Source organism: Xenopus tropicalis, chromosome 1 (assembly GCF_000004195.4).
Source record: "Xenopus tropicalis strain Nigerian chromosome 1, UCB_Xtro_10.0, whole genome shotgun sequence".
Classification (NCBI taxonomy): Eukaryota; Metazoa; Chordata; class Amphibia; order Anura; family Pipidae; genus Xenopus; species Xenopus tropicalis.
The window spans coordinates 205,924,046-205,996,134 of NC_030677.2; the positions used below are offsets into that span (position 1 = coordinate 205,924,046).

General features: G+C 46.0%; 2 protein-coding genes, 5 non-coding genes and 1 pseudogene across 8 annotated transcripts; 1 reads left to right on the top strand and 7 right to left on the bottom strand.

The window, feature by feature from the left end:
- Positions 1–22,672: 22,672 nt before the first annotated feature.
- rpl17 (ribosomal protein L17) lies at positions 22,673–28,742 on the bottom strand. 2 transcript variants are annotated; one of them, NM_001005078.2, is made up of 7 exons: positions 28,723–28,742; positions 26,434–26,487; positions 26,291–26,331; positions 25,117–25,251; positions 24,711–24,809; positions 23,301–23,492; positions 22,673–22,758 (listed from the first exon to the last, which is right to left on the bottom strand). In NM_001005078.2, exons 2-7 carry the CDS (start codon positions 26,471–26,473, stop codon positions 22,711–22,713), a joined length of 555 nt encoding a protein of 184 aa, NP_001005078.1. In that variant the 5' UTR covers positions 26,474–26,487; positions 28,723–28,742; the 3' UTR covers positions 22,673–22,710. The 2 variants fall into 2 exon arrangements, with proteins under 2 accessions (NP_001005078.1, XP_012815589.1); XM_012960135.2 differs by lacking the exon at positions 28,723–28,742 and adding an exon at positions 28,408–28,713.
- On the bottom strand, positions 22,962–23,028 carry LOC116408487. The gene has a single exon (XR_004220990.1). It is a non-coding gene; the product is annotated as a small nucleolar RNA SNORD58 (small nucleolar RNA).
- On the bottom strand, positions 23,695–23,761 carry LOC116408488. The gene has a single exon (XR_004220991.1). It is a non-coding gene; the product is annotated as a small nucleolar RNA SNORD58 (small nucleolar RNA).
- LOC116408486 lies at positions 24,988–25,055 on the bottom strand. Its single transcript, XR_004220989.1, has one exon. It is a non-coding gene; the product is annotated as a small nucleolar RNA SNORD58 (small nucleolar RNA).
- Positions 26,162–26,233, bottom strand: LOC116408491. Its single transcript, XR_004220994.1, has one exon. It is a non-coding gene; the product is annotated as a small nucleolar RNA SNORD58 (small nucleolar RNA).
- LOC116408490 lies at positions 26,563–26,633 on the bottom strand. The gene has a single exon (XR_004220993.1). It is a non-coding gene; the product is annotated as a small nucleolar RNA SNORD58 (small nucleolar RNA).
- A 23,585-nt stretch (positions 28,743–52,327) lies between the features above and the next one.
- Positions 52,328–54,723, bottom strand: LOC116408375 (annotated as a pseudogene).
- Positions 54,724–54,736: 13 nt separating this feature from the next.
- LOC116408376 lies at positions 54,737–56,410 on the top strand (the record flags this gene model as incomplete). The annotated part of the gene is made up of 1 exon (XM_031895150.1): positions 54,737–56,410. A coding segment is annotated over one exon (1,674 nt), but the record flags the coding sequence as incomplete, so codon positions are not given.
- Positions 56,411–72,089: the final 15,679 nt, after the last annotated feature.

A 72,089-nucleotide genomic window follows, 5' to 3' on the forward strand; every position in this document is an offset into this window, starting at 1 on the left:
TACTACAACTCCCAGCATGCCCTGTGCCTCCATACCGTGCCCCTTGTATGTAGCTCAGCTCACAGGGCGCTTTACTGTACTACAACTCCCAGCATGCCCTGTGCCTCCATAGTGTGCCCCTTGTATGTAGCTCAGCTCACAGGGCGCTTTACTGTACTACAACTCCCAGCATGCCCTGTGCCTCCATACTGTGCCCCTTGTATGTAGCTAAGCTCATAGGGCGCTTTACTGTACTACAACTCCCAGCATGCCCTGTGCCTCCATACTGTGCCCCTTGTATGTAGCTAAGCTCATAGGGCGCTTTACTGTACTACAACTCCCAGCATGCCCTGTGCCTCCATACTGTGCCCCTTGTATGTAGCTAAGCTCATAGGGCGCTTTACTGTACTACAACTCCCAGCATGCCCTGTGCCTTCATACCGTGCCCCTTGTATGTAGCTCAGTTCACAGGGCGCTTTACTGTACTGCAACTCCCAGCATGCCCTGTGCCTCCATACTTTGCCTCTTGTATGTAGCTCGGTTCACAGGGCGCTTTACTGTACTACAACTCCCAGCATGCCCTGTGCCTCCATACTGTGCCCCTTCTATGTAGCTTAGCTCACAGGGCGCTTTACTGTACTACAACTCCCAGCATGCCCTGTGCCTCCATACCGTGCCCCTTGTATGTAGCTCAGCTCACAGGGCGCTTTACTGTACTACAACTCCCAGCATGCCCTGTGCCTCCATAGTGTGCCCCTTGTATGTAGCTCAGCTCACAGGGCGCTTTACTGTACTACAACTCCCAGCATGCCCTGTGCCTCCATACTGTGCCCCTTGTATGTAGCTAAGCTCATAGGGCGCTTTACTGTACTACAACTCCCAGCATGCCCTGTGCCTCCATACTGTGCCCCTTGTATGTAGCTAAGCTCATAGGGCGCTTTACTGTACTACAACTCCCAGCATGCCCTGTGCCTCCATACTGTGCCCCTTGTATGTAGCTAAGCTCATAGGGCGCTTTACTGTACTACAACTCCCAGCATGCCCTGTGCCTCCATAGTGTGCCCCTTGTATGTAGCTCAGCTCACAGGGCGCTTTACTATACTGCAACTCCCAGCATGCCCTGTGCCTCCATACCGTGCCCCTTGTATGTAGCTCAGCTCACAGGGCGCTTTACTGTACTACAACTCCCAGCATGCCCTGTGCCTTCATACCGTGCCCCTTGTATGTAGCTAAGCTCATAGGGCCCTTTACTGTACTACAACTCCCAGCATGCCCTGTGCCTTCATACCGTGCCCCTTGTATGTAGCTCAGTTCACAGGGCGCTTTACTGTACTGCAACTCCCAGCATGCCCTGTGCCTCCATACTGTGCCTCTTGTATGTAGCTCGGTTCACAGGGCGCTTTACTGTACTACAACTCCCAGCATGCCCTGTGCCTCCATACTGTGCCCCTTCTATGTAGCTTAGCTCACAGGGCGCTTTACTGTACTACAACTCCCAGCATGCCCTGTGCCTCCATACCGTGCCCCTTGTATGTAGCTCAGCTCACAGGGCGCTTTACTGTACTACAACTCCCAGCATGCCCTGTGCCTCCATAGTGTGCCCCTTGTATGTAGCTCAGCTCACAGGGCGCTTTACTGTACTACAACTCCCAGCATGCCCTGTGCCTCCATACTGTGCCCCTTGTATGTAGCTAAGCTCATAGGGCGCTTTACTGTACTACAACTCCCAGCATGCCCTGTGCCTCCATAGTGTGCCCCTTGTATGTAGCTCAGCTCACAGGGCGCTTTACTATACTGCAACTCCCAGCATGCCCTGTGCCTCCATACCGTGCCCCTTGTATGTAGCTCAGCTCACAGGGCGCTTTACTGTACTACAACTCCCAGCATGCCCTGTGCCTTCATACCGTGCCCCTTGTATGTAGCTAAGCTCATAGGGCCCTTTACTGTACTACAACTCCCAGCATGCCCTGTGCCTCCATACCGTGCCCCTTGTATGTAGCTCAGTTCACAGGGCGCTTTACTGTACTGCAACTCCCAGCATGCCCTGTGCCTCCATACTGTGCCTCTTGTATGTAGCTCGGTTCACAGGGCGCTTTACTGTACTACAACTCCCAGCATGCCCTGTGCCTCCATACTGTGCCCCTTCTATGTAGCTTAGCTCACAGGGCGCTTTACTGTACTACAACTCCCAGCATGCCCTGTGCCTCCATACCGTGCCCCTTGTATGTAGCTCAGCTCACAGGGCGCTTTACTGTACTACAACTCCCAGCATGCCCTGTGCCTCCATAGTGTGCCCCTTGTATGTAGCTCAGCTCACAGGGCGCTTTACTGTACTACAACTCCCAGCATGCCCTGTGCCTCCATACTGTGCCCCTTGTATGTAGCTAAGCTCATAGGGCGCTTTACTGTACTACAACTCCCAGCATGCCCTGTGCCTCCATACTGTGCCCCTTGTATGTAGCTAAGCTCATAGGGCGCTTTACTGTACTACAACTCCCAGCATGCCCTGTGCCTCCATACTGTGCCCCTTGTATGTAGCTAAGCTCATAGGGCGCTTTACTGTACTACAACTCCCAGCATGCCCTGTGCCTTCATACCGTGCCCCTTGTATGTAGCTCGGTTCACAGGGCGCTTTACTGTACTACAACTCCCAGCATGCCCTGTGCCTCCATACTGTGCCCCTTGTATGTAGCTCGGTTCACAGGGCGCTTTACTGTACTACAACTCCCAGCATGCCCTGTGCCTCCATACCGTGCCCCTTGTATGTAGCTCAGCTCACAGGGCGCTTTACTATACTGCAACTCCCAGCATACCGCTCCCATTTGACTAAATTTGGCAGGATATTTGTATGTATGTATGTATGTATGTATGTATGTATGTATGTATAACTTTATTTATAAAGCGCCACAAGAGTACGCAGTGCTGTACAATCTTACAAAATACAGAATTACACACAGGGAGGACAAGTTAACCTCCCAACTACCTCTTGCCGTTCCCACTGACTCCCAGGGATACTGTACAAAAGTGCGGGTGGGGGGGGGGTTTAACCCTAAAATGCTTAGGATGTAAAACTATCCATACAGGCACTTCTGTTAGGGGTTCTACATCCATTTGTGTTTGGGATCAGTTAGCTTAAAGGGGTAGTTCACCTTTAATTCACTATTAATATGATGTAGGCCAGGGATCCCCAACCTTTCTTACTCGTGAGCCACAGTCAGATGTAAAAAGACTTGGGGAGCAACACAAGCACCATAAAAGTTCATGGAGGAGCCAAATAAGGGCTGTGATTGGCTATTAGGGGCCTCTATGCACCCAATCAGCTTACAGGGGCTTTATTTGGTAGGAAATCTTGTTTTTATTCAACCAAAACTTGCCCCCAAGTCAGGAATTCAAAAATAACTCCCTGGTTTGGGGGCACTGAGAGCAACATCCAAGGGGTTGGGGAGCAACATGTTGCCCCTGAGCCACTGGTTGGGGATCAATGATGTAGACATTGATATTCTGAGACAATTTGCAATTGGTCTTCATTTTGTATTTTTTGCAGTGGCCCCCAGCAGCACATGTGAGTGGTACGGCTCTAGCAGCTTGTACTTTGCATGACTGGGTGAGAAGAATTGTGAAAAAGAAAGAATTTTATTGATTGGGGGATAAAAATGTGGGCACAACTCTTGTTGGTGCCATGCTGTGACTGCTATGTGAGCGGAGTGAGCACTCACCCAGCGCATGGGATGTCACTATCAGTGTCAGTGGGTGATGGATAGTGGCCATTGTGCTTGGCTGCAGCACAACAACCCCTAACATGGGGCACTGGGATTGTGTCCCATCTACCTTCAATACATTCCCCATGTGACAGCATAGCACCAACTGCCTCCCAGGCGAGTCGGCACAAACCAACTGACCAGTCCGGGGGTATTTATACCCCTGAATTGCTGACTGTTTTACCTTGTAGAGAGATTAGTATATAGTTGGCAATTTCAGTGCACAGCGTTGTGCGCGCCATCAATATTATCCCTGCGCGTTCCTCGGGTTTCTTAATCAGAGCACAAACGAGCATATTTCTCTCTCTGTAACAGAAACTGGCACCATAACTGATATGCCAATGAGCTGCCCCAACGGCTGCTGGGTATCTCCTTGCCCAATAGGAACAGCTCTACTGCTGCTGTGGGAGAGGGAACTGTTATGTAATGGGGGGGGGCATCGCTACTGGCTGCAGGTTTAACTTTAATATTGATTGTTTTACACAGGATTTAGAATCTATTGAGCGGATGAGCCCCAGTGTAGGTGCATTGCTCTATCTCTGCCCATCAGGGACTCCCCATGACACAAGCTGATTACACCTACACAACTGCAGAGGCCCTTATGCTACACGTCCCACTCATTTAGCCAATTGGCATCTTATTTATTGATGGGTTTTTAGCAAGCCTCTTTATTTCATTTTTGGCATAGAACGTCTTTGGCTTTATGGCAGCTCCTGCAATCTGTTCTTTAGCAAAAGCTACATGTCAGTGGTGTAACTATAGGGGGGCAGACCCTGGGGCGAGGGGGGGGGGCTCTGGGATATATGTTTCTTTTTCTATACTACTTTTCCCAACTACCTCTTGCCGTTCCCACTGACTCCCAGGGATACTGCGAAAAGGAATTCATTCATAGACTGGTTTAATTTTCAGGGTTGGACTGGCCCACTGGTATGCTGTAAAAAATCCCAACTAAGATATAATTACCCCTTATTGGGGGCAGAACAATTACAGAAAGATCCATTTTTCAAGCATTCTGGATAACAGGTCCCATAGCTGTACTGGGTTATAACACAGGGAATGCTGGATTACTAGATTCCTGAACCCCTATAACTCAGATATTACTTTCAAAAATTGGCTAAAAGATCCCCCCATTAATGAGTGAAACCCACCAAATCAAACCCACACACATCCCATTCAGAGACCCAATACCCCGCTCACCAGTAATGAGTCTCAGGGGCAAGAAATGGGCCAAACCTGCCCCTCAGGCAAACAACTCCCCAGTGCCCAGTACTTACAGACAAAAGCTCCCCATCAGGTAAATAATAAAAAAGAGAGACGCTGCCTGATTTAAAACTAAAAACCGCCAACACACATTTCCCCCCTTACACTGGGGATTTATCAAAGCAAATGCACTTCCATGTTGCACCTATATTTATAACCGAATGGCAATTCAAATGCACCACTAAAAAAGAAGCAAGTATCCTGTACTACTATCCTGTATTACTGTACTGCAACTCCCAGCATGCCCTGTGCCTCCATACCGTGCCCCTTGTATGTAGCTCACAGGGCGCTTTATTGTACTACAACTCCCAGCATGCCCTGTGCCTCCATACTGTGCCCCTTGTATGTAGCTCAGTTCACAGGGCGCTTTACTGTACTGCAACTCCCAGCATGCCCTGTGCCTCCATACTGTGCCCCTTCTATGTAGCTTAGCTCACAGGGCGCTTTACTGTACTACAACTCCCAGCATGCCCTGTGCCTCCATACCGTGCCCCTTGTATGTAGCTTAGCTCACAGGACGCTTTACTGTACTACAACTCCTAGCATGCCCTGTGCTTCCATACTGTGCCCCTTGTATGTAGCTCATTTCACAGGGCGCATTACTGTACTGCAACTCCCAGCATGCCCTGTGCCTCCATACCGTGCCCCTTGTATGTAGCTCATTTCACAGGGCGCATTACTGTACTGCAACTCCCAGCATGCCCTGTGCCTCCATACTGTGCCCCTTGTATGTCGCTAAGCTCATAGGGCGCTTTACTGTACTACAACTCCCAGCATGCCCTGTGCCTTCATACCGTGCCCCTTGTATGTAGCTCAGCTCACAGGGCGCTTTACTGTACTACAACTCCCAGCATGCCCTGTGCCTCCATACTGTGCCCCTTGTATGTAGCTCAGTTCACAGGGCGCTTTACTGTACTGCAACTCCCAGCATGCCCTGTGCCTCCATACTGTGCCCCTTGTATGTAGCTCGGTTCACAGGGCGCTTTACTGTACTACAACTCCCAGCATGCCCTGTGCCTCCATATTGTGCCCCTTGTATGTAGCTCAGCTCACAGGGCACTTTACTGTACTACAACTCCCAGCATGCCCTGTGCCTCCATACCGTGCCCCTTGTATGTAGCTCAGCTCACAGGGCGCTTTACTGTACTGCAACTCCCAGCATGCCCTGTGCCTCCATACTGTGCCCCTTGTATGTAGCTCGGTTCACAGGGCGCTTTACTGTACTACAACTCCCAGCATGCCCTGTGCCTCCATATTGTGCCCCTTGTATGTAGCTCAGCTCACAGGGCGCTTTACTGTACTACAACTCCCAGCATGCCCTGTGCCTCCATACCGTGCCCCTTGTATGTAGGTCAGCTCACAGGGCGCTTTACTGTACTGCAACTCCCAGCATGCCCTGTGCCTCCATACTGTGCCCCTTGTATGTAGCTCGGTTCACAGGGCGCTTTACTGTACTACAACTCCCAGCATGCCCTGTGCCTCCATATTGTGCCCCTTGTATGTAGCTCAGCTCACAGGGCGCTTTACTGTACTACAACTCCCAGCATGCCCTGTGCCTCCATACTGTGCCCCTTGTATGTAGCTCAGTTCACAGGGCGCTTTACTGTACTGCAACTCCCAGCATGCCCTGTGCCTCCATACTGTGCCCCTTGTATGTAGCTCGGTTCACAGGGCGCTTTACTGTACTACAACTCCCAGCATGCCCTGTGCCTCCATATTGTGCCCCTTGTATGTAGCTCAGCTCACAGGGCGCTTTACTGTACTACAACTCCCAGCATGCCCTGTGCCTCCATACCGTGCCCCTTGTATGTAGGTCAGCTCACAGGGCGCTTTACTGTACTGCAACTCCCAGCATGCCCTGTGCCTCCATACTGTGCCCCTTGTATGTAGCTCGGTTCACAGGGCGCTTTACTGTACTACAACTCCCAGCATGCCCTGTGCCTCCATATTGTGCCCCTTGTATGTAGCTCAGCTCACAGGGCGCTTTACTGTACTACAACTCCCAGCATGCCCTGTGCCTCCATAGTGTGCCCCTTGTATGTAGCTCAGCTCACAGGGCGCTTTACTGTACTACAACTCCCAGCATGCCCTGTGCCTCCATACTGTGCCCCTTGTATGTAGCTAAGCTTATAGGGCGCTTTACTGTACTACAACTCCCAGCATGCCCTGTGCCTCCATACCGTGCCCCTTGTATGTAGCTCAGCTCACAGGGCGCTTTACTGTACTACAACTCCCAGCATGCCCTGTGCCTCCATACTGTGCCCCTTGTATGTAGCTCAGCTCACAGGGCGCTTTACTGTACTACAACTCCCAGCATGCCCTGTGCCTCCATACTGTGCCCCTTGTATGTAGCTCAGTTCACAGGGCGCTTTACTGTACTGCAACTCCCAGCATGCCCTGTGCCTCCATACTGTGCCCCTTGTATGTAGCTCAGTTCACAGGGCGCTTTACTGTACTACAACTCCCAGCATGCCCTGTGCCTCCATATTGTGCCCCTTGTATGTAGCTCAGCTCACAGGGCGCTTTACTGTACTACAACTCCCATAATGCCCTGTGCCTCCATACCGTGCCCCTTGTATGTAGCTCAGCTCACAGGGCGCTTTACTGTACTGCAACTCCCAGCATGCCCTGTGCCTCCATACTGTGCCCCTTGTATGTAGCTCAGCTCACAGGGCGCTTTACTGTACTGCAACTCCCAGCATGCCCTGTGCCTCCATACTGTGCCCCTTGTATGTAGCTCGGTTCACAGGGCGCTTTACTGTACTACAACTCCCAGCATGCCCTGTGCCTCCATACTGTGCCCCTTGTATGTAGCTCAGCTCACAGGGCGCTTTACTGTACTACAACTCCCAGCATGCCCTGTGCCTCCATATTGTGCCCCTTGTATGTAGCTCAGCTCACAGGGCGCTTTACTGTACTACAACTCCCAGCATGCCCTGTGCCTCCATACCGTGCCCCTTGTATGTAGCTCAGCTCACAGGGCGCTTTACTGTACTACAACTCCCAGCATGCCCTGTGCCTCCATAGTGTGCCCCTTGTATGTAGCTCAGCTCACAGGGCGCTTTACTGTACTACAACTCCCAGCATGCCCTGTGCCTCCATACTGTGCCCCTTGTATGTAGCTAAGCTTATAGGGCGCTTTACTGTACTACAACTCCCAGCATGCCCTGTGCCTCCATACCTTGCCCCTTGTATGTAGCTCAGCTCACAGGGCGCTTTACTGTACTACAACTCCCAGCATGCCCTGTGCCTCCATACTGTGCCCCTTGTATGTAGCTCAGTTCACAGGGCGCTTTACTGTACTGCAACTCCCAGCATACCGCTCCCATTTGACTAAATTTGGCAGGATATTTGTATGTATGTATGTATGTATGTATGTATGTATGTATGTATGTATGTATGTATGTAGGTATAACTTTATTTATAAAGCGCCACAAGAGTACGCAGTGCTGTACAATCTTACAAAATACAGAATTACACACAGGGAGGACAAGTTAACCTCCCAACTACCTCTTGCCGTTCCCACTGACTCCCAGGGATACTGTACAAAAGTGCGGGTGGGGGGGGGTTTAACCCTAAAATGCTTAGGATGTAAAACTATCCATACAGGCACTTCTGTTAGGGGTTCTACATCCATTTGTGTTTGGGATCAGTTAGCTTAAAGGGGTAGTTCACCTTTAATTCACTATTAATATGATGTAGGCCAGGGATCCCCAACCTTTCTTACTCGTGAGCCACAGTCAGATGTAAAAAGACTTGGGGAGCAACACAAGCACCATAAAAGTTCATGGAGGAGCCAAATAAGGGCTGTGATTGGCTATTAGGGGCCTCTATGCACCCAATCAGCTTACAGGGGCTTTATTTGGTAGGAAATCTTGTTTTTATTCAACCAAAACTTGCCCCCAAGTCAGGAATTCAAAAATAACTCCCTGGTTTGGGGGCACTGAGAGCAACATCCAAGGGGTTGGGGAGCAACATGTTGCCCCTGAGCCACTGGTTGGGGTTCAATGATGTAGACATTGATATTCTGAGACAATTTGCAATTGGTCTTCATTTTGTATTTTTTGCAGTGGCCCCCAGCAGCACATGTGAGTGGTACGGCTCTAGCAGCTTGTACTTTGCATGACTGGGTGAGAAGAATTGTGAAAAAGAAAGAATTTTATTGATTGGGGGATAAAAATGTGGGCACAACTCTTGTTGGTGCCATGCTGTGACTGCTATGTGAGCGGAGTGAGCACTCACCCAGCGCATGGGATGTCACTATCAGTGTCAGTGGGTGATGGATAGTGGCCATTGTGCTTGGCTGCAGCACAACAACCCCTAACATGGGGCACTGGGATTGTGTCCCATCTACCTTCAATACATTCCCCATGTGACAGCATAGCACCAACTGCCTCCCAGGCGAGTCGGCACAAACCAACCGACCAGACCGGGGGTATTTATACCCCTGAATTGCTGACTGTTTTACCTTGTAGAGAGATTAGTATATAGTTGGCAATTTCAGTGCACAGCGTTGTGCGCGCCATCAATATTATCCCTGCGCGTTCCTCGGGTTTCTTAATCAGAGCACAAACGAGCATATTTCTCTCTCTGTAACAGAAACTGGCACCATAACTGATATGCCAATGAGCTGCCCCAACGGCTGCTGGGTATCTCCTTGCCCAATAGGAACAGCTCTACTGCTGCTGTGGGAGAGGGAACTGTTATGTAATGGGGGGGCAGCATCGCTACTGGCTGCAGGTTTAACTTTAATATTGATTGTTTTACACAGGATTTAGAATCTATTGAGCGGATGAGCCCCAGTGTAGGTGCATTGCTCTATCTCTGCCCATCAGGGACTCCCCATGACACAAGCTGATTACACCTACACAACTGCAGAGGCCCTTATGCTACACGTCCCACTCATTTAGCCAATTGGCATCTTATTTATTGATGGGTTTTTAGCAAGCCTCTTTATTTCATTTTTGGCATAGAACGTCTTTGGCTTTATGGCAGCTCCTGCAATCTGTTCTTTAGCAAAAGCTACATGTCAGTGGTGTAACTATAGGGGGGCAGACCCTGGGGGCGAGGGGGGGGGGGCTCTGGGATATATGTTTCTTTTTCTATACTACTTTTTCCCAACTACCTCTTGCCGTTCCCACTGACTCCCAGGGATACTGCGAAAAGGAATTCATTCATAGACTGGTTTAATTTTCAGGGTTGGACTGGCCCACTGGTATGCTGTAAAAAATCCCAACTAAGATATAATTACCCCTTATTGGGGGCAGAACAGCCCTATTGGGTTTATTTCATGGTTAAATGATTCCCTTTTCTCTGTAATAATAAAACAGTACCTGTACTTGATCCCAACTAAGATATAATTACCCCTTATTGGGGCAGAACAGCCCTATTAGGTTTATTTCATGGTTAAATGATTCCCTTTTCTCTGTAATAATAAAACTGTACCTGTACTTGATCCCAACTAAGATATAATTACCCCTTATTGGGGGCAGAACAATTACAGAAAGATCCATTTTTCAAGCATTCTGGATAACAGGTCCCATAGCTGTACTGGGTTATAACACAGGGAATGCTGGATTACTAGATTCCTGAACCCCTATAACTCAGATATTACTTTCAAAAATTGGCTAAAAGATCCCCCCATTAATGAGTGAAACCCACCAAATCAAACCCACACACATCCCATTCAGAGACCCAATACCCCGCTCACCAGTAATGAGTCTCAGGGGCAAGAAATGGGCCAAACCTGCCCCTCAGGCAAACAACTCCCCAGTGCCCAGTACTTACAGACAAAAGCTCCCCATCAGGTAAATAATAAAAAAGAGAGACGCTGCCTGATTTAAAACTAAAAACCGCCAACACACATTTCCCCCCTTACACTGGGGATTTATCAAAGCAAATGCACTTCCATGTTGCACCTATATTTATAACCGAATGGCAATTCAAATGCACCACTAAAAAAGAAGCAAGTATCCTGTACTACTATCCTGTATTACTGTACTGCAACTCCCAGCATGCCCTGTGCCTCCATACCGTGCCCCTTGTATGTAGCTCACAGGGCGCTTTACTGTACTGCAACTCCCAGCATGCCCTGTGCCTCCATACCGTGCCCCTTGTATGTAGCTTAGCTCACAGGGCGCTTTACTGTACTGCAACTCCCAGCATGCCCTGTGCCTCCATACTGTGCCCCTTGTATGTAGCTCACAGGGCGCTTTACTATACTGCAACTCCCAGCATGCCCTGTGCCTCCATACCGTGCCCCTTGTATGTAGCTAAGCTCACAGGGCGCTTTACTGTACTGCAACTCCCAGCATGCCCTGTGCCTCCATACTGTGCCCCTTGTATGTAGCTCACAGGGCGCTTTACTATACTGCAACTCCCAGCATGCCCTGTGCCTCCATACTGTGCCCCTTGTATGTAGCTCGGTTCACAGGGCGCTTTACTGTACTACAACTCCCAGCATGCCCTGTGCCTCCATACTGTGCCCCTTCTATGTAGCTTAGCTCACAGGGCGCTTTACTGTACTACAACTCCCAGCATGCCCTGTGCCTCCATACCGTGCCCCTTGTATGTAGCTCAGCTCACAGGGCGCTTTACTGTACTACAACTCCCAGCATGCCCTGTGCCTCCATACTGTGCCCCTTGTATGTAGCTCAGTTCACAGGGCGCTTTACTGTACTACAACTCCCAGCATGCCCTGTGCCTCCATACCGTGCCCCTTGTATGTAGCTTAGCTCACAGGACGCTTTACTGTACTGCAACTCCCAGCATGCCCTGTGCCTCCATACTGTGCCCCTTGTATGTAGCTCACAGGGCGCTTTATTGTACTACAACTCCCAGCATGCCCTGTGCCTCCATACCGTGCCCCTTGTATGTAGCTCATTTCACAGGGCGCATTACTGTACTGCAACTCCCAGCATGCCCTGTGCCTCCATACTGTGCCCCTTGTATGTAGCTCAGTTCACAGGGTGCTTTACTGTACTGCAACTCCCAGCATGCCCTGTGCCTCCATACTGTGCCCCTTGTATGTAGCTCAGTTCACAGGGCGCTTTACTGTACTGCAACTCCCAGCATGCCCTGTGCCTCCATACTGTGCCCCTTGTATGTAGCTCACAGGGCGCTTTATTGTACTACAACTCCCAGCATGCCCCGTGCCTCCATACTGTGCCCCTTGTATGTAGCTTAGCTCACAGGGCGCTTTACTGTACTACAACTCCCAGCATGCCCTGTGCCTCCATACCGTGCCCCTTGTATGTAGCTCAGTTCACAGGGCGCTTTACTGTACTACAACTCCCAGCATGCCCTGTGCCTCCATACCGTGCCCCTTGTATGTAGCTCAGCTCACAGGGCGCTTTACTGTACTGCAACTCCCAGCATGCCCTGTGCCTCCATACTGTGCCCCTTGTATGTAGCTCACAGGGCGCTTTATTGTACTACAACTCCCAGCATGCCCCGTGCCTCCATACTGTGCCCCTTTTATGTAGCTTAGCTCACAGGGCGCTTTACTGTACTACAACTCCCAGCATGCCCTGTGCCTCCATACCGTGCCCCTTGTATGTAGCTCAGCTCACAGGGCGCTTTACTGTACTACAACTCCCAGCATGCCCTGTGCCTTCATACAGCTCCTGTTGCAAATAGAAAAGGCTGCTAGTTTGGGGCAAGTGATAATAATGGGGGATTTTAATTACCCTGATATTGACTGGGGCAATAGTACTGCCAGGACAGTAAATGGGAACAAGTTTATAAACTTGCTGCATGACAACTTTATGTCACAGGTTGTTGAGGAGCCAACCAGGAACCATGCTATACTAGATCTAGTGATCTCTAATGACCCAGAACGTATAGCAAATGTGCAAGTGGTTGAACCCCTGGGTAATAGTGACCATAATGTTATTTCATTTAATGTTTGGTGCAGGAAACAAATTTACACGGGGGCAACAAAGACACTGAATTTTAGGAAGGCAAATTTTAGCTCCTTAAGGGCAGCGCTTCAGGGCATAGATTGGGGCATTATGTTTTCTGATAAAAACACAGAGCAGAAATGGTTGTCATTTAAAATGATATTAAATCATTACTGTTCTCAATTCATTCCATTAATAAGAAAAAGTAGAAGTGTTAAGAATCACCCTATGTGGCTTAACTCTGAGGTAAAGAAGTTAATAGGGAGAAAAAGGAAAGCTTTTAAGAAATATAAGTCAGAGGGGACAGTAGCTGCGTTTAATGAATATAAACACTATAACAAGTGTTGTAAAACAGCAATCCGGAAGGCAAAGATAGAAAATGAGGAGCGCATCACGGCCGAGGCCAAGACTAACCCCAAAAAGTTTTTTAAGTATATTAATAGTAAAAAGATGCAGGTTGAGGGTGTGGCCCCATTGAGTTATAATAACAATATGGTTACAGCGGATACAGAAAAGGCAGATGTGCTTAACCAGTTCTTTTCTTCTGTGTATACAGTAGGGGGAGCCAGTGGGCCAAGTCCCACCCAATAGCTGCACTGTTGCCTCAGCTCCAACTACACAGTGGTTGGCACAGGATATGGTGCTTAAAGGGTTACACACGATAAATGTAAACAAGGCACCTGGGCCAGATGGAATACACCCTCGGGTACTGAGAGAGCTAGGGGCAGAATTGCAGTGGCCCTTGTTTCTGATATTCTCAGACTCTCTTTCATCAGGTATGGTACCTAGGGATTGGAAGAAGGCGAATGTCACTCCCATATTTATACAGGGAGTAAGATCTCAGCCTGGCAATTATAGGCCTGTAAGTTTGACATCCGTGGTGGGCAAGTTATTTGAAGGCTTGTTAAGGGATCACATTCAAAATTATGTAGTGGAGAATGGTATTATGGGTAGTAATCAGCATGGCTTTATGAAGGACAGGTCATGTCAGACCAATTTAATTGCTTTTTATGATGAGGTAAGTAAGAAGCTGGACAGTGGGGGGCAGTAGATATCATCTATTTGGATTTTGCCAAAGCATTTGATACCGTTCCCCACAAACGACTGCTTTCTAAGCTAAGGTCTATTGGTCTTAGTGAAGTCGTTTGCACATGGATAGAAAACTGGCTACAGGATCGGGTACAGAGGGGGGTTGTTAATGGTACATTCTCTACTTGGAGTAAGGTTCTCAGTGGGGTCCCTCAGGGTTCTGTACTGGGTCCACTTTTGTTTAATTTGCTCATAAATGACTTAGGGGAGGGTATTATGAGTAATGTATCAGTGTTTGCAGATGACACAAAACTCTGCAGCCCAGTCAATTCTATCCAGGATGTGACATCCCTGCAGCAGGATCTTGTCCAACTGGCAATCTGGGCAGCTAAGTGGCAGATGAGATTTAATGTGGATAAATGTAAGGTCATGCACCTGGGATGTAAAAATATGCCCCCACTTATACCCTTAATGGGACTGCACTAGGCAAATCCATAATGGAGAAGGACCTTGGAGTCCTTGTAGATAATAAACTTGGCTGTAGCAAGCAATGCCAGGCAGCAGCTGCAAGGGCAAACAGGGTTTTGAGCTGTATTAAAAGGGGTATAGATTCACGGGAGGAGGGGGTTATTCTTCCCCTTTACAGAGCGCTGGTAAGGCCCCATCTAGAATATGCTGTTCAGTTCTGGTCTCCAGTGCTCAAACGGGACATTATTGAGTTAGAGAGGGTCCAGAGAAGGGCAACTAAGCTGGTAAAGGGTATGGAAAGTCTCAGTTATGGGGAAAGACTGGCCCAGTTGGGTTTGTTTACACTGGAGAAGAGGCGCTTAAGAGGTGACATGATAACTATGTATAAATATATAAAGGGATCATATAATAACCTTTCTAATGTTTTATTTACCAGTAGGTCCTTCCAACCGACACGAGGGCACCCACTCCGTTTAGAAGAAGGGAGGTTCCATTTAAACATTCGGAAAGGATTTTTTACAGTGAGAGCTGTGAGGTTGTGGGATTCCCTCCCCGAATCAGTCGTGCTGGCTGATACATTATATAACTTTAAGAAGGGGCTGGATGGATTCTTAGCAAGTGAGGGAATACAGGGTTATGGGAGATAGCTCTCAGTACTAGTTGATACAGGGACTGGTCCGATTGCCATCTTGGAGTCAGGAAGGAATTTTTTCCCCTCTGTGGCAAATTAGAGAGGCTTCAGATGGGGTTTTTTTGCCTTCCTCTGGATCAACTTGTAGTTAGGCAGGTTATATATAGGCATTATGGTTGAACTTGATGGACGTATGTCTTTTTTCAACCCAACTTACTATGTTACTATGTTACTGTGCCCCTTGTATGTAGCTCGGTTCACAGGGCGCTTTACTGTACTGCAACTCCCAGCATGCCCTGTGCCTCCATACTGTGCCCCTTGTATGTAGCTCAGCTCACAGGGCGCTTTACTGTACTACAACTCCCAGCATGCCCTGTGCCTCCATACCGTGCCCCTTCTATGTAGCTTAGCTCACAGGGCGCTTTACTGTACTACAACTCCCAGCATGCCCTGTGCCTCCATACCGTGCCCCTTGTATGTAGCTCAGCTCACAGGGCGCTTTACTGTACTACAACTCCCAGCATGCCCTGTGCCTCCATACCGTGCCCCTTGTATGTAGCTCAGCTCACAGGGCGCTTTACTGTACTACAACTCCCAGCATGCCCTGTGCCTCCATACTGTGCCCCTTGTATGTAGCTAAGCTCATTGGGCGCTTTACTGTACTACAACTCCCAGCATGCCCTGTGCCTTCATACCGTGCCCCTTGTATGTAGCTCAGCTCACAGGGCGCTTTACTGTACTGTAACTCCCAGCATGCCCTGTGCCTCCATACCGTGCCCCTTGTATGTAGCTCAGCTCACAGGGCGCTTTACTGTACTACAACTCCCAGCATGCCCTGTGCCTCCATACTGTGCCCCTTGTATGTAGCTCAGCTCACAGGGCGCTTTACTATACTGCAACTCCCAGCATACCGCTCCCATTTGACTAAATTTGGCAGGATATTTGTATGTATGTATGTATATATGTATGTATGTATGTATGTATGTATGTAGGTATAACTTTATTTATAAAGCGCCACAAGAGTACGCAGTGCTGTACAATCTTACAAAATACAGAATTACACACAGGGAGGACAAGTTAACCTCCCAACTACCTCTTGCCGTTCCCACTGACTCCCAGGGATACTGTACAAAAGTGCGGGTGGGGGGGGGGTTTAACCCTAAAATGCTTAGGATGTAAAACTATCCATACAGGCACTTCTGTTAGGGGTTCTACATCCATTTGTGTTTGGGATCAGTTAGCTTAAAGGGGTAGTTCACCTTTAATTCACTATTAATATGATGTAGGCCAGGGATCCCCAACCTTTCTTACTCGTGAGCCACAGTCACATGTAAAGAGACTTGGGGAGCAACACAAGCACCATAAAAGTTCATGGAGGAGCCAAATAAGGGCTGTGATTGGCTATTAGGGGCCTCTATGCACCCAATCAGCTTACAGGGGCTTTATTTGGTAGGAAATCTTGTTTTTATTCAACCAAAACTTGCCCCCAAGTCAGGAATTCAAAAATAACTCCCTGGTTTGGGGGCACTGAGAGCAACATCCAAGGGGTTGGGGAGCAACATGTTGCCCCTGAGCCACTGGTTGGGGATCAATGATGTAGACATTGATATTCTGAGACAATTTGCAATTGGTCTTCATTTTGTATTTTTTGCAGTGGCCCCCAGCAGCACATGTGAGTGGTACGGCTCTAGCAGCTTGTACTTTGCATGACTGGGTGAGAAGAATTGTGAAAAAGAAAGAATTTTATTGATTGGGGGATAAAAATGTGGGCACAACTCTTGTTGGTGCCATGCTGTGACTGCTATGTGAGCGGAGTGAGCACTCACCCAGCGCATGGGATGTCACTATCAGTGTCAGTGGGTGATGGATAGTGGCCATTGTGCTTGGCTGCAGCACAACAACCCCTAACATGGGGCACTGGGATTGTGTCCCATCTACCTTCAATACATTCCCCATGTGACAGCATAGCACCAACTGCCTCCCAGGCGAGTCGGCACAAACCAACCGACCAGACCGGGGGTATTTATACCCCTGAATTGCTGACTGTTTTACCTTGTAGAGAGATTAGTATATAGTTGGCAATTTCAGTGCACAGCGTTGTGCGCGCCATCAATATTATCCCTGCGCGTTCCTCGGGTTTCTTAATCAGAGCACAAACGAGCATATTTCTCTCTCTGTAACAGAAACTGGCACCATAACTGATATGCCAATGAGCTGCCCCAACGGCTGCTGGGTATCTCCTTGCCCAATAGGAACAGCTCTACTGCTGCTGTGGGAGAGGGAACTGTTATGTAATGGGGGGGGGGCATCGCTACTGGCTGCAGGTTTAACTTTAATATTGATTGTTTTACACAGGATTTAGAATCTATTGAGCGGATGAGCCCCAGTGTAGGTGCATTGCTCTATCTCTGCCCATCAGGGACTCCCCATGACACAAGCTGATTACACCTACACAACTGCAGAGGCCCTTATGCTACACGTCCCACTCATTTAGCCAATTGGCATCTTATTTATTGATGGGTTTTTAGCAAGCCTCTTTATTTCATTTTTGGCATAGAACGTCTTTGGCTTTATGGCAGCTCCTGCAATCTGTTCTTTAGCAAAAGCTACATGTCAGTGGTGTAACTATAGGGGGGGCAGACCCTGGGGGCGAGGGGGGGGCTCTGGGATATATGTTTCTTTTTCTATACTACTTTTTCCCAACTACCTCTTGCCGTTCCCACTGACTCCCAGGGACACTGTACAAAAGTGCGGGTGGGAGTGTTTTTTTTAACCCTAAAATGCTTAGGATGTAAAACTATCCATACAGGCACTTCTGTTAGGGGTTCTACATCCATTTGTGTTTGGGATCAGTTAGCTTAAACGGGTAGTTCACCTTTAATTCACTTTTAATATGATGTAGACATTGATATTCTAAAACAATTTGCAATCGGCCCTCTTATTTTTTATGGTTTTTCAGTTATTTAGCTTTTTCTTCAGCTCTCCATTTGGTATTTCAGCAGCTATCTGGTTGCTAGGATCTTATTTACCCTAGCAACCAGGTAGTGATTTAAACAAGAGATGGGAATATGAATAGTTAAGGGGTCTGCATGGAAAAATAAAACTGTAGCCTCGCAGAGCAATACTTTTTGACTGCCGGGGTCAGTGACGCCCATTTGAAAGCTGGAAAGAGGCAGAAGAGAAAGGCAAATTATTCAAAAACCATAAAAAATTAATTAGGAAGACCAATTGCAAAGTTGCTAGGAATAGGCCATTCAATAACATAATAAAACTCAACTTAGAAGTGAACCTCCCCTTAAGATGTGTTTAAGCTTTATAGAGAGGCAGTGGGTACTGACAACCCAGGCACATTATATACAGTGAGATGCAATCTGTATGTACAAACCCAGCACATTATATACAGTGAGACGCAGTCTGTATGTACAAACCTAGCACATTATATACAGTGAGAAGCAGTCTGTATGTACAAACCTAGCACATTATATACAGTGAGAAGCAGTCTGTATGTACAAACCTAGCACATTATATACAGTGAGACGCAGTCTGTATGTACAAACCTAGCACATTATATACAGTGAGAAGCAGTCTGTATGTACAAACCTAGCACATTATATACAGTGAGAAGCAGTCTGTATGTACAAACCTAGCACATTATATACAGTGAGACGCAGTCTGTATGTACAAACCTAGCACATTATATACAGTGAGAAGCAGTCTGTATGTACAAACCTAGCACATTATATACAGTGAGAAGCAGTCTGTATGTACAAACCTAGCACATTATATACAGTGAGACGCAGTCTGTATGTACAAACCCAGCACATTATATACAGTGAGACGCAGTCTGTATTTACAAAGGCAGCACATTATATACAGTGAGACGCAGTCTGTATGTACAAACCTAGCACATTATATACAGTGAGACGCAGTCTGTATGTACAAACCCAGCACATTATATACAGTGAGAAGCAGTCTGTATTTACAAAGGCAGCACATTATATACAGTGAGACGCAGTCTGTATGTACAAACCCAGCACATTATATACAGTGAGACGCAGTCTGTATTTACAAAGGCAGCACATTATATACAGTGAGACGTAATCTGTATGTACAAACCTAGCACATTATATACAGTGAGACGCAGTCTGTATTTATGTAACCAGCACATTATATACAGTGAGAAGCAGTCTGTATTTACAAAACCAGCACATTATATACAGTGAGAAGCAGTCTGTATTTACAAAACCAGCACTCAGGTAAAGTTACAACCTGCAGATCCTTCTTTTCAGCCTTCAATTCTGTACTGCCTTCAGTTTGTAATATCTCCCGAGCCCTGTGTGCATCTGTGCCTTGATTGGTCAATTTTACTGTCTGTCAAGAAAGCTGTGCTCTGATTGGAGAATCCACAAGAAAGATCCAATCAGAGCACAGCTGATTACAACAGAACCGGAGCTTGCAGGAACAGGAGAAGATTTCCCGCACAGTGCAGAAACACTGAAGCGAGGTGTTTTTTTTTAAGGTGCCAAAGCAGGTTTGGGGAGGCTTAGCCCCGCTTAGCCTTATTGAAAATCCTCGTATAACTGCGGGCTGAGCTGTCAAAAATCAGCCCAGTTGGGAGGCATGTCTCAGCTAGAAGCCCCTCTCCTTACAGGATGATATTAGGGAATCCTGCAGCACAGCTCGTACCAGGGTTGCCACCTTCTCTGGAAAAAAGAATACCAGCCTTCCTATATTCTTTGATTTCTACCCTATTAATAACACTGGAAGCAGGCAGGCCTAACTGGTACTAAGCTTCTTATAGTCCTTTGAGGTGGGAGTAATACTACAGGCAGATAATACGTTGCCCCTAGAGACAAGCTGGTACCATGCACACGTACCTAGTATTAATGCTATAGTTTTTGGCCTGGACAGCCTGGTTTTCGGTAGGTCACTCTGGATCCAAACTACTTGTATTCTCTAAGATTGATGCATCAGAGCCCACCCCTGTGATGGTGAGCCCCGCCCCATGACTTAACACCCCGCCTCCCCACATGGAGTTCCCAGGCAGGAGAGGTGGCAACTCTAAGGGTAGTGGCAGATGGGAAGATTAGTCGCCCAGCGACAAATCTTCGTTGACACAGCCGACTAATATCCCCACAGTGCCATCCCACCGGCAACAATGTAAATCGCCAGTGGGATGGCATAAGCGTCACTACAATTTCCGGAAGTCGCCGGAAGTTTCCTCTCAAGGCAACATCGGCCAATGCGATGCCATCCCACCGACTAATCTCCCCCTTCCCTTTGCCTAACACAAATAACATGGCCAATAACAGTCCTTTTTGGTACCCCCAGGAACCTTTTTCAAGCTTGTGTTGCTCTCCAATAGTGATGAGCGAATCCGTTCCATTCCCTACACCGTAAAATTCACAAATCTTTCAAAAGATCCACGAAACTGCAAAAATTCGCAAAACGGCGAAAATGTCATGTGGGAAAAAAAAAAATTGTCGCCCGCAGCTATTCTTTTTTTTGATGCCGGCGACAATTTTTGGACGTGCGGCAAATTTCTTCATCCGTTTCACGAAACAATCCGCCAATGGCGAAACGCGGAAATTCACTGCGAATCCATGCCTGGTAAAACATTTCGCCCATTACTATTCTCCAACTCTTTTTATACTTAAATGTGTCTCACTGGGAAAAAAAGGTCGGGGACCCCTGGTGTAGAGAGTGCTATTCTGAGACAACTTGCAATTGGTCTTCACATTTAATTTTTGCAGTTTTTGTATTATTTAGCTTGTTGTTCAGCAGCTCTCCAGGTTGGAATTTCAGCAGCTTTGTGGTTGCTAGGACCCAATTTAATCTAGTAACCAGGCACTGGCTTGTAAAAAAGAACAAGAATATGAATAGAGGAGGGCCTACATAGAAACAGAATATAAAGTAACAATACATTTGTAGCCTCATAGAGCAATAGTTGTTTGGCTGCCGGGTCAGTGACCCCCATCTGAAACCTGACAAGAGTGTGAAGGTGGTGGCAAAAAAAACAATGAAAAATAAAAAACAAAGACCAATTGAAAACTTACTAAGAATAGGCCATTCTATAACAAAGGTTAACCTGAAGGTGAACCACCCCTTCATTTTCAGACCCATTAGGGCTATAGCAACAAATAGATGAAAACCAAGTGAATGGAAGAGGCAGTACTGGGCAGACACTGGCATTGCTAGTCATAGAATAGGTGGCTACCATATGGGGGAACACACTTGCCCACCCATTGTAATCCTCTAGCCCTGTTCTGGCCACAAAGATACCAAATACTCAAACAATAAACATTGGATCACATCACTGCAAGGATGGTGTTGAAAGGTATAGGCCCATCCCTATGTGTCTCATTTGAACTGCTCCCCCACAGCAAGTCCCATACTTATATAAACTATGTTCCAAGCTTGCCCCCAGTGTAGGGTAATATGTGTAACCACATACCAGCAAAATAATAAACCAAATGTATTATCAGTCATTGCTGTTCAGAGATGAATTCAGTCCATGACTTTATCTGCACTGTTGGTCCTCGCTACATGTACCATTGCAACAAAGTAGTCCGTATTAATAGCTGTAATATTGGTGTGTAGGCACCATCTCAGTGCCTTGTGCCTGAGTCTGAGTTTTCAGCCAGCGCTACACATTAGAACTGCTTTCAGCTAACCTATTGTTTCTGGAGGAGTCCCAAGTCAGACTTGGATTTTTTATTATTGAGTGCTATTCTGATACCTACTGGGAGCTGCTATCTTGCTCCCTTCCCATTGTTCTGCTGATCGGTTGCCGGGGGTAAGGGGGGGGGGATATCACTCCAACTTGCAGCGCAGCAGTAAAGTGTGACTAAAGTTTATTAGAGCACAGGTCACATGGCTGTGGCACCCTGGGAAATGAAGAATATGGCTAGCCCCATGTGAAAAACAGATTACAATGCAGGATTCTGCTGGAGAAGCTCTTTAAAAAGACATTTAAACATTACTGAAACCCAACAGGATTGTTCTGCCTCCAATAAGAATACCTTAGTGGGATTATGTACCAGGTACTGTCTCATTATAACAGAATAAGGAAAGCATTTTTTATAAAATAGAATTTGCTTATAATTGAGCCTATGGGAGATGGCCTTCCCGTAGTTTGTAACTGTGGATAAACAGTTTCTAGATAACAGATTCCATATCTGTACTAACAAAAGCAGTGAAAATCAACATGAACTATAGGTAATGTTAAATGTACATTAATATTTTTAAAGAGTAATTTTTTGTGTCACCAACACGTTAAGCTTGGGCTGAAGTAACTTGCATGGATTTGGTACTCTCTTGGGGAGTCTTTTTCCCAGCATTCAGTTGAAGTTGGTGGACTTTTTACCAGTTGTGATAAGATACAGGAATAATACAAATCACCCTATCATACCAAGGTCTAAGGGCAGGCTTCTCTAAGGCTGCAATACCAGATCACAAGTCAAACAATAGTCTTTGGCCACAATTCCATTTTACACACATGGTCTAACATTAAAGAGCAGACAAAACTATGCAGCCTTTAAAACTAACCCCACAGGAAATTCTCACCATGATCTTCAGATCTAGACTAGTTCCAAAAGCGTAAACTGCCAATTCACAAGTTAAAGAATGAGGCGTAGAAGCAAATGAACAGTTTTTTGGGACTTTATTTCTGTACAGGTTGTATTTATTCCCGAGCCATGAGTTTCTGCTTTTTCAGCTTCTTCTGAGAGATCTAAAGAAGAAATTACCAGTTTAGTAACAGTTCTCATCCATTTTACATACACATTGGCCACACTGTATACATGGGAGGGGGGCAGTAAATACACAAGCAGCAATATTGGTCTGTATGCAGCCGATATCTTTTGGTCAAGGTCTAAAGTAAAAGGATGCACAAAAACATAACGTGCTACTTTATCAGTGGGGTACGGTATTAAAGTGGCTCAGAATGAAGTTTGGTTTCATGTTTGATTCCAAAGGTGTCCTAAGATAGTCATCATTGCCACCAATAAATGCTTCACGGCAACACGGCTATGTATGTAGTGCCTTTAAACCCCCTCCTCCATGTCTATGGTACGCACCAGAGAAACGAAGTTCAAGGCAGACTAGGCACCAAAACGCATGGCATGCCAACGTGAGCCATGTACAAAGCCCTGGAGGTAGCGAGGGGCACGGAGAAACATGGGGACGCAGTACTGCAGCTCTATGAACTGCTATATTGTATCGGTTTGATAGTTTAATATTCTCATTAAAGAGGTTCTATAGCAGTGTTATTACCTTTTTCTTTTGAGCGACTTCCTCCTCAGGTTTTGGTACGATCTGTTCCTTCTCAGTAAGGATCAATTCGATGTGGCATGGGGAGCTCATATAGGGATTGATACGACCATGAGCACGGTAGGTACGCCTGCGCATCTTGGGGGCCTTATTCACCTGGATGTGCTCAATGACCAAAGAATCAACATCCAAACCCTAAAGCAGATGGATAAAGTTATAGTCGCACAGTGCCAACAAAAACACAATTTAGGAAAATACATCACTTGTATTGTTGTATTGTCTCAAAATATGTCACGAGAGAATGAGATCTGACAACCAGCCTCTTTTTAATACAATGGATACAATAAATGTTTCAAAATTCCCCTCATAGAAGAGTTCTACTTACATTAGGAAAATAGTGGCTCAGAATTAAGGTTGGTTTCATGTTTGATTCCAAAGGTGTCCTAAGATAGTCATCATTGCCACAATTTAATGTTCTACAATAACACAATCACAGGAGACCGGCTACAAGACAGAAGCTTATGGTCTCAGCCTATAATGGTTGGGTTGGCCTAAGGGCAAGGGCAGACACAGCGTTAAGCTCAGGGCTGAGAAAAGGCGGCTTTTCTGTCTGACTCAGAGAAGCGGATCCGCTTAGTTATGCTACCCCGTGTGTGCGCATTAAACCGAATCCAGGATTCGGTTCGGTATTTGGCCAGGATTCGGCTTTTTTTGGCAGGGTTCAACTTTGGCTGAATCCACAGTCCTGGCCAAACTGAATCAGAATTAGTAAATACATTGGGGATGGGTTGGGGCAAACCTAAAAAACTGGGCTCAGTGCATCCCTATTAAAAGTTATGGCAACAGCCAGTGTGAGCGCACAGAGCAGAGCGGATCGGCGGTTGGCCTAGAAACCATGAAAGTGGATCTGTTTCTCTCAGCCAGGCAGAAAAGCGCAGGGCCGAGAGAAGCGTATTAATGCTTTGTCTGCCCTCGCCCTAAGGAATAGGCACACAAAACCCTGGCCAGACTAGCAACAGAGGCTGAAGTGATCTAAGGAGTCAATGCATTCTGTCTCCAGTAATCAGCCATTGAATACTAGGGATGCACTGAATTCTCTACTTTAGGATTCGGCTTAACCACAAAACCCAAACCCTAATTTGTATATATAAATAAGGATAAGGAAGCATTAAACTGCATACTGAAAAACTTCTGCTTGTGACAAAAAAAGTCATGTGATTTTAGGAATGTGGCCAAATTCTGGATTCGGTGCATCCCTATAACTCATGTACTGCATGCCACACACTATTTAGGATGTCAAAAAAAAAAAAAAAAGGAAAAGCTAAGACTGCTATGCAACTGGGCTTCCTAACTATTTGTGCAAGGTAGGTTACAAAGTAGGAACACAACCCCAGTATTAAGATACCTCCATACCTTGACTTCTGCATTGCTTTCAGCATTTTTCAGTATGTGCAGGAGGAAGTTTGCGCTCTTTTTTGGCCAACGTCCCTGTGTCCAGTCCCACTGCTTAGCCTGTATGCAAGGAGAAAAAAAAAAAGTTAAAATATAAAACAAAGAAGCAAAGTTCCAAGGTTATCAATGTCCATATTGAAACATCTGTGCTCCAGGCATGGAGAGAATTGTGTGTGGAGTATATGCATTGCCCCACTACAGATACACAAATATAAATTCTAAATTGAAGGATATCAAGGTCGCTCAGAATAAAATTTTTTGTTTCATGGGTTTTCCAAAGGTGTCCTAAGATAGTCATCACTGCAACCAGTAGTCATTGCTCCACACCCCCCACCAAATCCGCCATTTTGAAAAACACAACACATACCTGGGCACACCTTCCAACACCCCCGTTGTAGCGGCGGAAAGGAACGCACTGCTTCTTCAGGGTGACGTCTTTCAGGTATTTGGTGGCCTTACGGATGTGCATGCCTTTGATAGCTTGAGCAGTTTCACGAGTGTTCTAGGGAAGACAAATCCAAATCTGAGAAACATCCACGGGCAAATAAATGAGTCTCTCACCCCATAAAGAAACCCATCTTACCCACTAAAGCCTAAGGCCAATTACCCAAAGGAACACCAACCCAAGCACTGAAACCTAAGTAACAAAAATATTACATTTAAATAAGTGAAACAAAGTAAACACTTAAGGGGAAATAAACCATTTGCTCTAAGTCTAGTAACCCAGGGAGATACTGGCATCTAAAAATCTTTGATAAATTAGCGAGGAGCCTAAAAAAGAAAAGATCATTTTGGGCCCAGTCTCAAACCTGCCTGGGGATATAACACTTCTATTACCAGACAGGTTGGAGAAAGGGCCCAAAACGTTGCCTATTTGACCCAAATAAACCTATTTTGCCACCTCGTGTTTCTATCGGGGCCATTTAACAGCCTCCCACTAGATGTTAGTACATTGTTGCTTGGAGTTGCTTTAAGTTCAACTGAAAATGAACTTACTATAATGTAGAGCTAGATATTCTGAGACAATTTGCCATTGGTCTTCACTTTTTATTTTCAGTGGATTTTGAAATATTTGGCTTTTGTTCAGCAGCTATCTGGTTGTTAGGTTTCAAGTTATCTTAGCAACCAGGCAGTGGTTCGAATGATACTGGAATATAGGCATTGACTTAACGGAAAGATAATACAAAATTAGTGATTAAATTGTAGCTTCACGGAGCAACAGTTTTTGGCTGCCGGGGTCAGTGACCGTGAATTGAAAGTTAGAAGAGAAATGCAAATAATTCAAAAACTGCATGTAGTAAAAAAGGAAGACCAGTTGAAAAGTTGCTCAGGTACGAGGCACTGGCAGAGAGCAGGTCTATTCCAGCCCCACATGTTACATACTAACTGGGCATCAGCGTGAGATCAACATGGCTGCTCAGAATTCTTTATTTCTTTTCATCTATAAATCTGAAGGTCTCCTAAGAATAACAACATCATTGCAGCCATGCAGATCCCATTACCCCCCCCAAACCAAGGGTAAGTAAAGCCTACAAGCTTACCTTAAAGTGCACTCGAAGGTTTGAGCCCCGTGCCTTGCATGCTGTCGGGAATAATAATAATAATAATAATAATAATAATGTTGTTAGAAGGAACTTACAGACATTGTTATAATAAATTCAGTTATGACTGTCACCTTACTTACATTTTGTGGGGTTCTCCGGGTCGAGAGAATAGCGCACCATTGTTCCGAGAGAATCTGCCACAAAGTAGAGAGAAATATTCAGAATAGAAGTAGAGATCAAAGCAACCAAAGGGAAACTTATCAGCTGAAACTGCTCAGTATTATAAGTGTTATTTTCATCTTTTATTTCCAAAGGTGTCCTAAGAAAGTCATCATTGCAGTTCCATAAAAGTCACAATCATTAAGGGTGAAGACACATGGAGCTACTAGTAGCAGCTACTAAATGCCAGAAAATCCCCTGCCATAGACAATACTGAGAATTGCCTCTGCTAAAACAGACAATTATCAGTAAACGATCAGCATTATCCATTTCTGTAGCTGCTACTAGCAGTTACACCCTAAGGGTGAAGACACATGGAGCTACTTAGTAGCACTACTAAACTCCAGAAAATCCCCTGCCATAGACAATACTGAGAATTGCCTCTGCTAAAACACACAGACAATACTGAGAATCGCCTCTACTAAAACACACAGACTAAATGATCACCATTGTTTATTTCTGTAGCTGCTACTAGTAGCTACACCCTAAGGGTGAAGATACATTGAGCTACTAGTAGCAGCTACTTTTTCACAGCTACTAAACTCCAGAAAATACCCTGCCATAGACAATACTGATAATTGCCTCTGCTAAAAACACAGACAATTATCAGTAAATGATCAGCATTGTCTATTTCTGTAGCTGCTACTAGCAGTTACACCCTAAGGGTGAAGACACATGGAGCTACTTAGTAGCACTACTAAACTCCAGAAAATCCCCTGCCATAGACAATACTGAGAATTGCCTCTGCTAAAACACACAGACAATACTGAGAATCGCCTCTACTAAAACACACAGACTAAATGATCACCATTGTTTATTTCTGTAGCTGCTACTAGTAGCTACACCCTAAGGGTGAAGATACATTGAGCTACTAGTAGCAGCTACTTTTTCACAGCTACTAAACTCCAGAAAATACCCTGCCATAGACAATACTGATAATTGCCTCTGCTAAAAACACAGACAATTATCAGTAAATGATCAGCATTGTCTATTTCTGTAGCTGCTACTAGCAGTTACACCCTAAGGGTGAAGACACATGGAGCTACTTAGTAGCACTACTAAACACCATAAAATCCCCTGCCATAGACAATACTGAGAATTGCCTCTGCTAAACACACGTAGGGACAATTATCAGTAAACGATCAGCATTGTCTATTTCTGTAGCTGCTACTAATAGTTACACCCTAAGGGTGAAGACACTGTACTACTAGTAGCAGCTACTAAACCCCAGAAAATACCTTTCCACACAATACAGAGAATCGCCTCTACTAAAACACAGACTAAATGATCACCATTGTCTATTTCTGTAGCTGCTACTAGTAGCTACACCCGAAGGGTGAAGACACATTGAGCTACTAGTAGCAGCTACTTTTTCACAGCTACTAAACTCCAGAAAATACCTTTACATAGACAATACTGAGAATTGCATCTGCTAAAACACAGACATATCAGTAAATAATCAGCATTGTCTATTTTAGTAGTCACAATTAGCTGCTTCTAGTAGCTCCGTGTGTCTTCATCCTAAGGGCAAAGACACACAAGGTGATCAGTCACCACAACTTTTAACTAAGACAGTTGCAGCAACATTTCACCCATAGGTTATAATGGGAATCGCAGTGACTAATCGCCCCGTGTGTCTAAGCCCTATAGTGTGGCTATGAGACAAGGCAGCCAATAGTAAGGCAACACTGGGCACCCATAGACAGGCAAACCTCCTGAGCTGCACATTTACAGGCAGCAGCACTGCTCTAAAAGTATAATCAAGAGGGACAAAAAAAAATAAAAAATAAAGACGAAAGCCTGACATAGAACTACAACTCCCAACATTCTTCTGGTTAAAGCAATACTGGGAGCTGCAGTCGCACAGCATGATGGGTAATGTTCCCGGCCAATACCTGTTGCTGCCTTAGGGATGCGACTAAACAGGAGGCGGCCACACCGGGGCAAGTGAGGAAGGAAAGCGGCTACTGACAGGTCGCGGTGCTGCCCGTATAAAGCCCCGGTCCCTAGGCCGCGTCCCCGGCATCTCCAACAGCCCACAAACCGCTTCCCACCGCACAGCTAGCCGCAATAACAGCGCCTCCCCCATACTAGCGCCTCCACAGATTCTCCCGGATGGAAACAGACACCGTGAGGGAAGGGATGGCGGAGATAGCAAGCGGATTGTGCCCCAAGCCCGCACCCAGCATCGGCAGCCATGTCTCACTCACCTCAGGCCGCGCAGGAAGAGGGACAGCAAGGCATTCTGGGAGCGGTATCACAGCTTACACTCTCGCGAGATCAACGGCGAGATTTCGCGCCTCTTATTGGGCGGCCATGTTGCCAACCAGCTGCCAACCAGGGTCTCTAATTACAACGTACGGCTGTGGGTTAGTTCTTTTACATAGCGTGTGCTACATAAACAGAAAGCAATACCCTGAGGAGTCAATAGAATGACACAAGAACTGAATGTTCTGTAGTGATGTTGTATAACGAGATTATAGACCGGAAGTAGATACATACATCTGTGTGGTAGATATTGTCTTCATGTAACTGTTATTATTATTATTAACATTTATTTATAAAGCGCCAACATATCCCGCAGCGCTGTACAATAAGTTGGTTCCATACATTGGGCATACAGAGTAACATATAAAGCAATCAGTAACCGATACAGGAGGGGAAGAGAGCCCTGCCCAAAAGAGCTTACACTCTACAAGGAGTAACATATAAAGCAATCAATAACCGATACAAGAGGGGAAGAGAGCCCTGCCCAAAAGAGCTTACACTCTACAAGGAGTAACATATAAAGCAACCAATAACCGATACAAGAGGGGAAGAGAGCCCTGCCCAAAAGAGCTTACACTCTACAAGGAGTAACATATAAAGCAATCAGTAACCGATACAAGAGGGGAAGAGAGCCCTGCCCAAAAGAGCTTACACTCTACAAGGAGTAACATATAAAGCAATCAGTAACCGATACAGGAGGGGAAGAGAGCCCTGCCCAAAAGAGCTTACAATCTACAAGGAGTAAGATATAAAGCAATCAATAACCAATACAGGAGGGGAAGGGAGCCCTGCCCAAAAGAGCTTACACTCTACAAGGAGTAACATATAAAGCAATCAATAACCAATACAGGAGGGGAAGGGAGCCCTGCCCAAAAGAGCTTACACTCTACAAGGAGTAACATATAAAGCAACCAATAACCGATACAAGAGGGGAAGAGAGCCCTGCCCAAAAGAGCTTACACTCTACAAGGAGTAACATATAAAGCAATCAGTAACCGATACAAGAGGGGAAGGGAGCCCTGCCCAAAAGAGCTTACAATCTACAAGGAGTAACATATAAAGCAACCAGTAACCGATACAAGAGGGGAAGAGAGCCCTGCCCAAAATAGCTTATAATCTATATGAATCTATTATTATTATTATTATTAACATTTATTTATAAAGCGCCAACATACCCCGCAGCGCTGTACAATAAGTGGGTTTCATACATTCGACATACAGAGTAACATATAAAGCAATCAGTAACCGATACAAGAGGTGAAGAGAGCCCTGCCCAAAAGAGCTTACAATCTACAAGGAGTAACATATAAAGCAATCAATAACCAATACAAGAGGTGAAGAGAGCCCTGCCCAAAAGAGCTTACAATCTACAAGGAGTAACATATAAACCAATCAATAACCAATACAAGAGGTGAAGAGAGCCCTGCCCAAAAGAGCTTACAATCTACAAGGAGTAACATATAAAGCAATCAATAACCAATTCAAGAGGGGAAGAGAGCCCTGCCCAAAAGAGCTTACACTCTACAAGGAGTAACATATAAAGCAATCAGTAACCGATACAAGAGGGGAAGAGAGCCCTGCCCAAAAGAGCTTACACTCTACAAGGAGTAACATATAAAGCAACCAATAACCGATACAAGAGGGGAAGAGAGCCCTGCCCAAAAGAGCTTACACTCTACAAGGAGTAACATATAAAGCAATCAATAACCAATACAAGAGGTGAAGAGAGCCCTGCCCAAAAGAGCTTACAATCTACAAGGAGTAACATATAAAGCAATCAATAACCAATACAAGAGGTGAAGAGAGCCCTGCCCAAAAGAGCTTACAATCTACAAGGAGTAACATATAAAGCAATCAATAACCAATACAAGAGGTGAAGAGAGCCCTGCCCAAAAGAGCTTACAATCTACAAGGAGTAACATATAAAGCAATCAATAACCAATTCAAGAGGGGAAGAGAGCCCTGCCCAAAAGAGCTTACACTCTACAAGGAGTAACATATAAAGCAACCAATAACCGATACAAGAGGGGAAGAGAGCCCTGCCCAAAAGAGCTTACACTCTACAAGGAGTAACATATAAAGCAACCAATAACAGATACAAGAGGGGAAGAGAGCCCTGCCCAAAAGAGCTTACACTCTACAAGGAGTAACATATAAAGCAACCAATAACCAATTCAAGAGGGGAAGAGAGCCCTGCCCAAAAGAGCTTACAATCTACAAGGAGTAACATATAAAGCAATCAGTAACCGATACAAGAGGGGAAGGGAGCCCTGCCCAAAAGAGCTTACACTCTACAAGGAGTAACATATAAAGCAACCAATAACCGATACAAGAGGGGAAGGGAGCCCTGCCCAAAAGAGCTTACAATCTACAAGGAGTAACATATAAAGCAATCAATAACCGATACAAGAGGTGAAGAGAGCCCTGCCCAAAAGAGCTTACACTCTACAAGGAGTAACATATAAAGCAACCAATAACCGCTTCAAGAGGGGAAGAGAGCCCTGCCCAAAAGAGCTTACAATCTACAAGGAGTAACATACAAAGCAATCAATAACTGATACAAGAGGGGAAGAGAGCCCTGCCCAAAAGAGCTTACAATCTACAAGGAGTAACATATAAAGCAATCAGTAACCGATACAGGAGGTGAAGAGAGCCCTGCCCAAAAGAGCTTACACTCTACAAGGAGTAACATATAAAGCAATCAATAACCGATACAAGAGGTGAAGAGAGCCCTGCCCAAAAGAGCTTACACTCTACAAGGAGTAACATATAAAGCAATCAGTAACCGATACAAGAGGGGAAGAGAGCCCTGCCCAAAAGAGCTTACAATCTACAAGGAGAAAGGGTTGAGACACAAGGGGGCACTATGATAACTCAAAGGTCTTTTAAAACCCTTAACATGTATGATTAAGGTGTGGATGTAAGAAAGGGCCTCCCAATGGGCCACACCACTCCCACATTGCAAATGTAATGTGATCAGATTGTAAGGTTGGCATGTCTGAGATATCTGCAGCACTGGATTTGTTATTTGGCTGCCCCTCCCACCACCCCTCAGGCTCCTCCCCTCTTACCAATAAATTCCCCCCCCCGCCTTGCTACCTGTGCTACACAGCCAGCAGCAGTGGGCGCAAGTTGCAGGAGGCAGCAGCAACAGGTGGGTCAAGGAGCAGGAAGAGCAGGGATGGCGGCTGGCAGAAGATTTACATGCCTAGTACCCCCCCCTAACGCTGAACCTTAGGCACGTGTCCTTATCCAATGGGTCTCTGTATTCTCCCCAACAGAGAGACATAATATGGCCCAGCAAGCGGATGTCCAAATCAGGCCTGGTTCTGCTTGCATGGTGACCTCGCCTACGAGCGGATGTGGCCATGTATGGCCTCCTTTCTGCCCAGAGAATGCCCTCGACAGCAATCTGATAAATCGTTGACATTTTCGGGTGAGAAAGTGCTCTCTCATTTCTGGTTTTAAGGCACTGTTATGTGTGTAACATTAGACATATGAATACTGTGTTTACTGTCATGATTTTTATGGGGTACTTTTTATTTCTAAATGACACTGTTACACAGCAAATAATTCCCTCTGCCATTTAACCTTTTATTCTTGAACCAACAAATGTATTTGTAGCTGTAATATTGGTGTGTAGGCGCCATCTCAGTGCCTTGTGCCTGAGTCTGAGCTTTCAGCCAGCGCTACACATTAGAACTGCTTTCAGCTAACCTATTGTTTCTCCTACTCCCATGTAACTGGAGGAGTCCCAAGCCGGACTTGGATTTCTTACTATTGAGTGCTATTCTGATACCTACTGGGAGCTGCTATCTTGCTCCCTTCCCATTGTTCTGCTGATCGGCTGCTGGGGGGGAGGGGGGGGGATATCACTCCAACTTGCAGCGCAGCAGTAAAGTGAGACTGAAGTTTATCAGAGCACAGGTCACATGGCTGTGGCACCCTGGGAAATGAAGAATATGGCTAGCCCCATGTGAAAAACAGATTACAATGCAGGATTCTGCTGGAGAAGCTCTATTAACTGATGGGGTTTGAAAAAAAAAAGTTTTCCCATGTCAGTTTTTCTTTAAACTAATGCCCCACAGAAAGATTAGTCTCCTGCAATATTTCTCTGCTACCGCAGGCAACTAATCGGGCCAACATGCCTTTCCACCAGCAATAAAGTGAATCGCCGGTGGAAAGGCATTTCGGGGAGATTAGTTGCCCGCAGTAGCAGAGATTCATCAATGGCAGTTAATCTCAGTGGGGCATTAGTTTTAAGAAGGCTTTTGGTGCAGGTCTTGCATTTGAGATGGGCTCTATTTAGCCCTTTTCACCCACCTTTCATTCGGACTTTTGTTAGTTTGCTAATATGCCACAAGATGGCAGCAATTTCTATATCCCCCATCCCTTTGTAACTTAAATAGTTATTATTAACATTTATGCCAACATATCCCGCAGCGCTGTACAATAAGTGGGTTTCATACATTGGACATACAGAGTAACATATAAAGCAATCAGTAACCAATACAAGGGGTGAAGTGAGCCCTGCCCAAAAGAGCTTAGTTATCTAATACCCATTGTAAGCAGCAGTCCAGCCCTGCTTTATGGCTGAGATTCTAGCTATCTGTATAACAGAGCATTCTGTCACAGTGGCACAGATCCTATCTGATCCCCCCCCATTGTAAGCAGCAGTCCTGCCCTGCTTTATGGCTGAGATTCTAGCTATCTGTATAACAGAGCATTCTGTCACAGTGGCACAGATCCTATCTGATCCCCCCCCCCCCCCCCCCATTGTAAGCAGCAGTCCTGCCCTGCTTTATGGCTGAGATTCTAGCTATCTGTATAACAGAGCATTCTGTCACAGTGGCACAGATCCTATCTGGTCCCCATTGTAAGCAGCAGTCCTGCCCTGCTTTATGGCTGAGATTCTAGCTATCTGTATAACAGAGCATTCTGTCACAGTGGCACAGATCCTATCTGATCCCCCCCATTGTAAGCAGCAGTCCTGCCCTGCTTTATGGCTGAGATTCTAGCTATCTGTATAACAGAGCATTCTGTCACAGTGGCACAGATCCTATCTGATCCCCCCATTGTAAGCAGCAGTCCTGCCCTGCTTTATGGCTGAGATTCTAGCTATCTGTATAACAGAGCATTCTGTCACAGTGGCACAGATCCTATCTGATCCCCCCCCCATTGTAAGCAGCAGTCTTGCCCTGCTTTATGGCTGAGATTCTAGCTATCTGTATAACAGAGCATTCTGTCACAGTGGCACAGATCCTATCTGATCCCCCCATTGTAAGCAGCAGTCCTGCCCTGCTTTATGGCTGAGATTCTAGCTATCTGTATAACAGAGCACTCCATTATAATGGAGTCTATAGGAGATGGCCTACGCCTACCTGTAATTCAGAACTTTATGGATAACAGCTTTCCGGATAGCAGATCCCATACATATAGTTGAACTGAAGTTACATATAAATTCCACTAGATGTCACTGTTCTGTTGCACTTCCTTACTTTTCCATTGGCTTTAGTGCAAATAAATTGCTCTTGAGTACGTATATATACAGTAAGTAGTGACGGCTTTTTATTTTATTCATAAAGCACTGCTTATTTACACAGCTGGGAGGCCACGGTAGTCTGGGCAGGGTAGGATGTAAGGTACAGATGTGGGTTCTAGCAGCACATATTTTATTTTTGTGATTAGAGAAGTAAAGAGTAGAGTTAGAGAAACTTTAGGAAACTTTAGGGCCCTGTACAAGTTATTTATATGGGGCCCCCGATGAACACATCGGCGCACAGTACCAAAAGTTTGGCCACGCCCCTTGTGTGTGCAATACAAACAGCTGATGTTACTTAATAATAAGCAGTTTATACAAAGAGTTCCATTAATTAATGTGCTAATGAGTCATTTAGTTTATTGGAGGTCATGGAGTTTGTGCTGTTTAACCCCTTCTCACCTACCTGCTCCTTCTCTGCGCTGTCATTGCTTGCTATAGAAGTTACGTAAGTTTTTGCATTAGTTACGTAAATTGTGTAAGCGCAGGGGTCCAATAATGTTGCTGTGGGGCACAATAACCAGTCATTCCCCTGCTGGAAAGCTCATGTAGGAGCCGCTCATATCATTCAGTAAATAGATCCCAAAACAAACAGCTGATGTGACTCTATAATAACCAGTCATTCCCCTGCTGGAAAGTTCATGTAGGAGCCGCTCATATCATTCAGTAAATAGATCCCAAAACAAACAGCTGATGTGACTCTATAATAACCAGTCATTCCCCTGCTGGAAAGTTCATATAGGAGACACTGATATAATTCAGTAAATAGATCCCAATACAAACAGCTGATGTGACTCTATAATAACCAGTCATTCCCCTGCTAGAAAGTTCATGTAGGAGCCGCTCATATCATTCAGTAAATAGATCCCAATACAAACAGCTGATGTGACTCTATAATAACCAGTCATTCCTCTGCTGGAAAGTTCATGTAGGAGCCGCTCATATCAGTCAGTAAATAGATCCCAATACAAACAGCTGATGTGACTCTATAATAACCAGTCATTCCCCTGCTGGAAAGTTCATGTAGGAGCCGCTCATATCATTCAGTAAATAGATCCCAATACAAACAGCTGATGTGACTCTATAATAACCAGTCATTCCCCTGCTGGAAAGTTCATGTAGGAGCCACTGATATCATTCAGTAAATAGATCCCACTACAAACAGCTGATGTGACTCTATAATAACCAGTCATTCCCCTGCTGGAAAGTTCATGTAGGAGCCGCTCATTTCACAGGGCCCGACACAACTGTACCCCCTCTTCCCCCCCGACAGCAGCCCTGGCAGTAAACCCTAATCATTAGGGTTAATGAACATGCCAGGACTAGTAATAGTAAAGTAATAGTAAAGCCTTCTGTGACCTTCTGGCTAAGTAAGTGCCTGAGAGCCAAGGAACCGTATGTGTGTCTGTGTTCTATCTCTCCGCTAATAACGAGGGTCCGGCCCGGCATCCCATCATCTCACAGAGCACAAGCTTCAAAGCCAGACTGGCATTTATTATTTAAGCGCCTCGCTACTTTCATTATGGCATCGCCGTGCCGCAGAGACATCCATTGATTTGGGCAGGGTTGGCATTGGCTTCCTTGCGCTTTTCTTTCTGATCATAATTAAAGGGGAAGTTCACCTTTTGGACAAATAGCCAAAAATAAAATGCTATTTAAATGACAGAGTTAAGCATTCTAAGCAACCTTGCAATTGGTCTGTGTTTTTTTTTTGAGTAATTCATTTTTTTTTTGTAAATTATTTGCATTCTGTTTTGACTGGAAGGCAAGTTTGGACCATTCTGCCATCCTGCTCCCTACTGACCCATTGCAGGGTTAGTAATAAAGCTGTTGGGGTTATATAATGAAAGCTGCAGATTTTGCTCAGGTCTTGTAACCTCTAGCAACCAATCAGATGCTTACTTTACTCATTATTGTAATACTGCTTATACCTGGGTTATTTTACCCTATGTCTGATGGCACAGAAGGATGGATATAGGTGCACACTGGCTGCAAACATTAACCTGTATGTCCTCCATGCATTGCCTGTTGCCTAGCAACCAAAACACCCACCAAATCATATCATCATCATCATCAAACTAAACATTATCTGTAATGATAAATGATTAAATGCCAGAGCTGCCATCAGAAATCATAAGTGCCCATTCACTAGTGATCCAGGACCCTGGGGAAATTGGCACTAGCAACAAAGCCAGTTAGGGGGGGATTTGGGGTGAGTGCTTATTTGTGCCCTGGGTACCCCTGGAACTATAGCAGGGTGACTGTTACCCCAATGTTTCTATATATCTGTAACCTTGTTATGGGCTAAGGGGGCCCAGCCTGAAGGCCAGTTAGGGGGGGATTTGGGGTGAGTGCTTATTTGTGCCCTGGGTACCCCTGGAACTATAGCAGGGTGACTGTTACCCCAATGTTTCTATATATCTGTAACCTTGTTATGGGCTAAGGGGGCCCAGCCTGAAGGCCAGTTAGGGGGGGATTTGGGGTGAGTGCTTATTTGTGCCCTGGGTACCCCTGGAACTATAGCGGGGTGACTGTTACCCCAATGTTTCTATATATCTGTAACCTTATTATGGGCTAAGGGGGCCCAGCCTGAAGGCCAGTTAGGGGGGGATTTGGGGTGAGTGCTTATTTGTGCCCTGGGTACCCCTGTAACTATAGCGGGGTGACTGTTACCCCAATGTTTCTATATATCTGTAACCTTGTTATGGGCTAAGGGGGCCCAGCCTGAAGGCCAGTTAGGGGGGATTTGGGGTGAGTGCTTATTTGTGCCCTGGGTACCCCTGTAACTATAGCGGGGTGACTGTTACCCCAATGTTTCTATATATCTGTAACCTTATTATGGGCTAAGGGGGCCCAGCCTGAAGGCCAGTTAGGGGGGGATTTGGGGTGAGTGCTTATTTGTGCCCTGGGTACCCCTGTAACTATAGCGGGGTGACTGTTACCCCAATGTTTCTATATATCTGTAACCTTGTTATGGGCTAAGGGGGCCCAGCCTGAAGGCCAGTTAGGGGGGATTTGGGGTGAGTGCTTATTTGTGCCCTGGGTACCCCTGGAACTATAGCAGGGTGACTGTTACCCCAATGTTTCTATATATCTGTAACCTTGTTATGGGCTAAGGGGGCCCAGCCTGAAGGCCAGTTAGGGGGGGATTTGGGGTGAGTGCTTATTTGTGCCCTGGGTACCCCTGGAACTATAGCGGGGTGACTGTTACCCCAATGTTTCTATATATCTGTAACCTTGTTATGGGCTAAGGGGGCCCAGCCTGAAGGCCAGTTAGGGGGGGATTTGGGGTGAGTGCTTATTTGTGCCCTGGGTACCCCTGGAACTATAGCAGGGTGACTGTTACCCCAATGTTTCTATATATCTGTAACCTTGTTATGGGCTAAGGGGGCCCAGCCTGAAGGCCAGTTAGGGGGGGATTTGGGGTGAGTGCTTATTTGTGCCCTGGGTACCCCTGGAACTATAGCGGGGTGACTGTTACCCCAATGTTTCTATATATCTGTAACCTTATTATGGGCTAAGGGGGCCCAGCCTGAAGGCCAGTTAGGGGGGGATTTGGGGTGAGTGCTTATTTGTGCCCTGGGTACCCCTGGAACTATAGCGGGGTGACTGTTACCCCAATGTTTCTATATATCTGTAACCTTATTATGGGCTAAGGGGGCCCAGCCTGAAGGCCAGTTAGGGGGGGATTTGGGGTGAGTGCTTATTTGTGCCCTGGGTACCCCTGGAACTATAGCGGGGTGACTGTTACCCCAATGTTTCTATATATCTGTAACCTTATTATGGGCTAAGGGGGCCCAGCCTGAAGGCCAGTTAGGGGGGGATTTGGGGTGAGTGCTTATTTGTGCCCTGGGTACCCCTGTAACTATAGCGGGGTGACTGTTACCCCAATGTTTCTATATATCTGTAACCTTGTTATGGGCTAAGGGGGCCCAGCCTGAAGGCCAGTTAGGGGGGATTTGGGGTGAGTGCTTATTTGTGCCCTGGGTACCCCTGGAACTATAGCGGGGTGACTGTTACCCCAATGTTTCTATATATCTGTAACCTTGTTATGGGCTAAGGGGGCCCAGCCTGAAGGCCAGTTAGGGGGGGATTTGGGGTGAGTGCTTATTTGTGCCCTGGGTACCCCTGGAACTATAGCAGGGTGACTGTTACCCCAATGTTTCTATATATCTGTAACCTTGTTATGGGCTAAGGGGGCCCAGCCTGAAGGCCAGTTAGGGGGGGATTTGGGGTGAGTGCTTATTTGTGCCCTGGGTACCCCTGGAACTATAGCGGGGTGACTGTTACCCCAATGTTTCTATATATCTGTAACCTTATTATGGGCTAAGGGGCCCAGCCTGAAGGCCAGTTAGGGGGGATTTGGGGTGAGTGCTTATTTGTGCCCTGGGTACCCCTGGAACTATAGCGGGGTGACTGTTACCCCAATGTTTCTATATATCTGTAACCTTATTATGGGCTAAGGGGGCCCAGCCTGAAGGCCAGTTAGGGGGGGATTTGGGGTGAGTGCTTATTTGTGCCCTGGGTACCCCTGGAACTATAGCGGGGTGACTGTTACCCCAATGTTTCTATATATCTGTAACCTTATTATGGGCTAAGGGGGCCCAGCCTGAAGGCCAGTTAGGGGGGGATTTGGGGTGAGTGCTTATTTGTGCCCTGGGTACCCCTGGAACTATAGCGGGGTGACTGTTACCCCAATGTTTCTATATATCTGTAACCTTGTTATGGGCTAAGGGGGCCCAGCCTGAAGGCCAGTTAGGGGGGGATTTGGGGTGAGTGCTTATTTGTGCCCTGGGTACCCCTGGAACTATAGCGGGGTGACTGTTACCCCAATGTTTCTATATATCTGTAACCTTGTTATGGGCTAAGGGGGCCCAGCCTGAAGGCCAGTTAGGGGGGGATTTGGGGTGAGTGCTTATTTGTGCCCTGGGTACCCCTGGAACTTTAGCAGGGTGTCTGTAATTACCATATTTTCCATAAATCTATAACCTTTTTTAACTTAAGGATTAAGACCCAAAAAGCCTACAAATCACAGCTATATAAAATCATTATATTGATGCCCAGTTAGCACAGGCTATGGCAGGTTGCACATATATTGATGGAATTCTCTGGTACAATGATCTTTAGCTTGAGACTCTTGGGTACTTGTGTGTGACTGCAGGGAGTAGTTGCTCAGCGGGGGGCGCTCCAGTGCTCCTGTTTGCTGAGAATTGCACCGGCCTGGGGTACTTTTGTACAAGCACCACATTGGGATCTGCCTCATTCTTTTTTATTCTGTTGTCCCAGGCCATTGCATGCACCCCCAATATAAGTCTTGGCATTATACCCATAGCAACCATCTGATCTTTTTTTTGTTTTCTAACTCATATGTGACCATTCAGTTCCAATTTCTTATTGGTTGCTATGGGCAATGTCACCAGTGATGTTGGCTTACACACTATAATAAATATGCCCTAGAATGCATTTTGCTACAAGAGCTCTCTCTCTATGGGAATCCCTTGCTGAATCCCATATCACAATCTGATATAATGAGGACAGACAGGATTTGCATTGGCAACGGCAGCACTTTTTCCCTGACAGAGTAAATATATTACAAATGTCACTTCATTGTATCTATTTCCTGCTTCTGTTGATCTATATTCTCCAGTTATTAATATACAGTACAGGAGAAGTGTTTTAATTCTTACAATCAGTATATGATTGTACAAAAGCACTGGGCCTTTGGCCGTCTTTTATATCCCCTTCAGGCTTGAGAGTAGACTGAGGAGGCAGATAGTGGATCATATTATGTGATTGATATTCAGAGTTCCCTGTATAACTCAGCCTGCAGGCTTGTGCCTTTATATGGGCACAGAACCCCTCAGTGACTGCTAATATCCTTATCATTTACAGTAGGGGGTACATTATCCCTTATAATACATGAGTGATACTCAGAGTTCCCTGTATAACTCAGCCTGCAGGCTTGTGCCTTTATATGGGCACAGAACCCCTCAGTGACTGCTAATATCCTTATCATTTACAGTAGGGGGTACATTATCCCTTATAATACATGAGTGATACTCAGAGTTCCCTGTATAACTCAGCCTGCAGCCTTGTGCCTTTATATGGGCACAGAACCCTTCAGTGACTGCTAATATCCTTATCATTTACAGTAGGGGGTAAGAGTATCCCTTATAATACATGAGTGATACTCAGAGTTCCCTGTATAACTCAGCCTGCAGCCTTGTGCCTTTATATGGGCACAGAACCCCTCAGTGACTGCTAATATCCTTATCATTTACAGTAGGGGGTACATTATCCCTTATAATACATGAGTGATACTCAGAGTTCCCTGTATAACTCAGCCTGCAGCCTTGTGCCTTTATATGGGCACAGAACCCTTCAGTGACTGCTAATATCCTTATCATTTACAGTAGGGGGTAAGAGTATCCCTTATAATACATGAGTGATACTCAGAGTTCCCTGTATAACTCAGCCTGCAGCCTTGTGCCTTTATATGCCTTTATATCCTTATCATTTACCGAAGGAGAATGATTATACCATAATTAACAAAACCCTTGGAATATACTATTTATATCAGAATAGATACCAATGATGTCCAACTTGTGGCCCCTTTTCTACTACTGGACAGGTTATTATTAAACTTAAACAATAGTAGAAGAATTGTGGTACCAGGGTCTCCTTCTGATTTTAAACTCAGCCTGTGTTGCTCCAGGAGTAAAGCAATATAGTCCCATTGTTGCACCTCCACTTGAAGAAGGGTCGGCTCTTGGCCCGTCGGACGCCTCTGAATAATCAAGTTTCATATGAAAGGATTTATTTTCCAAGGAGAAATAATAAGAGATAAGATGTAACCAGCTGTGAAAACATATCCATCTGCAGTGAAGTCTTGCGCGGAGACCGAGAGCCGAACGTGCAACCAGGGAGGAACGGAGTCTCCTGTGAGCGCTCTTTCCCTGGCATCGTAGTGGCGCGAAGAGCTTTGTTATATATTAAATGTCAGCAGAGGGTGATGCATTTCTGTATCAGATTATTTACTCTCTATTAAGAGCTGACTTAATGTACCATGGGATGCATGTACCCGGGTGTCAGAATTACGGAGTGATCCATTGCCTTAATAATCCCCGGAACTTATTTATTAATATAGGAAGCTGTACTTCCAAACTGGATAATCAGTAACAAATCAGCCGTAATAACGTGCCGGAGTATGTGGCGCCGAGGTGAGCAGATATGATATAGGGGGAGATGGAAGTCTGTACTGGGATTTCACTTCAGCCAGACTCAAGTAATGAAGATAATTCTGCAAAAAACATCTAATTGGTTTAGAGCGTGAAGTTCTGGGGCAGAGAGTGCTCCTGCGCTACGAGCAGAGAGAGACCTATTGAACGATCGGCCCAAGTGTAACGCTTCTCTATCCGGGCCGGGATTTCATTATCAGTAATAAGGTGGCTGCTCCCAGTACAATGGGCGTCTCTCTAACACACCGGCTTGGTGATGCTCCTCAAACAAACAGCAACAAGGGCTTCGGAACCCAGAGCAAACCCAAAGGTGATACAATAGGAACGTTCAGTTATATCCAAGGGATTAGGGATGTGTCGGCCCAGAAGTCAATCAAAGCATTTGTAGTTACACGTGTTTCTCGTTACTACATCATTTATTTTTGCACACGCGGCATTTACGTCAGGATGGAGATCAGAATCCACGGACAACACCATTCTTTCAAAACTGGGGGGAAATGGCTTTATGCATGTTCTTTGTGAAAATGTTGTGTTTTCATTTATCATAGTGATCTTCAAGCAGTGACTCAACATGTTCCTCCCCAACCTTGGTTGCATGAAAACCAGGTTTACTGACAAACAGAGCCTCCTATAGGCTGCCAGTCCACACAGGGGCTACCAGATAGCCAATCACGGCCCTTATATGGCACCCCCAGGAACTTTTTGCATGCTTGTGTTGCTCCCCAACTCATTTCACATTTGAGTGTGTCTCACAGGTCAAAAAGGTTGGGGATCCCTGAATTTTCACCTTCCCTAAGGAGATTAGAAGGGAGATAACTGTAGGGATGTGGGTGAAACTATTTGTAGTGGTCTTTTTGGGGCAGACTTGTCATTGTGTAACCCCCCTCAGCCCAATAAATAGTGACTGTCTGTGGCACCTTACAGCCCCCCTGGCATTCCCAGTACCCAGAGGCACAAACAGCCCCCCAGCCCAATAAATAGTGACTGTCTGTGGCACCTTACAGCCCCCCTGGCATTCCCAGTACCCAGAGGCACAAACAGCCCCCCCAGCCCAATAAATAGTGACTGTCTGTGGCACCTTACAGCCCCCCTGGCATTCCCAGTACCCAGAGGCACAAACAGCCCCCCCAGCCCGATAAATAGTGACTGTCTGTGGCACCTTACAGCCCCCCTGGCATTCCCAGTACCCAGAGGCACAAACAGCCCCCCCAGCCCAATAAATAGTGACTGTCTGTGGCACCTTACAGCCCCCCTGGCATTCCCAGTACCCAGGGGCACAAACAGCCCCCCCAGCCCAATAAATAGTGACTGTCTGTGGCACCTTACAGCCCCCCTGGCATTCCCAGTACCCAGAGGCACAAACAGCCCCCCCAGCCCGATAAATAGTGACTGTCTGTGGCACCTTACAGCCCCCCTGGCATTCCCAGTACCCAGATGCCCAAACAGCCCCCCCAGCCCAATAAATAGTGACTGTCTGTGGCACCTTACAGCCCCCCTGGCATTCCCAGTACCCAGAGGCACAAACAGCCCCCCAGCCCAATAAATAGTGACTGTCTGTGGCACCTTACAGCCCCCCTGGCATTCCCAGTACCCAGAGGCACAAACAGCCCCCCCCAGCCCAATAAATAGTGACTGTCTGTGGCACCTTACAGCCCCCCTGGCATTCCCAGTACCCAGAGGCACAAACAGCCCCCCCAGCCCAATAAATAGTGACTGTCTGTGGCACCTTACAGCCCCCCTGGCATTCCCAGTACCCAGAGGCACAAACAGCCCCCCCCCAGCCCAATAAATAGTGACTGTCTGTGGCACCTTACAGCCCCCCTGGCATTCCCAGTACCCAGAGGCACAAACAGCCCCCCCAGCCCAATAAATAGTGACTGTCTGTGGCACCTTACAGCCCCCCTGGCATTCCCAGTACCCAGAGGCACAAACAGCCCCCCCAGCCCAATAAATAGTGACTGTCTGTGGCACCTTACAGCCCCCCTGGCATTTCCAGTACCCAGAGGCACAAACAGCCCCCCCCAGCCCAATAAATAGTGACTGTCTGTGGCACCTTACAGCCCCCCTGGCATTCCCAGTACCCAGAGGCACAAACAGCCCCCCCCCAGCCCAATAAATAGTGAGTGTCTGTGGCACCTTACAGCCCCCCTGGCATTCCCAGTACCCAGAGGCACAAACAGCCCCCCCAGCCCAATAAATAGTGAGTGTCTGTGGCACCTTACAGCCCCCCTGGCATTCCCAGTACCCAGAGGCACAAACAGCCCCCCCAGCCCAATAAATAGTGACTGTCTGTGGCACCTTACAGCCCCCCTGGCATTTCCAGTACCCAGAGGCACAAACAGCCCCCCAGCCCAATAAATAGTGACTGTCTGTGGCAACTTACAGCCCCCCCTGGCATTCCCAGTACCCACAGCTTGCCAGTCCGGGCCTCCCTACGGGCCACAATCAGTGACTGAGAGGAGACCCTTCTGCGCTGCTCTGCCTGATTCCAGTGTATAAATGGACTTTACAGCTCCGCGTTCTCCCATGTTCAAGCAACGGGGCACTTTGTAATCAGAAGTTATTCACATTGGAGTGCAACTGAGCTGCTAATTAAACCTTGACTCCAAGTGATGAGACAATTCTTTTCCATTTAATACAGGAAGTTTGGAAAAAAAAAACATTTATGCCAAATGGTAAATTAGAAAGGTTGGGTTGATTTTAAAGGGGGCTGCTGTTAAAATGATGCCTTCTTATGTAGGAACTTACCCCCCCCCCCCCGTAACAGACAGTCATACTGAAATGGAGGGGCCTAGAGGGGAGCAGACCTTACGAAAATAGGGAGCATAAAGGATAGGGATCCTGGTAAGGGCCCTCATTTGCCCCCTCCTGATGTATATCGGAGTCGGCGGCCGGAAATGTTTTGTTGTGGGATGTATATACAGAAGACATTTTATAATGGAATTATATTTTTTTTGTGCCTTTATCTAGTCCTCTGGTCAAAATACACCTGTGATAATGGGGGCCCAGGGCCAATAACATTTTATAAACGGATTTTATCAGGCAGTTTGCACAGTTTAGTCGACAGTGCCTGACTGTCTGAGCCTCTATGGCACCTCTGGGGGCGGGGGCAAATTTGACAGATTTTCCTTTCATTTTGCAGTTGATCTTAAAAATGACATTTTTATTTCTTGATGTCCCTTTAGGGTGAAGACACATGGAGCTACTAGTAACAGCTACTTTGTCATGGCTACTAAACGCCAGAAAATCCCCTGCCATAGACAATACTGAGAATTGCCTCTGCTAAACACACGTAGAGACAATTATCAGTAATAATAAACGACAAGTAACTGCTACTAGTAGCTCTGTGTGTCTTCACCCTTAAGGTGGCCATACACGCACCGATATTATCGTACGAAACCTCGTTTCGTACGATAATCGGTGCGTGTATGGCATGTCAGCGAGCCGACCGATATCGCAGGAAGCTGCTGAAATCGGTCGGCTCGCCGATCGGCCAAGTTAGAAAATTTTGATCGGGCGCCATAGAAGGCGCCTGACCAAAATTCTCCCTTCAGAGCTGAATCGGCAGAAGGAGGTAGAAATCCTATTGTTTCTACCTCCTTACCTGCCGATTCAGCCCTGAATGGTGTGTGGCGGATCTGACGATGTTTCGTGCGACCGACGGTCGTACGAAACATCGTGAGATCGCCACGTGTATGGCCAGCTTTAGGGTGTGTTTGTGGTGTATCTGTAGATAAAGGGACAGTGTGTGAATGGCCAAATGGGGCCAATGGGGACTTTGGGGGATTTTTCTTTGGTTTGGGCTCTTTGACGCCAAAACCCAAGTTTGTTCGGAAAGAAACACGCAATTTTTCCATGGAAAAGCGTTTTTTTTTTTTCAAATCAGAAAACCATAAATATACGAATGTTCATAAATGGGCCTCCCCCTGTCTGTTCAACACTCGGACAGTGGCACTGTAAGATGCCACAGAAAATCCCTATATATTGGGTCAGTGAGGGGCTGTTTGGGCCTTTAGCAAACCCGTGTACTGTAACTATATAGAGGGCAGTTTCTGGTGTCGCTGTCCCTTTAATTCTGCAGCATGTACTGTATTCCGAATAACCTCCTGTTAAAAGGAAAAGTTCCTCTTTGGCCATTTCTCTGCCTCCCGTTCACATCCATCCTGGGTGGATTCAATTCATCTCTTTGATGCTTTGTGCTCGGAGATGTTGCGGAAATGAAATAAAATAAACAAGATTTATTAGTGCCTGAAAAGCCTCTTTGGGCTGAAAATGTTATGTATTACAGCTAAATTGTGGCATTATCATTCTATTGAGAGACTCGCCAATACGGGGAAATGGATCTGCGCTCAGAGCTAATACGTTAACTGTATTGTTACCATTTATACATTGTTTTATATATATTATTATTATATAGCTACTCTGCTCTCGCGTGATGGTTGCAGCATTTTATTTTTACTGTATTTATGGCAGCACTGTGCCGTAGGGACCAGAGAAATACGAGCTCCTAACCAATGAATGTGTTTGCTAGTTACAACCAACAGCTACATAGTAAATCAGGTTGGGAGAAGACAATGCCCACCGGCGACTGGATTATGCCCTGGATAAGGCAATACGAATGGGTAAGTTAATTCATATTAATATGCCCTCTCACATAGAGGATTTGTGGATAGGCTAAGCAATCTTGGGATTGTGAAGGCAGGGCCCTGTACAACACAATTATTAGGGCCCCCTCGGAGGCCTAATGGTTAAAAAACAAAATATACATTGGTGGCCAGGGACCCTAATGGTCTCAGGAAACCTATTTCCAATATCCATTCATTAAAAAATCCCTAAAAATGCTAACTCTTGCCTGCAATTCCCCCCTTTGCTCTTCTGATTACTGGTTGATGTTTATTGGAAATAGCCTGTGCCTGAGTCTGAGCTTTCAGAAGGAGCCAACGCTACACATTAGAACTGCTTTCAGCTAACCTATTGTTTCTCCTACTCCCATGTAACTGGAGGAGTCCCAAGGCGGACTTGGATTTCTTACTATTGAGTGCTATTCTGATACCTACTGGGAGCTGCTATCTTGCTCCCTTCCCATTGTTCTGCTGATCGGCTGCTGGGGGTGAGGGGGGGGGGGATATCACTCCAACTTGCAGCGCAGCAGTAAAGTGTGCCTAAAGTTTATCAAAGCACAGGTTACATGGCTGTGGCATCCTGGGAAATAAAGAATATGGCTAGCCCCACGTCAGAATGGATTTTTCTGGCGCCTTCCTGTTATTTCCCTACACAGCTTTCTCTACTCCTCATTTGTCAAAGAAGAAAAATCGGGCAGATGTTGATCAGACAGGTTTGATTTTCCCGTCTGATCAGGGACTGCATGCTCTGATGGCTCTATTACCATCATTGTAATTCGATTATTTGGCCCAAGGGCCAAACAATCGCATTACTCCCATATTGTCCTACCTTAGGTAAGATCTCACCAAATGAGCGGATCTTATCATGTATGGCCACCTTTAAGTATAGCGCAATGCATTCCAGCCCCCCAATACTCCCCCACGCAGTCGGCAGTGTGCTGAATTTTAAAACTGATTTGCTTTTTCTCTGTAATAATAAAACAGTACCTTGTAATTGATCCCAACTAAGATATAATTACCCCTTATTGGGGCAGAACAGCCCTATTGGGTTTATTTCATGGTTAAATGATTCCCTTTTCTCTGTAATAATAAAACAGTACCTTGTAATTGATCCCAACTAAGATATAATTACCCCTTATTGGGGGCAGAACAGCCCTATTGGGTTTATTTAATGGTTAAATGATTCCCTTTTCTCTGTAATAATAAAACAGTACCTGTACTTGATCCCAACTAAGATATAATTACCCCTTATTGGGGGCAGAACAGTCCTATTGGGTTTATTTAATGGTTAAATGATTCCCTTTTCTCTGTAATAATAAAACAGTACCTGTACTTGATCCCAACTAAGATATAATTACCCCTTATTGGGGGCAGAACAGCCCTATTGGGTTTATTGAATGGTTAAATGATTCCCTTTTCTCTGTAATAATAAAACAGTACCTGTACTTGATCCCAACTAAGATATAATTACCCCTTGTTGGGGCAGAACAGCCCTATTGGGTTTATTTCATGGTTAAATGATTCCCTTTTCTCTGTAATAATAAAACAGTACCTGTACTTGATCCCAACTAAGATATAATTACCCCTTATTGGGGGCAGAACAGCCCTATTGGGTTTATTTAATGGTTAAATGATTCCCTTTTCTCTGTAATAATAAAACAGTACCTGTACTTGATCCCAACTAAGATATAATTACCCCTTATTGGGGCAGAACAGCCCTATTGGGTTTATTTCATGGTTAAATGATTCCCTTTTCTCTGTAATAATAAAACAGTGCCTGTACTTGATCCCAACTAAGATATAATTACCCCTTATTGGGGGCAGAACAGCCCTATTGGGTTTATTTAATGGTTAAATGATTCCCTTTTCTCTGTAATAATAAAACAGTGCCTGTACTTGATCCCAACTAAGATATAATTACCCCTTATTGGGGGCAGAACAGCCCTATTGGGTTTATTTAATGGTTAAATGATTCCCTTTTCTCTGTAATAATAAAACAGTACCTGTACTTGATCCCAACTAAGATATAATTACCCCTTATTGGGGCAGAACAGCCCTATTGGGTTTATTTCATGGTTAAATGATTCCCTTTTCTCTGTAATAATAAAACAGTACCTGTACTTGATCCCAACTAAGATATAATTACCCCTTATTGGGGCAGAACAGCCCTATTGGGTTTATTTAATGGTTAAATGATTCCCTTTTCTCTGTAATAATAAAACAGTACCTGTACTTGATCCCAACTAAGATATAATTACCCCTTATTGGGGGCAGAACAGTCCTATTGGGTTTATTTCATGGTTAAATGATTCCCTTTTCTCTGTAATAATAAAACAGTACCTGTACTTGATCCCAACTAAGATATAATTACCCCTTATTGGGGCAGAACAGCCCTATTGGGTTTATTGAATGGTTAAATGATTCCCTTTTCTCTGTAATAATAAAACAGTACCTGTACTTGATCCCAACTAAGATATAATTACCCCTTATTGGGGCAGAACAGTCCTCCCAATATGTAGAAATACAAATACACAAAAAAGGAATGCTCTGGGCACACACTAGGCTGTATTTCCATACTATAGTGCCTGAGGATAAGGAGATAGAAGGCCCTAGGCTGTACAGTACTTTCCCTTTAGCTCCACCCTTTGGTCGGCCAGTTCCCATGTAGCGGAGCACACGCGTGTAGAGAAGGGTTAGTCAGACAGGCGGTGCGCAGGTGATGGTCAGGCGGTGGCACACAGAGCGCTGTCGGCATCAGATAAGGCCCCTCCAGCACTATGGCAACCAGCCATCCCTGAACAAAACAGCCTGAGAAGCCATAACAAAGCTCTGTGCTTTTATCTGCCTCGTTCCATGGGCTTTATGTCCCCGGGCCCTTATCTGCCATGGCATCTCCCTGCTCAATATTAACTCAAAGGCCCTAAAGTCATAGGATACACACTCTTATTGGCGCACAAACATCACCGGGCAGAGAAAAACCTCTGGGGTTTAATTTCCCAAGTATAGAGAGTCACCATTGGGCTGAAGATGGATGCTTTTTGTAATAGTACCCTAGGAATTTGCAGTGTTTGGCTGAGAATGCTGGGAGTTGTAGTTCACAAGAGTGAAAGGGTAAGGGGCTTGAACCCTCATACTGTACTGTCTATAATCTTAATCCCACTTGTCATTTTATTTTATCTTTCAGTTGACTGGAGACTTATGGGGTAATGTAATAACAGGTCTAAATATTGTCCAAGGCTAGTAACCCATACCAACCAATCAGCAAGGTGGCCTTTACTGTTTGAACAGAAACATCTCATTGGTTGTTATGGGTTACTAGACCTAGAGCAAACTTTGCTCCCGTTATTACATTAGCCCCAATAAAGTGCAATCAAGCTCATCACTATACCAAGCTGAGACCTAAATTGAATTCTGACTTCCAGCCAAACTGCATTTCTGCTCTGTAACATGATTTCATTGGCGAGTTCCCCGGCATCCCAACTGCATGTATTCATTACATCCGTGTCCTGTAACCTGTCCTTTTGCTCAATCCTAACCATGAAGATAAACCCAGTAAAGGCAATAAGTGCAAATAACATTGCCAATAACATGCATTAGATTATACCTTGATTGTGATGGATTTCTGCGGCAGAGGCATCCCTGAGAGGCACTAACCTGCTAGGAGATAAATCAATCCTGCCTTCCCTGTAATATTAATACTCATGATCTGGGGTCAGATAACTATCTAATTTCATTTCTGCAGGAGAGCAATTGGGTTGGGTCTATGGCGTGGAATATGTCATAGGTACAGAACTGTCTATAAAGAGGGGCAATATCATCTGGCAACCCCATAGTAAGAGGGATGGTGCCTATAGTAGCAGTGGGGGGATAATAGCCTCTGGGAAGGGACTGGGGCTGTGGGATAGCAGGTATAGTAGGGAGAGATGGTGCCTATAGTAGCAGTGGGGGGATAATAGCCTCTGGGAAGGGACTGGGGCTGTGGGATAGCAGGTATAGTAGGGAGAGATGGTGCCTATAGTAGCAGTGGGGGGATAATAGCCTCTGGGAAGGGACTGGGGCTGTGGGATAGCAGGTATAGTAGGGAGAGATGGTGCCTATAGTAGCAGTGGGGGATAATAGCCTCTGGGAAGGGACTGGGGCTGTGGGATAGCAGGTATAGTAGGGAGAGATGGTGCCTTTAGTAACAGTGGGGGGATAATAGCCTCTGGGAAGGGACTGGGGCTGTGGGATAGCAGGTATAGTAGGGAGAGATGGTGCCTATAGTAGCAGTGGGGGGATAATAGCCTCTGGGAAGGGACTGGGGCTGTGGGATAGCAGGTATAGTAGGGAGAGATGGTGCCTATAGTAGCAGTGGGGGGATAATAGCCTCTGGGAAGGGACTGGGGCTGTGGGATAGCAGGTATAGTAGGGAGAGATGGTGCCTATAGTAGCAGTGGGGGGATAATAGCCTCTGGGAAGGGACTGGGGCTGTGGGATAGCAGGTATAGTAGGGAGAGATGGTGCCTATACTTTTTCCCTAAAGTTCTACTTACTCATCACACTTGGATAGACTTATTCTTTGTCAATTATCAGATCTGGCTCTTTCCCCCAGAGAGCCACATTGTTTCACACAGCCTTGGGAGGGGTGTGTAATATATTATTTACACCAGTATAGTAAGACAGGGTCTTTAGAGATTTATTTAGCAGCGTGGAAGCAACAAGAATAGCAAACTAAGGACATCAGTGAAGAATAAAGGATGCACAATGGAAAATACACTGCTTTAGGCTGTCATTAAACATAAATAGGACTATTAAAAAATGGAGCACCTCTCAGTTCACACACACAAAATACACAGGTATTACAGCAGCGAGAGATCACAGAAAGGGTGACGAGGAGCATTCACTCAGTAGCTGTAGTACTTACATATATATGTGTGCGCTTGTGTATAAGGTGCTGATTCATGCATGGCACGGTGGATCGGTTATAAAAAGCCACCTGTAATCGGTGGATCAGTTATAGTGTGTTCTAGATTTACTTTTGTGCCCATCACTTAAAAGCCCTACCCCACAGGAGCTACCTGCCCCAGAGGTCCTCTATCCACAACTTACACTAAAGTGTCCGACCTACTGTACCTTAGGGACCCGGCTTCTCTTTACCAAGGCCCCAGGCTTGTGAAAGCCCAAAGAAGAACGACTATAGACTCTTATAGACTAGGGGTTTCCCATAACACCCCAGGGTTAATGCCAATGGGAGCACACCCATCCCACAGGGCACAGACTTACACAGTAGGAGATGGTGAAGTCCATCATAGACCCTACACGTACAATGAACTCCTGCATATTCTGGCATTAATGTAAAATCTACTATTCCTGCACAATCTAGTATTCCTGCAAAATATACAGTTTTGTACAATATATTCCCACACAATCTTATTCCTGCACAATGAGTTATTCCTTTAAAATTGACTATTCGTGCACAGTCTAGTTTTACTTACAGTCTAGTGTTCCTGCACAGTCTACTATGCCTATGCAATCTAGCATTTATGCACATCTAGTTTCCTATTCTTCCTGCACAATCTAGTAATCATGCACAGTCTCATTTTCCTGCACAATCTACTATTTCTGTCCAATCTACTATTCCTGCACAATCTACTTTCCAGCACAACCTAATCTTCCTGTCCACTAATCTGTGCAATCTTGTATTCCTGTACAATGTGCTATTCCTTCACAATCTAGTATTCATGCACAATCTACTATTTCTGTACAATCTAGTTTTCCTGCACAATCTATCTATGAAGATTCTCATTCATCCAGGTCATGATATACAGTATCTAGTAGAATTAAGTCTAAAACAACTGGACTTTTCTGAGTTTTTCTTGAAAACGTTTCACCACTCATCCGAGTGGCTTCTTCAGTTCAAATGACTGGTAGGGAATTCCCCGGTATTTAAACTCTTGATGGTAGTAGAGTCACAGACATCCAATCACAATGGTTCCATTGAACTTGTTCAGTTAGGTGTTAGCTGAAACTGACAGGTGTAAGAAGGTATGATCCAATCACAATGGTACCAAGATTCTCATTGATGAAGGTGTTAATCCTTCAAAGTACATGACTGGAAGTGTGAACTGTTGTGAAACTGCCGGGGTAAGGATGTCAACGCGCCATTGTATGTTGGTGACAAGCGGTGTCTCAGGCCCCCTCCTCTGTTCAGGGATGGTTTTTCCAGGTTGGCATAAATGGCCTCTTTCACACCTCTTTCAAACCATCTGTCCTCTCGGTCCAAAATATGCACGTTACTGTCCTCAAAAGAGTGACCTTTTTCTTTGAGGTGTAGATAGACCGCTGAGTCTTGTCCTGAGGAGTTTGCCCGCCTATGTTGGGCCATTCTCTTACAGAGAGGTTGTTTTGTCTCCCCAATGTATAAGTCTGAGCACTCTTCACTACACTGGACAGCATAGACCACATTACTTTTCATGTGCTTGGGTGTTGGGTCTTTCGGGTGCACCAGCTTCTGTCTCAGGGTGTTGCTGGGTTTGAAAAACACAGGAATGCGATGTTTGTTGAAAATTCTCCTAAGTTTTTCTGATGTTCCAGCAACATATGGAATGACTATGTTGTTTCGCCTGCTGTGTTCCTCCCTTCTGTTTGTAGGTCTGGTCTTTCTGTTGGTCTTTGATTTGGTTTTGATGAAGGCCCAGTCTGGGTACCCACAAGTTTTCAGAGCTCCTTTTAGATGTTTATATTCTTTCTCCTTGGCCTCTGCATTGGATGCCACAGTTTCAGCCCGATGATGTAGAGTCCTAATTACACCCAGTTTATGTTCCAAAGGGTGGTGGGAATCAAACAGCAAGTACTGGTCTGTGTGGGTGGGTTTCCTGTATACTTCAATATCCAGGTCCCTCCCCTCTTTGATAACTATAGCACAGTCCAAAAAAGCCAGTTTGCTGTCTTTCACATCTTCCCTTGTGAACGTGATGTTTTTGTCCACCGAGTTTATGTGTTTGGTGAAGGCTGGAACCTCGCGTTCTTTAATTTTGACCCAGGTGTCATCCACATATCTGAACCAATGACTTGGTGTTGTTCCCTTGAAGGTGTCCAGGGCTTTCTTTTCCACTTCTTCCATGTAAAGGTTCGCTACAATTGGAGACACAGGCGAACCCATGGCACAGCCATGTTTTTGTCTATAGAAAACGTCCTTGTGCTTGAAGTAAGTGGTATTGAGACATAGGTCCAGTAAGGAACAAACTTGTTCTGGGGTCAGCTTTGTTCTGCTGCTGAGGGTGGTGTCTTGTTTCAGCCGTTTCCTCACTGTATCAATTGCCTCGGCAGTGGGTATGCATGTGAACAGAGATGTTACGTCATAGGACACCATTGTATCATCGATCTCCAGCTTTAACTCCTTCACTTTTTGACAAAGTCCATGGAGTTCTGAATGTGGTGTACTGTGTTTCCAACTAAGGGGGCTAAGATGTTGGCCACGTATTTAGCAATGTTATAAGTCACACAGTTAATGCTGCTGACAATTGGCCTCAAAGGGGCTCCTTCTTTGTGTATTTTTGGGAGTCCATATAGGCATGGAGTGGCTTCGCCTGGGTAAAGGCGACGATACAAAGCTGGACTGATGACCTTTTCCTTCTCAAGGTGCTGCAAGCAGTCTATAACCTTCTTCTTGTAGTTGCTTGTTGGATCTCTCTTGAGTTGCTCATATGTGTCTGAATCGTTGAGCAGTGTGGACACTTTGGCATGGTAGTCTGATGTATTCAGTACCACTGTACACCTTCCTTTATCTGCTGGCAGGATGGTGACACTTGAGTCCTTGGCAAGTGATGTCAGAGCCCTCCTCTCTTGCAGACTTAGATTGGAAGGGGGAGCTTTAGCATTAGCTAGGGCTGCTGATACTTTTAACCGGATGTTTTCAGCCTCATCCACTGGTATCTTATTGTTGTGGATGGATGATTCTGTGGCTGTGATGAAGTCTACCACTGGTACATACCGTGGGGCCACTGCAAAGTTCAGTCCCTTGGCTAAGACATCCTTCTCTGGTTCTGTGAGTTCCCTGTCTGATAAATTCTTTACCCACAGATCCTTGATGTTCTGGCATGTCTTGTTTTCATCTTCCTTCCTCCCTGTTGATTTGTCTGTTCGCTGGGTGTTGTTGGTACGTGATAATAAACTGGTGAATTTGTTTATTTGCCTCTCCTTGCCCTTGGCATGTTGTGCAAGTTGCGCCCGCTCTGTGAATTCAACCACTCTTTGCAACGTCAGCACCGGTAGTTTTGCTGTCAGTCTCTGTTTTGCATTATCAAATTTATGAACCAGGACCTCAATTGAGAAGTTAGTCTGCCTCACCCGTTCATTTAACAGTTGTTTCTGGGCTTTCTGAAGGATCACCTTGGCCCTGTGACCTTTAACCGAAGAACCCAGACGTAGGCTGCATGGTGTGATTCCCTGATATCGGCATCGTAGGTTAAAACGAAGATGGTTTCTGTAATCCGCAAGTTTTCTGGCCGTCCTCTCATATTCCCGTACCAATTTTAGGGTATTCTCCCCAAATTGAGTAGCAATATGTCTGCAAGAGAGGAGGGCTCTGACATCACTTGCCAAGGACTCAAGTGTCACCATCCTGCCAGCAGATAAAGGAAGGTGTACAGTGGTACTGAATACATCAGACTACCATGCCAAAGTGTCCACACTGCTCAACGATTCAGACACATATGAGCAACTCAAGAGAGATCCAACAAGCAACTACAAGAAGAAGGTTATAGACTGCTTGCAGCACCTTGAGAAGGAAAAGGTCATCAGTCCAGCTTTGTATCGTCGCCTTTACCCAGGCGAAGCCACTCCATGCCTATATGGACTCCCAAAAATACACAAAGAAGGAGCCCCTTTGAGGCCAATTGTCAGCAGCATTAACTGTGTGACTTATAACATTGCTAAATACGTGGCCAACATCTTAGCCCCCTTAGTTGGAAACACAGTACACCACATTCAGAACTCCATGGACTTTGTCAAAAAAGTGAAGGAGTTAAAGCTGGAGATCGATGATACAATGGTGTCCTATGACGTAACATCTCTGTTCACATGCATACCCACTGCCGAGGCAATTGATACAGTGAGGAAACGGCTGAAACAAGACACCACCCTCAGCAGCAGAACAAAGCTGACCCCAGAACAAGTTTGTTCCTTACTGGACCTATGTCTCAATACCACTTACTTCAAGCACAAGGACGTTTTCTATAGACAAAAACATGGCTGTGCCATGGGTTCGCCTGTGTCTCCAATTGTAGCGAACCTTTACATGGAAGAAGTGGAAAAGAAAGCCCTGGACACCTTCAAGGGAACAACACCAAGTCATTGGTTCAGATATGTGGATGACACCTGGGTCAAAATTAAAGAACGCGAGGTTCCAGCCTTCACCAAACACATAAACTCGGTGGACAAAAACATCACGTTCACAAGGGAAGATGTGAAAGACAGCAAACTGGCTTTTTTGGACTGTGCTATAGTTATCAAAGAGGGGAGGGACCTGGATATTGAAGTATACAGGAAACCCACCCACACAGACCAGTACTTGCTGTTTGATTCCCACCACCCTTTGGAACATAAACTGGGTGTAATTAGGACTCTACATCATCGGGCTGAAACTGTGGCATCCAATGCAGAGGCCAAGGAGAAAGAATATAAACATCTAAAAGGAGCTCTGAAAACTTGTGGGTACCCAGACTGGGCCTTCATCAAAACCAAATCAAAGACCAACAGAAAGACCAGACCTACAAACAGAAGGGAGGAACACAGCAGGCGAAACAACATAGTCATTCCATATGTTGCTGGAACATCAGAAAAACTTAGGAGAATTTTCAACAAACATCGCATTCCTGTGTTTTTCAAACCCAGCAACACCCTGAGACAGAAGCTGGTGCACCCGAAAGACCCAACACCCAAGCACATGAAAAGTAATGTGGTCTATGCTGTCCAGTGTAGTGAAGAGTGCTCAGACTTATACATTGGGGAGACAAAACAACCTCTCTGTAAGAGAATGGCCCAACATAGGCGGGCAAACTCCTCAGGACAAGACTCAGCGGTCTATCTACACCTCAAAGAAAAAGGTCACTCTTTTGAGGACAGTAACGTGCATATTTTGGACCGAGAGGACAGATGGTTTGAAAGAGGTGTGAAAGAGGCCATTTATGCCAACCTGGAAAAACCATCCCTGAACAGAGGAGGGGGCCTGAGACACCGCTTGTCACCAACATACAATGGCGCGTTGACATCCTTACCCCGGCAGTTTCACAACAGTTCACACTTCCAGTCATGTACTTTGAAGGATTAACACCTTCATCAATGAGAATCTTGGTACCATTGTGATTGGATCATACCTTCTTACACCTGTCAGTTTCAGCTAACACCTAACTGAACAAGTTCAATGGAACCATTGTGATTGGATGTCTGTGACTCTACTACCATCAAGAGTTTAAATACCGGGGAATTCCCTACCAGTCATTTGAACTGAAGAAGCCACTCGGATGAGTGGTGAAACGTTTTCAAGAAAAAACTCAGAAAAGTCCAGTTGTTTTAGACTTAATTCTACTAGATACTGCACAATCTAGTTTTCCTGCACAATCTACTATTTCTCTACAATCTAGTATTCCTGCACAATCTAGTATTCCTGCACAATCTACTATTTCTGTACAATCTAGTTTTCCTGCACAATCTACTATTTCTGTACAATCTAGTTTTCCTGCACAATCTACTATTTCTGTACAATCTAGTTTTCCTGCACAATCTACTATTTCTGTACAATCTAGTTTTCCTGCACAATCTACTATTTCTGCACAATCTAGTATTCCTGCACAATCTACTATTTCTGCACAATCTAGTATTCCTGCACAATCTATTATTTCTCTACAATCTAGTTTTCCTGCACAATCTACTATTTCTGTACAATCTAGTTTTCCTGCACAATCTACTATTTCTGTACAATCTAGTTTTCCTGCACAATCTACTATTTCTGTACAATCTAGTTTTCCTGCACTGCCTAGTATTCCTGCAAAACTATGCACACTATACAATGTTTGTACACTATAGTATTCCTGTACTATCTGCTGTTCTACACAATCTAGTATTCCTGCACATCTTGTGTTCCTGTACAATCTACTATACCTGTACAATAGTATTCTAACTGTATTCCCAGATGTTTAGATGGTGCAAATACTCCCGTATCCAGTCCATTTCCTTTACCCTACTGCTATGATTTTGGTTCAGCCCAGTCAGGTTCAAATCCCCCTTTCCTCTTGAGCCCGACTTCTCACCCTTTCAGCCCAGGCTGTACCCACAAGGATGGCTGATACTGCCCATTAATACCATAGTTCCCTAGTAGGTAAGGCTTAAAAAAGACACATGTCTATGAAGCTAAGCCCATTTACAAGATGACCCTGAGAAAGGCAACTAATAGGGGGGGGCCACACTATGGGATTTAGCTTTAACCCATGTGATTTTTGATTATCAGACTAATCCTCGCAACCCTATGTAACCCATTCAGAACACAAAAAGAAGACCAACTGTAAAGCTGCTTACATCTGCAACATGCTGCAAGTTATTATTATTATTATTAACATTTATTTATAAAGCGCCAACATATCCCGCAGCGCTGTACAATAAGTGGGTTTCATACATTGGGCATACAGAGTAACATATAAAGCAATCAATAACCGATACAGGAGGGGAAGGCAGCCCTGCCCAAAAGAGCTTACACTCTACAAGGAGTAACATATAAAGCAATCAATAACCGATACAGGAGGGGAAGAGAGCCCTGCCCAAAAGAGCTTACACTCTACAAGGAGTAACATATAAAGCAATCAATAACCGATACAGGAGGGGAAGAGAGCCCTGCCCAAAAGAGCTTACAATCTACAAGGAGTAACATATAAAGCAACCAATAACCGATACAAGAGGTGAGCCCTGCCCAAAAGAGCTTACAATCTACAAGTTAAAGTGAACTTTCCCTTTAACCCTTTTTACCAGACAGGATGAGACCCACTAGAGTGCAACAGTCAGGGTTAAATGGCTTTTTTTATTATTGAATCTAGTGCATTATTATGTATTAATGTGATTATAGGCTTTGGGATTAGCCTATTCATTGCATGGAGCGCCGGGGAGTGAGCAGGAGAATAAAGGACGTGTTCAGACAGAGGTTCTTTTTATTATAATGTGGGTTCTGGGCGGCAGTGCTTCCTGGCCCGGCACCCAGCCTTGTGTGGTGTGGAAGGGGGTAACCGGCGGGTCACCTCTCCGAATGCTGGGGGTGATGGGTGTCACATTTAATGAAAATAATGGAGAGAGATGGGATCTGAGGAGATAAGTGCTCACACAGACAGGGGGGCATGGGGGGAAGAGAAAGGAGAAGGGAGGGGGGGGCTTAGCTAGTGTCTTGGTGGGAGATGAGGAGCGAGAGACCCCCCCCTTAGTGACAGGGAACAAGTGAGGAAGGCGGCTGTGAGGGGGGGGCAGGCAGCTTGTGAGATCAGGAAGGATCAGGCAATGGGCACAGAGGTAGGCAGTGAGTGTAAAACATCCGGGCTATTGTGCTCAGTACATTTCAGCTGATCACCTCTGGAAGAGCAGACAGGAGGCGGCAGCGGAGACATTACCAGCGGCACTACCCTGGCAGTAGGCGGGCAGCAGGCAGCGGCGGGCAGCAGGCTCCATGTGAAGCTCACAACTGCCAGGTAAGAACTCATTCTCATCAAGCTCAGCGCCGTAGTCATGCCCGTTACTATGCCTGTTACTATGGAACCACTCAGCATATTCTGCCCACAAAGTTCTTCCTGGCAGGGAATCTAAGTTCAAGGAGCTAGTTTGGAGTCGTTTGGCCGGATGGGCATTAATGACATAGGGGAGTCTATAAATCTTCCCAGGGGCTGGCATTAATAATATATAGTGTCCCCATGTACCTTTCCAAGGGTGGCAGAATTGGCATTAATAATATATAGTGCTCTCATACACCTTCCCTTGGCATTAATGCTATATAGTGCTCTCATACACCTTCCCAAGGGGTGGCAGCATTGGCATTATTGCTATATAGGGATCTTATACACCTTCCCAAGGGGTGGCAGCATTGGCATTATTGCTATATAGGGATCTTATACACCTTCCCAAGGGGTGGCAGCATTGGCATTAATGCTATATAGTGATCTTATACACCTTCCCAAGGGTGGCAGCATTGGCATTAATAATATATAGGGATCTTATACACCTTCCCAATGGTGGCAGCATTGGCATTAATGCTATATAGGGATCTCATACACCTTTCCAAGGGGTGGCAGCATTGGCATTAATAATATATAGGGATCTTATACACCTTCCCAATGGTGGCAGCATTGGCATTAATGCTATATAGGGATCTCATACACCTTTCCAAGGGGTTGCAGCATTGGCATTATTGCTATATAGGGATCTTATACACCTTCCCAAGGGTTGGCAGCATTGGCATTAATGCTACATAGTGTCCCCGTGTACCTTCCCAAGGGGTGGCAGCATTGGCATTAATAATATATAGGGATCTCGTACACCTTCCCAAGGGGTGGCAGCATTGGCATTAATGCTATATAGTGATCTTATACACCTTCCCAAGGGGTTGCAGCATTGGCATTAATGCTATATAGTGATCTTATACACCTTCCCAAGGGGTGGCAGCATTGGCATTAATGCTATATAGGGATCCCATACACCTTCCCAAGGGGTGGCAGCACTGGCATTAATGCTTTATAGGGATCTTATACAACTTCCCAAGGGGTGGCAGCATTGGCATTAATGCTATATAGTGATCTTATACACCTTCCCAAGGGGTGGCAGCATTGGCATTAATGCTATATAAGGATCTTATACACCTTCCCAAGGGTTGGCAGCACTGGCATTAATGCTATATAGGGATCTCATACAACTTCCCAAGGGGTGGCAGCATTGGCATTAATAATATATAGTGCTCTCATACATCTTCCCAAGGGGTGGCAGCATTGGCATTAATGCTATATAAGGATTTTATACACCTTCCCAAGGGGTGGCAGCATTGGCATTAATGCTATATAGTGATCTTATAAACCTTCCCAAGGGGTGGCAGCATTGGCATTAATGCTATATGGTGTCCCCATGTACCTTTCCAAAGGGTGGCAGCATTGGCATTAATGCTATATAGGGATCTTGTACAACTTCCCAAGGGGTGGCAGCATTGGCATTAATGCTATATAGGGATCTTATACACCTTCCCAAGGGGTGGCAGCATTGGCATTAATGCTATATAGGGATCTCATACACCTTCCCAAGGGGTGGCAGCATTGGCATTAATGCTATATAGTGATCTCATACACCTTCCCAAGGGGTGGCAGCATTGGCATTAATGCTATATAGGGATCTCATACACCTTCCCAAGGGATGGCAGCATTGGCATTAATGCTATATAGGGATCTCATACACCTTCCCAAGGGATGGCAGCATTGGCATTAATGCTATATAGGGATCTCATACACCTTCCCAAGGGGTGGCAGCATTGGCATTAATGCTATATAGTGATCTTATACACCTTCCCAAGGGGTGGCAGCATTGGCATTAATGCTATATAGTGATCTCATACACCTTCCCAAGGGGTGGCAGCATTGGCATTAATGCTATATAGGGATCTCATACACCTTCCCAAGGGATGGCAGCATTGGCATTAATGCTATATAGGGATCTCATACACCTTCCCAAGGGATGGCAGCATTGGCATTAATGCTATATAGGGATCTCATACACCTTCCCAAGGGGTGGCAGCATTGGCATTAATGCTATATAGGGATCTCATACACCTTCCCAAGGGATGGCAGCATTGGCATTAATGCTATATAGGGATCTCATACACCTTCCCAAGGGATGGCAGCATTGGCATTAATGCTATATAGGGATCTTATACACCTTCCCAAGGAGGTACAGTATATTAGGATTGGTGGTAATTGCATGTGATGCTGGCATATACCTTACCAAAAGGGGGCAATATGTTAGGAATGGCTTTAATGATGTATTTGTATGGGAATACAGAGGTACAGTAAATATGTATATTCTAAAGGGTAATATGTTATAGCTTCCATGGGTTATAGTATTTTGGTAGTACTGATAAATAATGGGACTGGCAAATCCAAGAGTGTTCCAGTGTGTGCAGGGGTGTATCAAGGCGATATTTACCTTCCCCAGGGGCCCTGGTGCGTTAGAATAGGTGCTAATTTAGTAGTACAGTGTGACAGGACAGCCATTAATGACATATATATATATATACACCTTTCAAAGGAACTATAGTATATATGGCACTCATGACATATGCTACTGGCAACTACTTTCCAAAAGGGGCACAGTATGATAGAATAAGAATTAAACTGTTATAGATTTACCAGAGGGCACCACTGTGACAAGATAAGCAGAATGGCAAATATTTCACAAGGGGAGCACTATATTAGGATTGGCATTAGTGGTATATGGCACCTATAAATAACTTCCTAAAGGGAAACAGTAAGTAAATGTAGGTAGGATATTGCACTGATGTATACAAATGTGTAATATCAAAGTGGGACCTAGCAGGGGGGTACAGTATATTAAGATGGCATTATTGAGATGCTGATATATAACTTCCATAGGGGCACTAAAAAGATAAGGGACCAGCAAATACTTCCCAGGGGGAATAGTGTGTTAGGGCATTAATGAAATATTGCGGCTAAAGTATTTTAGGCTGGGCACTAATCATATATGAGGTTGATGTATAGGAGTATAGTACATTATTATGGCATTAATGAAACGGTACCTCACCTATAACTTACCAGTGGCTGCAGTATGTTGTGATTGGTGTTACTGAAAACACAGCATTCTAAGCAACTTTATTACACATTTTCTATGGTTTTAGTTACTTGTAAATGTAATTGAAAGCAGTACTTTTATGTTTGGTTTCTGGTTTCTGTGAATTTAATGCTCAGAGCTGCCCCTGTCCATCTCCCACCCAGTTACTGACACCCCTGCTACACCCTATGATAGGGAACTGACACAATAATGACTTATAAGGAAATTAAATGCTTCCAAAAAGCCCCTAATGTGTATAGAAGAGTTATATCCACTGGGGAGGGAAAGCAATGCCTATATCTGTAGCTGTGTAACCGGTTATAACTATATTATGGCCAATGTGGCACTTTAATTGTCAGTTTCCTGGCAGAGATATGAGGAATGAGGGTTCGGCATCGGATCCTGTAGGTTCTTTGGGATAATAGTGTAAGGGCCCTAATGAAGGAACCCGCTCTCCAGCCCTTAGAACAGAGAGATTCTTATTGATCTTTAATGCAACAAAAAAGATGAAAGAACGGACTCTCCGGACTGATATAAGGGAATAAAACGATCCGGCTTATCCACACGAGGAACTGTGAGAATTTCCAATACAACAGAAATATATACAGTATCTCTCCCATACTGTGCATCCTGTGTATGTTCCCTATGGGTCACGGCTTAACCACACACGGGGAACGACCTGTTGGGTTATTATTTATGTAAGTTATTAATTATATGGCACCAACATATTCAGCAGCGCTGTATAACAGAGAGATATATATATATATGTGTATAGAATACAGTAACCTGACTGGATAGATACAGAGTACTGTATCCACGCGCAGTCGGGTTACCGTATCCATGCGCAGTCGGGTTACTGCAGTCGGGTTACTGTATCCACGCGCAGTGGGGTTACCGTATCCATGCACAGTCGGGTTACCATATCCATGCGCAGTGGGGTTACCGTATCCACGCGCAGTGGGGTTACCGTATCCACGCGCAGTCGGGTTACCGTATCCACGCGCAGTCGGTTACCGTATCCACGCGCAGTCGGGTTACCGTATCCATGCGCAGTCGGGTTACTGCAGTCGGGTTACCGTATCCACGCACAGTCAGGTTACCGTATCCATGCGCAGTCGGGTTACCGTATCCATGCGCAGTCGGGTTACCATATCCACGCGCAGTCGGGTTACCGTATCCACGCGCAGTCGGGTTACCGTATCCACGTGCAGTCGGGTTACCGTATCCATGCGCAGTCGGGTTACCGTATCCACGCGCAGTCGGGTTACCGTATCCACGCGCAGTCGGGTTACCGTATCCACGCGCAGTCGGGTTACCGTATCCATGCGCAGTCGGGTTACCGTATCCACGCGCAGTCGGGTTACCGTATCCACGCGCAGTCGGGTTTGCGCAGTCGGGTTACCATATCCATGCGCAGTCGGGTTACCGTATCCATGCGCAGTCGGATTACTGTATCCATGCACAGTCGGGTTACCATATCCATGCGCAGTCGGGTTACCGCAGTCGGGTTACCGTATCCATGCGCAGTCGGGTTACCGTATCCATGCGCAGTCGGGTTACCGTATCCATGCACAGTCGGGTTACCATATCCATGCGCAGTCGGGTTACCGGGTTACCATATCCATGCGCAGTCGGGTTACCGTATCCATGCGCAGTCGGATTACTGTATCCATGCGCAGTCGGGTTACCGTATCCATGCGCAGTCGGGTTACCGTATCCATGCGCAGTCGGATTACTGTATCCATGCACAGTCGGGTTACCATATCCATGCGCAGTCGGGTTACCGCAGTCGGGTTACCGTATCCATGCGCAGTCGGGTTACCGTATCCATGTGCAGTCGGGTTACCGTATCCATGCGCAGTCGGGTTACCGTATCCATGCGCAGTCGGGTTACCATATCCATGCGCAGTCGGGTTACCGCAGTCGGGTTACCGTATCCATGCGCAGTCGGGTTACCGTATCCATGTGCAGTCGGGTTACCGTATCCATGCGCAGTCGGGTTACCGTATCCATGCGCAGTCGGGTTACCTCCATGCGCAGTCGGGTTACCATATCCATGCGCAGTCGGGTTACCGGGTTACCGTATCCATGCGCAGTCGGGTTACCGTATCCATGCGCAGTCGGATTACTGTATCCATGCACAGTCGGGTTACCATATCCATGCGCAGTCGGGTTACCGCAGTCGGGTTACCGTATCCATGCGCAGTCGGGTTACCGTATCCATGCGCAGTCGGGTTACCGTATCCATGCGCAGTCGGGTTACCGTATCCATGCGCAGTCGGGTTACCGTATCCATGCGCAGTCGGGTTACCGTATCCATGCGCAGTCGGGTTACCGTATCCATGCACAGTCGGGTTACCATATCCATGGGCAGTCGGGTTACCAGGTTACCGTATCCATGCGCAGTCGGGTTACCGTATCCATGCGCAGTCGGGTTACCATATCCATGCACAGTCGGGTTACCATATCCATGCGCAGTCGGGTTACCGTATCCATGCGCAGTCGGATTACTGTATCCATGCACAGTCGGGTTACCGTATCCATGCGCAGTCGGGTTACCGTATCCATGCGCAGTCGGATTACTGTATCCATGCACAGTCGGGTTACCATATACATGCGCAGTCGGTTTACCGCAGTTGGGTTACCGTATCCATGCGCAGTCGGGTTACCGTATCCATGTGCAGTCGGGTTACCGTATCCATGTGCAGTCGCGTTACCGTATCCATGTGCAGTCGGGTTACCGTATCCATGTGCAGTCGGGTTACCGTATCCATGTGCAGTCGGGTTACCGTATCCATGCGCAGTCGGGTTACCGTATCCATGCGCAGTCGGGTTACCGTATCCATGCGCAGTCGGATTACCGTATCCATGCGCAGTCGGATTACCGTATCCATGCGCAGTCGGATTACCGTATCCATGCGCAGTCGAGTTACTGTATCTGAAGAATTTTGAAGGCTGTTATTTCCAGTGTTTGGTGTGCCAGAGACCTGTGCCCTGTTCTTTCGGTGCAAGTGTGCTACGCCTATTGGTGCAGGGAGCTTAGGGAACTCTGGAACTACTGCCTGGTTGGGTGGTGGCGGTAACTCCAGGATTCCCCTGCACCTATACAAGTCAGAACAGAAGGCGGGTAGGAAGCACTGGGGACAACTATATAGAAGTACAAGGAGCGCATTTTGCCACAAGTTCCTATAATGAAAGTGGTTTTACAGGTAACTGACTGCAGGGGAAAGCGCAAAGTGCCCGCAAAGTGCCCGCTGTGCTTGCAGATGTAAATAAGCCCTCCTACATGGATACAGTGTGCCAGGGGAATGAAGTGATGTCCTTCTTGCAAGAGCAGCCCACACTGGGGCGCTGTTTGATTAGCACAAGGGGCAGATTGCACAACAGCAACAGTAACACCAGAAAATAAAGGTGGTCCAAAGTAATTAAAATATAATGTACTGTTGCCCTGCACTGGTACAGCTGGGGTGTTTGCTACAGAAACCCTACTATAGTTAATATAAATACCCCGCTGTGTAGCCCTGGGGGCAGCTATTCCTGCACTGGTACAGCTGGGGTGTTTGCTACAGAAACCCTACTATAGTTTATATAAATACCCCGCTGTGTAGCCCCGGGGGCAGCCATTCCTGCACTGGTACAGCTGGGGTGTTTGCTACAGAAACCCTACTATAGTTTATATAAATACCCTGCTGTGTAGCCCCGGGGGCAGCCATTCCTGCACTGGTACAGCTGGGGTGTTTGCTACAGAAACCCTACTATAGTTTATATAAATACCCCGCTGTGTAGCCCCGGGGGCAGCCATTCCTGCACTGGTACAGCTGGGGTGTTTGCTACAGAAACCCTACTATAGTTTATATAAATACCCGCTGTGTAGCCCCGGGGGCAGCCATTCCTGCACTGGTACAGCTGGGGTGTTTGCTACAGAAACCCTACTATAGTTTATATAAATACCCTGCTGTGTAGCCCCGGGGGCAGCCATTCCTGCACTGGTACAGCTGGGGTGTTTGCTACAGAAACCCTACTATAGTTTATATAAATACCCCGCTGTGTAGCCCCGGGGGCAGCCATTCCTGCACTGGTACAGCTGGGGTGTTTGCTACAGAAACCCTACTATAGTTTATATAAATACCCGCTGTGTAGCCCCGGGGGCAGCCATTCCTGCACTGGTACAGCTGGGGTGTTTGCTACAGAAACCCTACTATAGTTTATATAAATACACCGCTGTGTAGCCCCGGGGGCAGCCGTTCCTGCACTGGTACAGCTGGGGTGTTTGCTACAGAAACCCTACTATAGTTTATATAAATACCCGCTGTGTAGCCCCGGGGGCAGCCATTCCTGCACTGGTACAGCTGGGGTGTTTGCTACAGAAACCCTACTATAGTTTATATAAATACCCCGCTGTGTAGCTCCGGGGGCAGCCATTCCTGCACTGGTACAGCTGGGGTGTTTGCTACAGAAACCCTACTATAGTTTATATAAATACCCCGCTGTGTAGCCCCGGGGGCAGCCGTTCCTGCACTGGTACAGCTGGGGTGTTTGCTACAGAAACCCTACTATAGTTTATATAAATACACCGCTGTGTAGCCCCGGGGGCAGCCGTTCCTGCACTGGTACAGCTGGGGTGTTTGCTACAGAAACCCTACTATAGTTTATATAAATAACCCGCTGTGTAGCTCCGGGGGCAGCCATTCCTGCACTGGTACAGCTGGGGTGTTTGCTACAGAAACCCTACTATAGTTTATATAAATACCCCGCTGTGTAGCTCCGGGGGCAGCCATTCCTGCACTGGTACAGCTGGGGTGTTTGCTACAGAAACCCTACTATAGTTTATATAAATACCCCGCTGTGTAGCCCCGGGGGCAGCCGTTCCTGCACTGGTACAGCTGGGGTGTTTGCTACAGAAACCCTACTATAGTTTATATAAATACCCCGCTGTGTAGCCCCGGGGGCAGCCATTCCTGCACTGGTACAGCTGGGGTGTTTGCTACAGAAACCCTACTATAGTTTATATAAATACCCTGCTGTGTAGCCCCGGGGGCAGCCATTCCTGCTCTGGTACAGCTGGGGTGTTTGCTACAGAAACCCTTCTATAGTTTATATAAATACCCCGCTGTGTAGCCCTGGGGGCAGCTATTCCTGCACTGGTACAGCTGGGGTGTTTGCTACAGAAACCCTACTATAGTTTATATAAATACCCCGCTGTGTAGCCCCGGGGGCAGCCATTCCTGCACTGGTACAGCTGGGGTGTTTGCTACAGAAACCCTACTATAGTTTATATAAATACCCCGCTGTGTAGCTCCGGGGGCAGCCATTCCTGCACTGGTACAGCTGGGGTGTTTGCTACAGAAACCCTACTATAGTTTATATAAATACCCCACTGTGTAGCCCCGGGGGCAGCCGTTCCTGCACTGGTATAGCTGGGGTGTTTGCTACAGAAACCCTACTATAGTTTATATAAATACCCGCTGTGTAGCCCCGGGGGCAGCCATTCCTGCACTGGTACAGCTGGGGTGTTTGCTACAGAAACCCTACTATAGTTTATATAAATACCCCGCTGTGTAGCCCCGGGGGCAGCCATTCCTGCACTGGTACAGCTGGGGTGTTTGCTACAGAAACCCTACTATAGTTTATATAAATACCCCGCTGTGTAGCCCCGGGGGCAGCCATTCCTGCACTGGTACAGCTGGGGTGTTTGCTACAGAAACCCTACTATAGTTTATATAAATACCCCGCTGTGTAGCCCCGGGGGCAGCCATTCCTGCACTGGTACAGCTGGGGTGTTTGCTACAGAAACCCTACTATAGTTTATATAAATACCCCGCTGTGTAGCCCCGGGGGCAGCCGTTCCTGCACTGGTACAGCTGGGGTGTTTGCTACAGAAACCCTACTATAGTTTATATAAATACCCCGCTGTGTAGCCCCGGGGGCAGCCATTCCTGCACTGGTACAGCTGGGGTGTTTGCTACAGAAACCCTACTATAGTTTATATAAATACCCCGCTGTGTAGCCCCGGGGGCAGCCGTTCCTGCACCGGTACAACTGGGGTGTTTGCTACAGAAACCCTACTATAGTTTATATAAATACCCTGCTGTGTAGCCCCGGGGGCAGCCATTCCTGCACTGGTACAGCTGGGGTGTTTGCTACAGAAACCCTACTATAGTTTATATAAATACCCTGCTGTGTAGCCCCGGGGGCAGCCATTCCTGCACCGGTACAACTGGGGTGTTTGCTACAGAAACCCTACTATAGTTTATATATAGTTTTGAGTTATTTGCCTTCCTCCTCTGACTCTTTCCAAATGGGGGGGTCACTGACCCCGAAAGCCAAAAAACAATTGCTCTGTGAGGCTACAATTTTACTGTTATTGTTACTTTTTATTACTTATCTTGCTATTTAGGCCCTCCTCTATTGATGTCCCTGTATCTCTTTTAAACCACTGCCTAGGCAAAATTGCCCCCTAGCAACCAGATAGCCCCTGAAATTCCAAATGGGAGAGCTGCTGAACAAAAAGCTAAATAACTCAAAAACCACAAATAATAAAAAATGAAGACCAATTGCAAATTGTCTCAGAATAGTACTCTGATACTAAAAGCAAAGTTTATATATATTGCTAATAAATTTCTTGTACAGGTATGGGACCTGTTATCCAGAATGCTCGGGACCTGGGGTTTCCGGATAAGGGATCTTTCTGTAATTTGGATCTCCATAACTTAAGTCTGCTAAAAATCATTTAAATATTGAATAAACCCAATAGGCTTTGTTTGCCTTCAGTAATGATTAATAATATCTTAGTTGGGATCAAGTACAGGTACTGTTTTATTATTACAGAGAAAAGGGAATCATTTAACCTTTAAATAAACCCAATAGGGCTGTTCTGCCCCCAATAAGGGGTAATTATATCTTAGTTGGGATCAAGTACAGGTACTGTTTTATTATTACAGAGAAAAGGGAATCATTTAACCATTAAATAAACCCAATAGGGCTGTTCTGCCCCCAATAAGGGGTAATTATATCTTAGTTGGGATCAAGTACAGATACTGTTTTATTATTACAGAGAAAAGGGAATCATTTAACCATTAAATAAACCCAATAGGGCTGTTCTGCCCCCAATAAGGGGTAATTATATCTTAGTTGGGATCAAGTACAAGTACTGTTTTATTATTACAGAGAAAAGGGAATCATTTTTAAAAATTAGAATTATTAGCTTATAATGGAGTCTAGGGGAGATGGTCTTTCCGTAATTCGGAACTTTCTAGATAACGGATTTCCGAATAAGGGATCCTATACCTGTACCAAATTCCCAAATTATGTTGCTGCAGTTGCTATAACCAGAGGACAGTTTTACTCCCTGTTGCTCACTGTGTAGTATTTAGGGGTTAAGTCTGGCAGATCACGAGGTGCAATAATGGTGGGATCTATGCAGGTTAGGGTTACTAACCCAGTAGAGAGCTGGACTGTATAAAAAGGATGCTGTATGTAGGGCAGTATAATCATGGAGTACATCTATATTCATATCTGGTGAGCTGGGAGCTGGCAGTGCTTTTATATGTTCTTCTATGTAACCCCTTGGTAATACTGTGAAGCCTTGAGGAAGTAAGTATAGATGATTATTAAAGGCAACACAAACCCAAATAACTCTTTTTCTTTACTCCAGTATACTGGTGCTGGTATAGTATTGCTCCTTGAGGAAATCAGTCATGGCAGCAGGGTTGGACTGGGCCAGCAGGACAATGTGAAAAAACCTGGTGGGCCCTGCCGACCCAGACCCAATCCCTGCTTGCCCGCCCCTGTCACCTACCCGCTGCCCTTCCTCCCGTGATGGTGGCAAAAGTAAAGGTCCCCATACACTGGCAGATCCGCTTGGTTGGCGATGTCACCAAGCGAGCGGATCTTCTCCCAATATTCCCACCTACGGGTGGGCGATATCGGGAGAATCCAGGGTAATTCAATCTTTTGGCCCTGGGGCCAAACGATCGAATTATAATGACGGGTATAGGCAAAGTCGGTCCAGGGACCGAATCAACGAGCCAATGTGGTCCCCAATCCGACTAGATTTTCTAACCTACCTGATCGAGATCTGCCCGATTTCAGGCCACATATCAGTCAGGCAGGCCCGTCGGTAGTGCCCCTACACGGGCTGATTAGCTGCCGAATCGGTCAATAATCGAACCAATATCGGCAGCTACTATCGGCCCGTGTATGAGGGACCTTAAGATGTGAATTTGTGTGGGGGTGAAGGGGCTGGTGATGGGGACGGTCGGGGCCCTAGAGGGGGTGTGGGGCCCCTGGGGGTACTTGCACACCCCAGTTTGACCCCTGCATGGCAGCCCAGGTATTAGCTGAATATGTAGGAATTTTTCACTCTGCGTATGCATCATTATACCCCAGGGCATTGGGGGGCTGTGCTGGCAGCTGGGACACAAGCCTCATCCATCAAGCCCAACGGATCCCTATAAGCCTGCCATCATCATTGTCATTGGAGCAGGAAATAAAGGGGAAATAAGCATGAGAAATAGATAAGGAAAAGGGATAAGGCGAATAGGAAACTGGGAAATGGTTCCTGGGTCCGAGGTTTCCTTTTGGGTCCGTACCATCCCAGTTCAACACTAAGCACGAAGATTAAAAAAGCAACCCCCCCCCCGTCCGTTTGCCAGAGCCCCTCTGTGCCGCTGCAAAGTGAAGCTTTATGGGAATTTACAGATTGCTTTCCCTCTTTGGTAATGAACGTTATATCTCACATCAGCTCCGGGACTTCTGTGCAGCCGGGCTGGAGATTTGCTGTGGGAATAAGTTCATTAAAGGTGAAGGATGGGTGAAGTTAATGCCACCATAAAGGTGAAGTATTGGCGCAGTAATTCTACAGGCGCCCGACGCATCCTCCGTATCCCGCACTGATTTTTGCCTACTGTAGGCAGGGGGGGGGGGGGGAATGGAATAGAAAAGAAAAAAACCTGGAATTCATGTTAATTCCGAGCAATTATTTTTTAAGATCTTTTCATAAAAACACATTTAGTGTAAGAATACTATAGAGCATTTTGTGATTTATATGTTCCGGCCTTCATGATATTCAGCATTAGAAGTATTTATGGCTTTAGTTGCCCTTTAACATAGAGGCATCACAGTGCCGTATCCCAGCGGCCGTGCAGTGTGGCCGGGCCAATCAGATGTAGGTCACTGTGCTTACGCTGCATCATTTATAAGCCATAAATCAGTAAAGGAAACAAATTAAAGAAATCATCTCCCATTGTGCCGTTTCCTTCGGTTTATTCCAGCCGTCTCCCCACCCCAGTTACCTCCCTGAGCCGGAAAATAGAGGCTTGGCCGACCTTGATAAAGGGCTTCCTATTCCTTTCCTGTATTTAGCCGCTTTCTCCCAGCGCCGCCGGCTCTTTCTAAACAGGTTTCATTGGGGAATTACTGCTACAGGCTGTTGCTTTAAAGGGATCGTGTTGCTGAGATAATTAAGACTCTGCAATTGGTGGGAGAAGCTTCCTTCAAATGTCATTGTAGCTGCAACGTTGCATTTGGTAGCTTTGTCACTTGCAACTGGAAACATGGCAACACTCGCTTTTGAACTTTTTTAGTAAATGAAACTGAGGAAACGTTGCCAAGGACCGTAGCAACCAGGTAGTTGTCTGAATGACAGACGAACAGGCACAGATTTGTGGCAAAGCCAAAAAGGCCCCTGGGCATAGGGTGGCAGGACTTCAGGGACAGCATGTCGCTCAGATAGGGTTGCCATCCTCCTGCACGGGAACTGGACAGGGAGGCGGGGCATGATGGCACAGGGGGTGGGGCTATGACAGTCTTAGAGAATTCTGCCTGGTTTTCCAAAATGGAAAAAAAGGTAGTTTTGACCCGGTCAAAACAGGACAGGTGGCAACCCTACGTAAATTGGGTCCGGAGCACTGGGGAATTGCAAGCAAGGGGTGGGGGACAGGGCGATGCACCAAGATGGGGGCCTAGGGGCAGGGTCGGACTGGACCGCTGGGACACCGGGAAAAATCCTGGTGGGCCTTGGCTCTAGACCCGACCCTTGCCGGCGCAACCCCTGCCTGACCGCTCCTCCCCTGACG

Coding starts and splice junctions, on each gene's coding strand:
- rpl17 (NM_001005078.2), bottom strand. CDS start 26,473: ATGGTGCGCTATTCTCTCGACCCGGAGAACCCCACAAAAT. Junction 23,493..24,710: donor AAAGCAATGCAGAAGTCAAG/GTATGGAGGTAT, acceptor CATCTGCTTTAG/GGTTTGGATGTTGATTCTTT. Junction 22,759..23,300: donor AAGTCGCTCAAAAGAAAAAG/GTAATAACACTG, acceptor TTTCTTCTTTAG/ATCTCTCAGAAGAAGCTGAA.